General features: G+C 34.8%; 1 long non-coding RNA gene across 1 annotated transcript; it reads right to left on the bottom strand.

Annotated features, from left to right (window-relative positions):
- Window positions 1-37,202: 37,202 nt before the first annotated feature.
- LOC136285997 (uncharacterized) lies at window positions 37,203-70,026 on the bottom strand. Its single transcript, XR_010719663.1, has 4 exons — window positions 69,991-70,026; window positions 46,956-47,066; window positions 38,954-39,145; window positions 37,203-37,285 (listed from the first exon to the last, which is right to left on the bottom strand). It is a non-coding gene; the product is annotated as an uncharacterized lncRNA (long non-coding RNA).
- Between the last annotated feature and the right edge of the window lie 2,063 nt (window positions 70,027-72,089).

Here is a 72,089-nt window from a genome sequence, read left to right as displayed (position 1 = left end):
TGTTCTTGTACTGTTTTATCCAAGTTTGTTCTTCACTGGTGTGAATGTGATGATCAGAGGGAAGACAGGCTCAGATCCCCAGAATGCCACAATTAATGCTTCAACGAATGTCTGAATCTCAACTAATTATGGTGAGATACATTTTTTTTTTTTTTAATTCTATCTTTATGATTCATCATTTCTATCAATCTGCTACCTCTGTGGGTGGAATGACTGTATAAATATTTTCTCACTCTGAATTTGAAGATTTTTTTCTTGTTTAAAAAAATTAATACTCATCTTATTTCTGGCTTGAACTAAGGATATTACATTTTGTTTATAACTCAGAGAAAATGTTAAAGAATACTTACAGTTTGAACTAAGCAATGTAAGTTTTAAATTGTGGCATATCTATTGAGGTAGAAAATTAATTTAAGGAAGATTTTAAATATATTTCATGTACAGTTGAGTTGGGTTCATAGCTTCAGGTCTATCAAAGTTTTCTCAAAAAGTGTGCTATGAATTCTTTATATTTTTGTTCTGCTGTACCCCTCTCAAAGCTGCAATGGGAATAATCATTTTTGATTGATCTACACATGAAACAACACTTTATTCAACCCAGATACAATTCTCTCAAAAAGTAACTAAGAGAGTAACTCAGCAACTCCCATCAGCAACTCATTGTACTTGTCTTATTAAAGTGCACTGTGGTGTAACAGAAAGAACAGGATGGAATTTTGAGAAGAAAAGTATTACTCATTAAATTTCATCTTCTTCATACTCCCCCTCCCCACCTTCCAGCCCTGAAATATTAATGTGTAAGGCCCAAAACTTGACAAGTATTTCCAGAATATAAAAGATACTTTGAACCTTTGGTCAGATGAAGGCTTGACAATTTGAAAATTATTTTTAGAAGCTGCATAAGTATCATCCAGAAAATAATTACATAGTTTTTGGCTTGTTTTTCATCAGAAAGCATCATAATAGCAAGACATTTCCTAGAAATATCATTAACTCTTACCTTGTTTTGTATCATTATTATTAGTAGCAAAATTATTAGTAGTATTGCCATTAGTTTCACCTGTCACCTATCCAGGTGTGTTATGACTTGACATGAGCAGAATTTTGTGCATTTTTTTTCCTTTGGTTTTATTCCTTAATAGATTACCTCTTTCTTTATCCTTTCCACTCAGAGGAGTACAGATATGGGATCAAGTGAATGCTTTGTTACCTTTTTTATACAGTGGTTGTCCAAACAGTAATAAGGAATTGACAACATTGCAACAATCTATGGAGACTTTACTTCAGAATTCAGTTGGGATTTCATGAAATTTGTGCCCAAGTAGAGGAATTGAATATCAATATTTCTAAAAAAAAATTCTTTGATAATTTTGACAGTTCAGTCTTATGATGCACAGAAACATAAAAATATCCAACAGTCTCTAAAAAGAAAACAAAAAACATAAGAGTGGTAAAAACCTGAGTAGAGATGAGCACTAAAGTAGGATTGGAATGTGAGAAAACTTTTTTTTTTTTTTTTTGCCCACACATTCACATTTTTTCATGCTATGCTGATTGTGATGAAGGAGAAAGGAAAGAGAGGAAGGAAGAAAAGATGGAAGGATGGGAAAGAAAGAAAGAAAGAAAGAAAGAAAGAAAGAAAGAAAGAAAGAAAGAAAGAAAGAAAGAAAGAAAGAAAGAAAGAAAGAAAGAAAGAAAGAAAGAAAGAAAGAAAGAAAGAAAGAAAGAAAGAAAGAAAGAAAGAAAGAAAGAAAGAAAGAAAGAAAGAAAGAAAGAAAGAAAGAAAGAAAGAGAAAGAAAGAAAGAAAGAAAGAAAGAAAGAAAGAAAGAAAGAAAGAAAGAAAGAAAGAAAGAAAGAAAGAAAGAAAGAAAGGAGAAAGAAAAAGCTAGCTAGATTATGGTTAGTCATTATCATCAATCCCCAGGAGACAAAGGATTTCCATGTCAATATTTCATCCTAAATCATACATCACACTGGAGTCACTTTTATATGCTTGCTAATCCACTCTACACATTGTTCTTAACTAGTCTCTCATACCATCTTGCATTCTAATTTACAAAGGACCAGGTCTTTTACATGTTTTGGAAAACTGAGGTTTAATCACTTTATGTCGCTAACACAAGAGTTAAACAGCTGCCAAGGTATACCACTTCAATGAACACCAAATAACTACTTCTAACTTCTTATAGCCTTGAGGCCTGTTCTGTTCTCTTCATGTTTTCAAGGCCCTTGCTGTTACATCAGGTGTATATTCTGCTACACTTAATTCTGATTCTGAAGTCAGAGATGGCTCATTTAATTAAAAAAAGACCTGAACAGTAGTGAATTAATTCCTTATTTTGCTTTTCTTGAACAAGCAACTTTTGCTCTCCCTATAAAACTGCCTTCATCCCAGCCAATGGTTTTTCACTTTTACTCTTCCAGTTCTCTCCCCCAAGCCACTGTGGAGAATGACTGAGTGACATAAGGAAGGCAAATAAAAATCTAGGAAGATTATGAAAAATCCTGAGATCTGATATCTTTTTTTTTATCTGTGGTCCTTTACAAAAACCAGTGACTCCATGTTAACTAAGACAGAGTTCTGTGCCCCTTAACACATTTCTTCAAACTGTTGCAATATGAGGAACTTGAAGCAGATTCTAAACTGTAAGTTATACAGACAGTAATAATAAAATAGATCTCAGCACATTAAAATAATAACAGCTTGATTTACTGTCAAGCTTAATGAGAGAGTCATAGAGTGATATATCTCTTCTATGAAAGTAGAAAGTTCATGTTCACAAGCTTAAATGGGAATATGAGGGGGATCCTCGTATCTTGCTCAGTCACCCTTCTTTTTCTGCCTTTCTTGTGTTCATTCTGTGCAGCCAACACTGAAGTCTTTAGTCCATGATGGTCATTAGTTGCCGAAGTTGAGGTGGCAAGACTTAAAAGCAGTTTGAAGCTGGAATAAAGTGGTCCCCTTCTTTCACTCCTTATTGTCCCTAACCATCAGCCGTGGTTTATGTTCCAAATCTCTTTCCTCAAAATAAGGGGTGGTAATCTCATACGGCCTGACATATTTGATGCTTTAATAGGGAGCAGGGCTTATCCTGGTTTCACCAGGCAACTTGTCAGTTCTGGTTCCAGCAGCCATCTCTCCTTGTTCTTCTATAACCTTCACACTGATCTGATAGATCTTACTACTTGCACATTTTTCCGTATTCCTTTTTGTATAGTTATATCACATAACTCCATTTGCATCTTTGTGACTACTCATATTTCTCTCTCTATATTCAACTTTCTCATACAATATATAAAATATATTCTTGAGATATAGTTATGTTATTAGCATTGATAGCATGTTACAAAATGATTGTGCACTGCTTCCATTACATTATTTTGGTATGTCTGTGCCTGGGTTTAAAGTAAATATTTTAACAACTTACCTAATATTTGTACATTACTTTATAGTTGCACCAGAGCTCTGCTTTGGCTATTTCATAAATTAATAAATAATAACTGTTCCAGAGAAGAACCACATCCATAAAAATTAGTGAGAAAAGATGATGTAATTGAAAATGTGACCTAACTTGAAGGGGAAAGGATTTCAGTGAAGAGGAAATAGTTACCAAGTGTATGTAGTAAATATAGAAAAAATGTAAACAAATATAATACAGAGAGGATCAAAATTTCATTAAGAAGCAAAAGGTTCAACATCAACAAGACACTACTATGTTTTCAGTAGACCTTTTCAAAGATATGTATTTTTGATCATCAGAATCAAATTAACCTTTCAAATTCTCATGGTCTTGTTATTTTTGGGGTGGTTTTTTGTTTTGTTTGTTTTTTTTTTTCTTTTTTTGTTTGCTTTTCTGTTTGCTTTTGTTTGTTTGTTTGGGGTTTTTTTTTTGTTGTTGTTGTTGAGTTTTTTTCATTTTCATCCTTTCTGTGTGTATTTTTATGTAATACAAGCAATGCTTGTCTATATATGTATTGACTATAACTTTACTTAGTGCTAAATTTGAAATTGTCACAGTTAATGGTTTTCAAATACAAAACTACAGTAATATAATTTTTATATTTTGCAGTTAAAAAAGAAAAGGATATATTAATACTTCAAATATGGATTATACTGACTACCTACACATTGAATCTCTTTAATCCATTGCACGGTATAAATCACTAAAAGATTTAACAAGGAAATATGTTTGAGTACCTAGTTTTACTGTATTCGATCATTTCATCTTGCATAAATGTTTTCATTACCATTTTATATGTTTTGATATTATTACATACATGAAAAATTTTCTGATACGGTAAGATCAAATGCAGTAAATTACACTCTTTTTTTTGCACATTGAAAGCAGTCTGCTTAAAGAGTGAAATTATGCTAAGTAATAAATCTACATAGTAATTTATGAGGATGATCATAAACTACCTTTTATAATTTACAGTCTGTTAGCATTCTGTTAGGAACTGACACTGAGAAAAACTCTCTAATAGAAGAGGTGATCTATCTATCCTATGGTAGAAGGAAAGAAGGTCTATTATGATGCATTGGGGGCATTAAAAGTCAGTCTGGTTGGTCTTCTAAACAAGCCTCTTAATGAGAACGATTATTTAATCAGAATATTATTGTTTCTAAAGACCTAACCCTGTGTTCTGTGTGATTTCTCACCTTCTGAGAAAATATCACCCTAAAGTTTGATGTTTTAGTTAGCACAAAGTAATTTTGTTTTGTTTGATTGTGGTTGGTTTTCACACATTCAGTGAAAAAAAAATTAAACATAGTTGTTTTTTGTTTGGTTGGGTTTTTTGATTTTTTTTGTGGGTTTTTTTTGTTGTTTTTTTTTTTTTTCTCAGTGCATTTACATATGAATTGCAATAAATTTGAAAGGACATAAAAATGCCACCAATTCTCTAGTCATTAGCAGACGCAAAAGTACTTCTACTGTAATAACTATCTAAGCCAAATATTTGTTAATAATGGGACTGATCTAATTACAGCTTTATATTTCTATATTATCTCTCATGTCTACTCCAGAAGATATTTTAAATGAATAATAAATTACTTACAGGAAGTGGACAAACTCCAAAAACAGTTACACACCTGTGACTAGTGATTAACTAGTTTTCAAGAAAGTAAAAAATAATTTTGAATCTTTCTCTCTATTTTTTTTTTTTTTTTGGTATGAATGTTCAGCTCATGTCCTTCTAATGAGAATTACTCAATGAGGGGAAAAAAAAAAAAAAAGTAAAGAACGGGTTTCTCATTTCTTATTACAGGCCAAGAGCTAAAATGACCCATAATTAGTCTAGAGAGAGATTATAGAAAATTTGTGGGATTTCCTGAGCCTCTCATTCTGTCATGAATGGGCAGACATAATAGCAAGGACTTAGGCTTCTTAAAGACCACTCCCTGAGCGGTCACAGCACTAAGCCTGCCTGAGCTCAAGCAGTGTTTGGACAAGGCTCTCAGGCAGATGATGTGACTCTTGGGGTGCCCTGGACAGGGCCAGGAGTTGGACTGGATGATACAGATGGGTCCTTGCCCATTTGGGTATTCTATGGTTCTAGGAGGGTTTCCACAGACAGATCCCTTGGCACGGCTGAGTGCTGGGGATATGCAATACCTGTGACACAGCTAACCAAGGATATCCAGCTTACCCACAGTGCAGTCTGGAACTCACAAAACTCAAAAAACCTTTCAGCATTTATTATTTCACACAAAAATATCTCACCGTATTTTATTTATTTCAAAAGTGTTGTAATTTCATGATTTCAGCTACACATAGTTGCCTAGGTAGTTGTCACCAGAATTGCTAGAGCACTGACATTGAGACTCTTTGCTCTTATGATCTGCTGTAACCTTTTAAGTCAAAGAAGCTAAGCAGTATTTCAGAAGAATTAGCAGATATATGTCCTAAAGAAACATATTGACCAAAGGTTTTTGTTTGTTTGTTTGTTTTTTAAACCATCATCAAAATATTCACAGAAAGAGATAGAAAATAGGCTTTTGGCTCCCATCAATACACTGAATCTATGTCAGATGTAAGCCATGGTTATGCAGACACTCCAATGTTTCAGTAGGTACCTGGAATAAGAAAAATACAATGAATGTAAAACAAGGAGGAAAGCAACTACTGACACTAAGCTGAAAGTATACATGTCAGTTGTTGCCACTGCGTCTTTTAATCTGGAATTACTGCAAAAAATAAGCTCAAAACAGTTTTGTATTTAACGATGCTAGAAATAGTTTTATTCTCCTATTTAAAAGAAAGCAGCTGTTCACAAGTTTTTTGTTCTTTTGTTAATGGTGTTTTGAATTTACCTTTTGGATTGGTCAAAAAAATAATTATTTCAATAGAAAATTATTTCTGTATATCCAACAGTGAAACAATCATGATTATTTCTTAGAAACCTGTGTTATTGTCTTCATGATTCTTGTATTTATCCTTACTGGCACTACTGAAATATTTTTATCCTTATTTTCTCTCATGAATAATACAAGCCGCACAGAACACTCCCTATGTGCAATGTCATGGCATCAAGGCAGGAAGAGCCTAATGCAGCTTTTTAAAATGTGCTTGGATTTTATTGTTTAAGTTCTCCCTATGTGCAATGTCGTGGCATCAAGGCAGGAAGAGCCTAATGCAGCTTTTTAAAATGTGCTTGGATTTTATTGTTTAAGTTCTGGGATAAAACTATCTTAAGAACTAAGGATAAGCTAGAGAAAAGTTGGAAAAGAAATGTTTCCATCTTCTTGAGGAACTCAAGAAATATACACCTTAAAGAGACTAACAGAGCCTATCTTTTATGATGACATTAGTTCATGCAGAGAAAGGTGATTGCAAAACTACAGGTATTAGTTTTCTTCTTACTTTTTCTTTTCTAGGCCTTCATATAGAGTTTAAAAAAAATTCTCTATACATATCTCTTGATATATACATATCTCACACATTTGTATGCAATCAACAGTACCAACAGAAACACTGTTTCCTCTATCTCAGGTGTATTTTCACTTTTTGGAACTTGAAACTAGAAACTGCAGGGTTTCTTTAAAGTGTTCTTATAAAGTGTTTTGTGGAAAAAAAATGGAATGAAAAGCAGAATATATTTGTATTGGTTTCATGTGGCAAGGTATTGGTAGTGAGGAGACTGCCATTTTTGTGATCATGCAGGAATCATCATAAATTGTTCTATTTAAAAGTTTTATCTATTTTGTGGGCAAAATTTATCAGTTGCTGCTGACTTTTAACTATAGTTTTTAGATTTAACTTTCATTGCTTGTATGTAACGATACAAAACAGAGATTTGAGGAGTACTTCTTTTAATATCAAGAGATGTTTTATGTTTATAAATATTAAACAATATTTTATATTTATGTTTATAAATATTAAACAATATTCTGCAAGCAGAAAAGGCAGAACAATGTTGAAATTATGGTACAGTTTGTCAACAGCCAAGATATAATTAATGAGGACATCCTTTGACCCACTACTGAAATTATTACGAGTGAAATATTTCAAAAGTTGTAGAGTATTTAAGTGGTTATGGACCACATCTGATTTATTGCTATTTGGATATTTCCTGTCTCTTTGCACAGTCTATGCAAAGAGCAGATTGTTTTTTTGTGGATTTTTTTTTTATTATTTTTTTTATTTAATTTTGTTGGAGACTACCTTACACCGGCATTTTGTAGAAAGTTAAGCTCATATGGATTTAGAGGTGGGCTTTCATTGTCGACACCCAAACATCTGTTTTCATTTAAGATGGCAGGCATTATCTGAGACAAACCCTGTAGGAACCAAATAGGGCCAACCAGGCACTATGTGCTCAATTTAAACAGGGCTTGAAGCATGGCCAGGTTACCCAAGGGTATTTAAACACACAGTATGTGTTTCTGTATGGGCAACTGAAATGAGTCCTAACTACCCTCTAAATGATAAAACCCAATTAATAGGAGTTGCAGTCCAACCCTTCAATCTTGCTTTCTAATTTAATATTTTTAATAGTAGGAATAACAACAATATTTTTAAAAAATAAATTAAAAACAATATGGCAATAGAAGGAAATACATAAAAATTGAAGCAAAGATAAATATGAAGAGCAGCTCTTTAGATTTTTGTTTGAGTAGAAAGTAAGATAGGCCTTAGCCACGGTTAAAATTGTTTCAGAAGCAAATCATATCATAGGCAGCTTACATATAACAATCTTCTGCAATGTTTGGTCAGATTCAAATATACAATGTTCTTCATGACATGATTCTTTTGAAAATTTAACAGAACTTTGAAATGTTTAGCTGTTTCAATAGTTTTTAATTATGCCTAAATAGTCAAAAATATCCATTTTGATGCTTAAAATGGGAAACAGATATTCAAAATGTTTATAATATGGCCCTGATAGGTCTGAGGATAGCTTCACCATTTAGTTATTTCCATTGTTCTCCTTCACTTTTTTTTTTTTAATAAATAAATTTCCAGTTATTTAGTATGATTATGTTACTGAAAACAGTAAAATAAATTAAAGTCTAATTGGTCTTTTAAAGCTGATTTGTGTTACTGACCATTTCATTATCTGGGACCAAAAGCATAAAAATAGATCAAAAAATCCAGGACAGGATATAGTTACATGTAACAGATCGTTGAGAAAGTATTTTTGAATACTTATTTTTGCATGTTGTCCTCAATATTCTGTTTGGTATTTTGAAAACAAGTGAAAGAAAAAAGAAACAATTTTATTCCCCATTGAATTTTCTTCCTTATTCCTTGGGCAAACTGCAGCATGACAGTTTAATATATCTTTTCTCATTGTGATTTGTCAAGGTTGTCAAAATCACCAGAAGTATAAATAGTATAAATGCTTTATTTTCAAGGCTTTCCCTGTCTTCTTTGCTTTGTTAGGTTGGTTTTGGTTGGTTGGTTGGTTTGGGGTTGGGGGGGGGGGGGGGGGGGGGTGTTGTTTTTTATTATTTTTATTTGTAGCCAGAGTAAAAAGTAATGAAGATCAACATCACAATAAATGAAAATATATCAAACAGTCATGGCACTATTGTGTATAAGACAGCTTTTCCTCACAGCCATAAAGTAAACAATATAGCCAAGTTAAAATGTGTATTCTTTATGTGAAAATACATGACTGATTATGATTTGCTATTTATCTTTGTGAGATAATTTACAAGGGGAACTGTTATGAAGAAATTATTAGTCACTTCACTATGAATGACAATAGGCTAGGCCTGTCATTGTATCACCATGGGTAAAATTCAGTCTGCTACAGAGACCCAAGAGACTTTCATGTTTATCATTCAAGCTCCACTTCAGTCGTATTCTAAGGGTTTTACTGGAGGTTAAATGGAGTATGGGTTTTACTTTGCATTTCTGAATGGGATCGCACCCCACTTGAGAATATTCCAACTGCATTCTCTGTAAGGTTTTGTATGGCACTCATTGCTTCTGCATCTGGCCAGCAGTGCATTAAAGGCATGAGTAACATCTGTGGAGGACAAGTTCTGTCATTTTCTTCTCAGATATGTTTGCAATGCAGTTGTTTTGAGCTATTATTTTCAGAATTTTATGGGCAGACATGAACTGTCATCTGTTTATTGTTGTGCATTATGGAGATGCAATGCAAATTGCTGAGATGAAGTCAAAGGTAGCAAATTCAAACACATTGCAGAAAGTACTGTTATTTGGCACGTTTCACCATTTCTCTGGGAAAATTCTCTCCAAACACACTTCACACATAAGAGAAGCTGGTTTCTAGGAAGCTAGACATAGCACTGAGTTCTTAGCTCTTTATTTCCTAAGTGGTCTTTTCTCCAGCATTTTTCTGGACTCAAGGAAATAGCAGCAATTCCTACTAACAGTTACCGTTCCTCTGTTTATTCAGAATAGTCCCTCTACCTCTACTTCTACCAACTGATAATGGTCCGTGGCACCTCTGCAGTACCCCATGTGTACTGCCACGTTCTGTTGACACCTTTCAGCTTCTGATAATTCTTACTCCTTCACTGACCTACTTCCAACTCTAAATCTAAAAATCAGGTTGACCCTGCTGAAATAAAGACAGCATGCAGAACTGGATTGTTGCTGATAAAAATTCACATATCAGTGACAGATCTTAGTGAATTCTGGAGACAGAAAGTCCTTTTATTCAGCACCTGAAAGATAAAATCACTTTGACCATGTAAGCCTTAAGGAGGACAGATCTAAAGTTTACAGTCACAGAGAGGACTGTGAATCACCTGGTGATCCAGAAGAAATGGTTGAAGGGAAAGAGCCCATGAAATGCAGCTGCAGTTCAGGACTGCAGCAAGAAAAAACACTTCCTGAAGATCAAGAAAGGATATTGACACAAACCAGTGTTTTTCTAGGCCTAGGTACTTAATGAAATTTAAATTCTGCAGAAAGAGAAGCTGTGAGAGTTTCAACAAAAGGAAGTCTGCCTCTCAGAATGCTTTTTCAGCTTGTAAGAATAACTGACACAAGCATATCTTTGCTTGAATTTTCTCAATCGATGCTCTCTTTTTTCTTGCTTTGCCATCAAAACATTGACTCTTTCCAATATGGACAGTGCTTTTAAGTATGGGCTCTAACATGCATCAGGAAAGAATGTAGTTGTTTTAGATATTTGAAAGTGGTTTGACTACTCCAGTTTGTTAATTTTAAAAGAAGTAGTATTAGAATAGAGATCCTGTTCCTGCAAGGGTGAACACAGGAAGGGAACCAGTTCTCGTTCTGTATCTAGCTAAAAGAAAACTGACACAAAGGACTATACTACTATTAGAAATAGCAATGGTTTACACTACACCAGTATTTTCTCTTTGGATTCTAGGTAAGAAGATAGAAAAGTTCAAGCTTCTATCACTTTACAGAACTCAGCAAAGGAATCTACACATAATCTATATTAATGAAATTAGCTTTATCTAAATTTACACAGGATTAGTAACAATATGCTGTACAGAATTAAGTATAAAGGACTCTTGGATGTGGCTTAGATGTCAAGATGTCTCTCTTTTTAAAAACTGAGGAAACACAATTTTTTTTTGTTTATATCCCCTTTTTGAACAAATGGAAACACATGATGTGAATGATTTAAGATAAGCCTGTACTAGCCTAAGCAGGTCTTGCCAGGCCGTCTGGCTGCTGCCTGTTTGGTAATAAGCTGAGATACAATTCATTTTCTTACTGCATGAATAGAAAATGTCGGTGTACAGCTACAGTGGCATAAAATTTGCAGGGATTCCATAGAATTTAGACCTCTCATGAAATTTACCTTCAAGTAGCTGTTGTATTCACATAGCAGAGGACATTTACCTTAGCAAACTGCCCTGAGAAATCTGTAGAAAGGCTTTACTTTTTCTAAATTTTCTGAAAGTCTCTGTGTGTGGTAAAGTGGTTGAAGTCTACCTAATGCACTTAAAGTATTTTTTTCACTTGCACTATAAACACCATCAAATGTCTTCTACCCCTGGGTATTGATCCCAAAAATCACAGAAGAAGAAAAGAAAAATCTGATAATATTCTCATTTTGACCTTGGGTAACTGAAGTATAAAGATTGATATATTATCTTGTTCTGGCAAGCAGTAAGAATACCTCTGCCTACCCCAGGAGCAACTGGGCACATTTTGCATGCTGCTACTAAATCATCACAAAATTACATTAGCATATTGTGTATTTATTTATTTATTGAATGTGCTGTTCATAATGGCCATAATGGGAGCAGCACTGTTGTGAGTAATCTGACTAAAAAGTCCAGCTGCAAACTATAAAGCAATACTTGATTTATCTGGCCACAGAAGGCACTGACTTCATTACATTACACAGCAGCCAGCATAATTTAGCCATTACAATTATTCTGATGCTTTTCTGTGTTGCTGCTATTCATCAGAGTAAGTTTCACTTGTCATTTTCCTTGCAGTGGAAACTTTCCAGTAAATCTAAATTTTAAGAATTTGTGCAGTCCTATTATTTGTGATTTAAGTCAATTTTTAAGGAGGGCTCATGGTGTAAAAAGCCCCACAATCATACACAGTAAAATTACCTAGTCCCTGCCCTGAAGTGCTTACTGTCTGAAAGGCACTTATCTTTAGAGGTGAGAGAAAGGTTTCATTAAAGGAATTTTAAATGCATTGAAATGCATTCCTTGGCAAGTTGGAGTAGAATAAGCAAAGTAATCAAAGTAATAGCAGACAAATGTTCTTTAGTTCCATTTTTTGGGGTTACACAAAAATTTTACTTTACTATCTGCAAACATTTGATTATAAAATCTTATTCCCACCTTGCCCAGCTCTTACAAGGATGATGATTGCTGATGATCATCCCCTGTATCTACCACATCCCTGTATAATTTGCCTGGTTCAGTGTGCCTTGGCATGAACTGCAGCTGAGAGTGTAGCTCCTCACAGCAGCCAGGAGGCACAATTACTGCTCAGACCACAAAGTCCCTATGAGGTTGCAGTACAGACTTGATGTTGGGCCTGTGTTTCCCCACAGTGGCACAAAACTCTCACCTACTAATCCCATATGTCAGTTGTGGATGGCCAGAAAAATAACCAGCTGTGTCAGATGGACAGCTCCCAAACTGAAGGGAAGGAGCAGTGATGCTGCTTGATGAAAGTCAGAATTGTCTGTTCTGTGACAGGAGGACAAAAGAAAAGCCCTAGTGGATAGATACATGGGTTCTTTGATTTCATAGAAATCTAGAAACAAGTTGAGTTTTCATTGATGAAGAATGTAATATGAAATTACTTTTATGAAGTAATCAAAAGCTTACAAAGAAAGCTTAAAATCATAAATGTAAAAACCCGCAACAGCCTGTAAAACAAATGTGCTCATAGAAAAATTCTCTTGAAATCAGTGTTTAATAGGATCCTGATTTCTTACTTGAGACTTTCTATTATTGTGGAGGATACATCTTACAACATTCAAGGCACTTTGCTTACTATAACTATCTCAAAACAAAAAGTTAAACTATTTGGAAAGCATGTTTGTCATGGAGGTTCCAGATGTGTACAACTCATTGTTCAGCGGCTAATTTGAGTTCTATCTCTCACAAGTATAATGAAATAAAAATAATAAAATGGTGCATAATGTGTCCAGTATGTTCTACCCTAAAACTTCTAGGCATTTTTTTTCATTAGTATCTTTAAAATGAAGTCTGTCATACATTTACACAGTATTGTCAAATGGCTACTTTGTGCAATTTTATATGTCTCGTCACATTTTAAATAGCATTTATATTAATGGCAGTGTTAATGGTAGTACATTGGCCAGGACTCAACTAAGAAACACAGAAGGGTAGAAGGGTATCACAATAATAATGAAAAAGTACATTTTCACATATGGTCATGATGGCAAAAAAAAAAAGCAATACAAATTACAGTGGGGGGGTTTTTTGTTGTTTTTTTGGTTTTTTGGTTGTTTTTTTTTTTTCCCCTAGAAGGAATAGGCCCCAAATTCTCTCATACTAAATGATGGAATGATTCATCTGCATCAGTCCTGTTTTGCAATTGAGACTGGATAAACCTAGTGCAGGAAATAAGGCCTTGGGTTCATCTGCGTAGCCTGATCCAGATTGGGGTTTCCTAGCCGTCTGATAAATAATTCTGACATAGCTAAACTTGCTGTATTTGTCTGCTTCTCCCTGTAGTCTAGAGCGAAATGTTTAGACTTCTGAAAATTCAATCTTGCACTGAAACTTGATCTTCTCAAGTGGACACTCCATTTTCACTTGCTATATCAAAAATAAATAAAATCAGTTTGTACAGAAAATACTATATTTTCCTTTCCCTTATATCTGTCAAAGCTTTTTGGTTGATCAGAAAAATAAAATAAAGAATATGCTGAAAAGCAGGAAATGAGTATATTTTAGAACTAATGCATTCACAATGCCAGAGGATGACTTGATGTAATGCACTTGTTAAGATAATACTGAAGAAAAAAATAACATAGGTTGATTTTGGAGACTTCTGCTTTGTGTCTCATAGCAGTCTCATAAGATCAAGAGCATGTTTGTTATATTTCAAAAGGTAATAACAATGCCCATTTAAAATTGAAATTTCTGTTACAGCAAAGATTTCTCTTTCAGTGAGGTCATGGTAAAATAGTTTGTTTTTTAAAAGTGAAAAAAAAAAGTAGGCAAGACACTCAAGACATTTAAGAAGTGTAATGAAATACTTTAAATAACCAAGATTAGGTATTTTTTCATCCAGTTTTCACTCATGAAGAAACTAAATGCTCTTCATTAGGAATTAGTGGACACAAGTTATCAGAAAATCTGAATATTCTCCAGTCAAACCTATTCTTAAAAATCAATGGCTATGTTTTCTCAAGTTTGATTTGTAACTGGAAATATGTATAAACCATAGTTCTTTGATTTGCATTTTAAAATCTTAGTTGCAACTTAGGTAAAAATACACTCACTGCTAATTTATAGAATTTCTTATGGAGACGTCACAACTATGTAAGTATAAAGACTCTCCTGAAGATATCATTGACATTTAAGGTAGGTTTCATATGACAGTTGCCTAAAGACAGGTATTTAGTGCTGTCAGAGATTCCCTGTCTGGTATGCAGTTTTGTTTTCAGAAAGGTTTGAGTGTTTGTAGATCTTACATGTGAGCCCTAGGCTGATATTGTGAATACTGTAGAAATTACCAGCTTCAGTAGATATCCAATTTTAATTAACTTGATAGTTCCTTACTCTTCAATGAGCAAAAATAGGAGTTTGGGTAAGGAGGACTCAGTTTGGCCAACTCTGCATGCATTATTTTTAATCATCACTTTGCACAGGAGCGTTAAGTCACACAGCCTTCAATGATGTGGCTCTGTGTCACTTCCCATATGATGATATCAATGGCTTTATTTCCCTTTTATTCTATTGCATTTATATTTGCATAACTAGGAAATATGTTAGCTAACTACCATAAATTATCAAAATTTAGCTTCCAAATGATGAATAGTCAAGTATAAAGAATTCTATATCAATACTCTTCTCCATCTTTTGGACTTGTGTCTGACTCTGAATGAATAAACTTAAGGACTTCTTTCTAGCTAGTATTCCTACTTTTGAAGTCTGTTGACTTCAAAGAGAAGTGTGATTTTAAACGGCTTAGGATATAAGGCAATAATTTAAGAAAGGGAGTTGGATGGAATAAACTACCGAAACACAGCTGGAGCTAAACTGATAAATGAAGAAGACAAATATTATTTAGATTATAATATTGTTATTAAAAATTGTGAAAGACAATTAATTTACCTCAGTATTTTGAAAGTTTTCCTTGTTTAGATGTAATATATCACTAATTATTTACAACACCATGTATTGAGAAGAAGGATAACATCTGCAGTCAAAGTGCAAGGACAACTGGTGCTTTTAGAAATGTAACACTTTGTACCCAGAACCAGGTTCTGGGTTCAACCAATTATTTTATACTAGGAAAAGCTGATATTAGCAGTCTGATACATGTAACCAGTATGTTTCCACATATTAGCTTTCATTTTTTATTACTCAAACACTTGATCCTGTACTAAAGGTATATCAGAGCTCTGATTTCTTACTCATTGCCACCTCTGAACATTACCTATTGAAAGTGGAGATGAAAATACTGGAATGAAATATTCTTAACACTTAGGTATTGCTTTTACAGAAAGCTTCAGGAGATTTTGAAATAATACTTTTTTCTTCAAATAGTGAAATAAATGGATGGGAAAGAACACAGAAGAATTGTGCTTGTTGCAGAAGATTTAATAAATTCTAACAGCCTGTACAGATAATAGCTATTCAATTTGTAAAAGTTATGTATACATGTATTTATTTATTGCCTTCTTAATTAATTTCTAGCAAATCCTACTCATGCTCCAGAAGGACACAAGGCATGACTACATTAAAATTTTCATTGATTCCTTAAGCTGAGCTGGGATTTGTCTCACCTAGCTTTAAATAGGTGCAGGATAGATGTCTATATCTGACTAATCAAATATTGTTTGTACTCCTTGAAAAGAAAATAAGTGTTTCTGTAGTGGTTTGAAAGCAAAACAAATGAGAGGCTCCAAGTCAGAGATACAATTTAATAGCAAAAAAGGAAAGAAAGTAAAATAAAATAGATGCAATAATACAAAAGACCACTGACAGAGTCAGACTACAACCTGAGCAGAGTGATGGAAGCAGTCCAGACAAGGTGGTCTTCCTGAAGCAGTGATCCTGTAGAAAGGTCTGATAGCTTGGGTCCTCTGGGAATTCAGTGGGTAAGCACCCCTCTGGTGTTCAGAGTCTCAGCTTATATCCAGGCTGGAATCCTTGGTTCCTCCCTCTGGGCGGAGCATGTCACAATGGGATGGTGAGTCATGTGATAAGGCCCGATGGGCCCATTAACAGGAAATAGTCCAGGAGGGGGTTATCTGCGAGTCATGTGGCAAGGTGCTGATGGGCCCATTAACAGAAGATAATCCAGAGTGGAGGAGGCAGGGAGCACTGCCTCACCTGGTTTCAATAGTTCATAAAGATGGTGATAGAATATACTTCAACCCAGGACAGTATCTGAATCACTTGTTATGTAAGACTACTTTAAAAGCAGATATCATATAATACAAAATTATGAATTTTTACACTGTTTTCAAAGGGAGCCTGTGATCAATTTACTAAGAGAAGTATGTAGCTTAGCAGAGAAATCTAAACTCAAGTATCTGGTGTAAATATATTAAAAATGTTTAAAAAGTAATAATGCATTTGAAAAACTCTTGCAAACTCAGAAGTACAATCTTACAGATAAAACTGTAACTTTTAGTAACTTAAGATTCTTATTTTCATGTTAAAATAATGAAGCATTTCGTACTTCCTGATTGTAAGAGGCCGTCCGAAGATCCCTCATCTGCCTCACAACCATCGTCAAGGACAGAGACTGAAACTCCTAAAAGGGACTTTAAAATCTCAACACAGGAGTTATGGCCTGGCTGAGGTGGGATGTTGGCCAAGTGCTGCCTGCAGGTGTGTTTGATGGAAAAACCCAGCACCCCTATCGGAACATCAGAACCTGAGCAGAAACAATGGGCAAGTCACGGTGAAGTGACTGCGCCTGCTGAATTGTACTGGTTGACACTGTACCTGCTGACGACCGACTTGTTCTGAGTTCTCTAAATGAGCACACTGCAATGATTTCCCCCACCTGTTTGGCCAACTGCCTGTCGCTTCGGAGAGGACTATAAAAACCCCTGAGTTAACCACAGACTTTGTGATCACCCCACTGGAGAAACTCGTGTCTATAGGCATCTTCAAAAGCCTCGAGAACTCGACCCTCCATATTGGTAGCTATAATCCCCTTCCCCTCTTTTTCTGTTTTTCTTAGTATTCTCTTTTCTCTCCCCACTATCACATGTGTTGGGCACTAAATAAAGGTGCATTTGTGATTGAATAAAAAGAGTTTGTCCCCCGCTGTGTCTTTTGCGCTCTGAGATCCCTAAAACGAACCATCACGAATCCCGCTTGTGTGAGCGGATGGTGACACTGATTTACAGGGTTTTTTTTAAATTGTTCTACATTTGAAATCTAGATTTGAAATTTAGGAGTGTTGTATGGAACTGAAATCCATTTCAACATTTTATAGGTCTCTGATGTAGCAGGATATAGTTGGTGCCTTAATGTTGATGTCTATCTTCTCTTCTGGTAACACAGTAAGAATACGCTGATTGACTACATCGACAAAAAATGTTCAGATATTCAAAGAGTAATTTACAGATGCTGAAGCATCAGATTTTAATAAAAGAAATCTACCAAGCAGTGTATAGTTTCTATCTGGAAAAAATAAAAATCTTTCAAAGATTTATTGTGATTTAATGGTTTGCTACCAGTGTCAATCCATGCAGTGAGATGTAATGACACAGCTGACAAGCTCACGCTGTCAAAATTTCAGGAATCTAGAGCGTAGCAAGTAGGAAGGATACAAGTTAATATTTGGATTAAACTGCAGAATTATTTTATTCATGTCTTGTTTCCTTCCTTCTCTTCTTGATACTTCTTAAAAACAATTTTCCTTTCACCAGCATATCACCATTAAAGCTGGGAAATTACAACATCTGTGTAATATGTAAAGAATCTTTACAAATGACCCAAAATGCTTTTCCAGATTTTCATTTCAAAGACTTTAGCTTTAATTCTGACTTGTCTGAATAGTGCATCATTACATTCTGAACATCTCTTAGGAATGCTTAGCATGCTTTTCATAATTTTCTTAGTCTGAATTAAGCTACTTATGTTTTCGTGCTCCAATTCAAAATTATAGGGAATATTATATTAGGGATTTTCCATTAAAACATGTGCATATTTATAAATTTAAGACATCACTGTGCATGAAAGTAGACTACTTTACACCAAGCAATTCCATCTATTTACAAAATATTTTAGAATACTAGCTCTTAACTCTAGCAGTGTTTTGGGAAACATCAACGTATCTTGTTCAAACTCTTTGTCAAGTAGCTAGTGAAGACATAGTTCACTTCTCAGGAAGATTTCTTTTGACTGTTAAGTGGAGTGACCAGGCAATATGAGGCTGGGGCCCCTGTCAGCCACAGAAATTGTGACAGATTGTTGGAGTAGGCCAACAGGAACATCGGGAAATTAAACAGTGATACAGACAACCTGGGGAACAGCTTCAGGAAACAGTCTGTGAGGAGAGTGAACTGGAGTCAGCAATGTGTCCTGGCAGCAGAATATGCAACACAATTCTTTTTGCTAACAGCAACACAGAGAGCAGATCCAAAGAAGTGATTATCACCACTTTTACCCCACAACAGTTAGATCACCCCAACATTACTGCGTCCAGTTTGGTGTTCCTCAGAATAGGATAGACATCAATAAATGGAGTGAGTTCAGCAGAAGAGCATCAGAGCAGAGCATATACCCTGTGAAAGACAACTGAGGGACCAGGGCTTGAGGTCTTGAAGACCACTGTACTGTGTAGAAGGTTTCCCAGAGAGATTCTGCCTTGAGAGTTTCAAGACCCAACTTGACAGAAATGTCTTTGGACTTCAGAGATGCCCTGCCCTGTATCAAGAAGGAAGACAGACTAGAGTCTTCCTAAATTTTCTTCCCACTTGAGTTAGCCTATGTAGTGACACACGGATAAAAAGGAAACCAGATTCTGTGGTGAAGACACTATTCTGGGATGGGGGAACTTTTGAGATTAAGCCAAAAGAGGCATTAAAGATCAGTGGCTGAGACATATTTAGCCTCTAATTTATTATAAAAATGACAGTGATATTACCAGCTCTGTTTTATGTCTCTGCTCTGAACAAGTAGTGAATTACAGGCAGGTTAATTTACATTCTGATAGGCATTGCTAAACAATGTCGAGCATTGGGTTCAAGGCTAATGGTACCTTTTTGACTCTGACAACCTGAAGCTGTACTATTAAGTTTCACAGAAAATGATCAAAACACTGTTGAGACAACTTTAGGGATCCATTAACATCTGGATCCACTGTCAGCAAAATTCTCATACAGATCAGACATGAATAAAGTGCCACATTTGTCTCAGGTTAGTAAAAGTATTTAACATGAATGCTAATGCATGAGAAAAATGTTCTGGCACAGTAAGTTTGTGTTAGTTCAGTACTCAGGATAGGGTTCAGCCTAAAACTGTTATTCCTACTTTTAATTGCCTAAATAAAGACCTACTTCTGACCTGCAGGCTTGACAAAGTCAGATGTATTTAAGACCATTTGTGATGGCCAGTGTCGCCCAGTATGGCCTCTAGTTTTTCATCCAGAAAGGTCAGGTTGCCCTAGAGATCCCTAGGTCTTGTGCCTTAACTTTTATTTCAACTAGGTAGTTGAATTAAGCTCTGGGTTGTTATATCCCAGTTATAGTCAATGAGTATCCAGAATAAAATTAAGTTACTGAAACTTTGGGTGCGTTTTGATATCTAACCTAACCTCCAATTGTATATGGATAAGTTTTAGATTAACCATCCAAAAATGTAGGCAGGAATAGATGTTTATATGAATATCGCAGATTTAAACATGAATAAAATTCCACAGGATTTCTGTGTAAAAGTTGTGGCATGAAGCACACAGGCTCTTTTTCCTCTTTTTTTCTTTGATGAAAGTCAAGATGGACTCAAAGTTTTGCTAAAGCATACCAGATGATTGCACACCTGCTTCCCAGCTGCTAATGGCTAAGACTTGAAGCACGCTACTTATTTTATACAGACCAACCCTTGTCAGCAAAGCTAGGCAGGAAGAAACACTCACATCTATCTTCATGAAATGGAGTGAACCACAGGGTAGGATATCAGCTTTAGTTGAGTTTGAAGTTCAGCTGCATGGACCTGTTTACCAATTATATGTAGATATAATCTGAGAATTTCTAGAGCATTTTTCAGATGTATGCTATTTGAGCCTTGAATATTACAGGCTTGATATTTCTGGTAAAATGTTAGGAAACTATGTGAAACTTAGAAACTCTTTCACCACTATTTTAACATAATAGAAATTTTGCAGGGCTCACTACATAAAACCATATTATTCTATGCTTGCTTTGTCTATGACATCTTTTGTTTACAGATACACTTTGCTGAATACTCAATTTTTCATTTAATTCTTTGGGAGGGTTACAAGAATTAACATGCAAGATTTCATCTTTTCCTCCTTTCCCTTTTATACAATGGTATATTAATAAAGATGGAAATCTACAGTTATAACTCAAACTGTAACACAACAGAAAAAAAAAAAAAAAAAGGAAAAAAGAAAGGGATCAAGGCTCGCTGCAAATTTCCGCCAAATTAAAACGTAAGTAAATAAATAAGTAAATCTGCATTTCCACAGGTTTAACTGTGTAACTGCTATTTTCTAGATCTCCAGAGAAGGCTGGAATACATTCTGATGGACTTGAAATTGAGTTCATTCAGAATACAAAAGAAATTTGAAAGAGAGATAAAAAACCAAGAGCAATGAAACTCACTTTCATTTCAATCAGTGCTGTTCCATGATACTACCAATAATTTTATTTCAGATTTTTTTTTAATGTTTAGTTTTACATTTTTTGTTCCCTGTAATAGTCTTTAAACAAAAATGCTTTGCAATGAGAAAGGAAAAAATTTCCAATTCTCATTTACTGTGCATTTATCTCAGATTTTTCATCACCTTACAGTGAAATGAATGAAAATTTTGGTCCCTCAGAGATGTAGGTTTCATCATATTAGTACTCATAAAAACTTATTTAATTTCTTTTAGGTACTTAACTCTTTTATCTGTTAGGTACTACAGGAAAGAATAATCAACTATTTAAGATAATGCATACTTATACACCATATATTTTCTAACAATAGGAAAATATTTCTTCCATAATTTTTTTAGGATTAAACTTTCTATTTTTCAAAGCAAGGTAGTGGTTGCTTGTGTTGACCTAAGTATCTTAAAAATTAAAGAGCTTGCTGAAGAATTACTAGGGAACTTCTTTGGTAACCCCAAACATATATGGCTGATATGAAGTGTCTAGTCTGCATATTAAGAATTTAGCCTTTCATAGAGTGGAAAGCACTGAATATATAGAATTAGAAACAGCAGGTTATGACTGCTGCCCCACTTAGCAAGTATAATGAACTATCTATGGCAATTAAAAATACAAAGTGTAATCAGATTCCTGGTAGGTGAAAAAAAGACAAATAAAAAGCAACTCATAAATGATGGAAATTAGTGAGCAACACAGGAAAATGCAAAGAAAACAGTCATCAACATTCTAAATAAGAATGATGCTTCCACAGGTGATTCTTTATTATCTTTCTTCATTGCTATATCACACTTCCAGTGCACCCAATGCTAAGAGCTATAAATATCTATATGACTAAATGACTGATAACTAAAAGGAGAGGCAACTTAATGACTCATCCATAGGCATAAGTCTGAATGTAGTGGCCAAAATAAGAATGAAATCTATCCCTTACTTACGTTGGATAATGAAACAATAGTCCTAGAAGTAATGACAACCATTGAAATCATGAAAGTATTTTCCAAAATAAAACAGCTTAGGATGAAAACACAAGAAAAAGATACAGGTAGAAAAAAACCCAAAAGAAATAAGCACGAACAGTGAAGAGATTAATAAATCTCTTCAAAACAAATTTCAATTAACTAATATAATCAACATCTAACTTTCTCTCTTTTAATAGTATTCTAATACAGTAGTACCCTTCAAAAGTTTAGTCACAGGAAGGAGCAGGAGCTCTGGAAAGAAGGAAGTAACAGAACTGAAGAAAAGGAATCAGAAAATTTGAGTATGCTTTGGACCATGAGCAGATGTTGATAGAAAACCATTCAAGAAGAACATAAAATGAATGGATTAAAATTATTTTGGGGAAAAATTCCCTAAGCAGCGGTAACCTAGAAGTATTTTGTCAAAATGTGGTGATGAAGAAAAGTTATTTGTTTGTTATGTTATTTATGAAATTGGCATGATGTCCTTTACATGAAATGCATTGAAAAGTAGATAATAATATTGAAAAAAGGACTAAATATAGAAGATGGGACTCTGTCCAGATGCTAGGAGTTAAGCTATAAATTATTCTATCAGGTTGGACAGAGATTAATATAAAATATTACACAGTTGGCAGTATTGTGCACTGACTAGTCTTTTATAATAATGGACTGTGTGAAAGAGACAAATAGGATTGGTATGCACCAGATAAAATAATAAAAAAGGAAGACTATAAAGTATTACTGGATTTTACTATCTTTGCTCCCATTAATTATATGCAGGGTGAGCAGGAATGGTAGCTATAAAATAAAGAACTAATTGAGGGACAGTGTTTCACCATGGACTTTCTTATTCTGTTTTGTAGAAGTGGCAGTGAAAATGACATAAAAATTGAAAAAATATTATAACCAGGCCTTAAATTGAATGGCATGAATGGAATAATGATATTAATAAATTTTGTGTGGAGACACAAAAGGAACATCATTTAACCTGGAAATTTGGTCCATCCTAATAAAATAGGCCCTTAAAAAGTAACTTTAAAGAGCACTGAACTTATTTTTTAGTATTAGTGGGGCTTTGGTTTGAGAGTAAGAAATAAATCTTTTTATTCTTAGAAACTCAAGTGAGTAACAGCTGAAACAATCAACTCAATGAAAATGTATTTCAGCTACAAGTAAATCCATAGGTTTTCTCCTGGTTTGTTTAAGCTTTTTTTTGGCTTGAGGTTTTTTAACCCATTCTCCTTTCTTTTAATAAACATGCATTTTCTTATGCTAGTTTTTACAGACATAGAAAAGCTGTATGTTTTATTAATATTACATATCTAAACCGTGCTTTTGGATTTTGCTTTTGGGGAGCATGATATCTTCATAACCAATCTTTGGCTTATGGCCATGTGAATCTGTTGATGGGTAAGATTTCATGTCTATGCTAATTCAATTAATCTTGATCATAAAAATACCCACAAGTTTTCTCTGAAATCAATGTACCACTGATTTCCCCTTTAAAACAGTCTTCTTCACAAGCTTTTTATTTTCTCCTCAAATGGGCTAATTTCACTTAGCATGAGAAGCCAACAACAACAACAAGAACAAAAACAAACCTAAAAGAACCCCAAACCAAAAAAAAAAAAAAAAAAAAAAAAAAAAAAAAGAGAGGGTGTTTTGTCATTGTTGATAAATGGAAATTTTTCCCCTGGCAGCAAAAGAATCTGTATCTGATCATGGATGCCTACTCCAGATTATGGAAATAAATACAAATACAAGGAAGACATCACATCCCACCTCAAATCCACATCAAAAATTAATTTAAATTTTCTTTTATTATTATTATTATTATTCAGCAGACCTTTGCTTTGTTTATAAGATAGCCTAACTCTTTTTTTAAAAAAGTCATGCTCTGTTTTCCAACTATTTCTATATTGTAACACAAAAAGTCACACCAGCAGGTTAAGATTCAGTATCCTTTGACCAGAATAAACTATTTTTTAGCAAAAACTAAAAAAGAAAGTCACTTTTGCTCCAAAGCTTTATGCATATGTTCTCAATTAGTTTTGTACAAATGCTGTACAAATATCAGGCAGATAAGCTAGCTAGGCCTATGCACTTCACACCTGTGCAAAGAGTACTTGACTAATACTCTGAGACAGATATTAATTAACTGAAAAGTCCCATTGTGCTAGGATGAATAGTAATTTAAACAAGATTTTTTGAGTTTGGCCTTCTAAGAATAACTTACAGTTCAAAAAAATATTTTTAAACCCTGCTAACATTCTTCCTTCATGCTTAGATGAAGATCTACGATCTTTTAATTTAGTATCCTAAGGATGGAGAGGACTAGCAAATTCATAAGAAACATGGAGATTGCAGAATAAAAAGCTAGTTCAAAGTAAGAGAAACTGGATCTTTTAAAGACAGAAGATAAAAGAGAATTTTATAATTAAAACAGTAAATCAGTAGTCACTTGCCCTAATTTCATACAAGAGAATGAATAAGGTTTTAACAGTTCTAATACTTGCAGTTGTAGATATATTCCTGCCCCTATCTCACCTGCATGCCAACCTTTCTTCCTACCTTCATTCCTGCACTGCTCCATATGGCTTTAAGATAGTCAGTTCCTAGTTACTGCTTTTATTCATATGAATAATGATGTTCAAGGAAGCAAGCCTAGCCAAAAAAAAGAAACCTTAAGTTCTGTCACATAACTGTGAGCTCATCTAAATAGCCTATAAAGGGGGGAGGAAAAAAACCTGTGAAGGCTTCTAATCCTGAGCGTTGGAAACTAGAACTACTTACATAGTCAGAAACAGCTGAAAGCTATTTTCAGAATTTGCTCACCACCACCTGTTAGTCATCAACTTTGTGGTATGTCAGCCAGAACTGACATGCTTTTGACAAACTTACTGTGTAACTGAATTTTATAAATTTTAAGAAAATTTAACTTATTAACCAACATGTTGAAATTAATTAAGGATCAAAACTCATCTGTTTTACCATAACAGAGCATATTTACTCTGGTTAGATTAATTTCATTCTGTTTAATATTCTATCTTATGGTCTATTGATAATCAATGATTTCTAATATGTACAGCTTTTGCCTTTTTGTTTGTGTCAATCTCAGGCCATACTCTATTTGCCTTATGTTGACTTTCATTTCAATTAATTTTTCATTTAGTGGTCTTGGCAGTGTTAGGTTTATGGTTGAACTCAGTGATCTTAAGGGTCTTTTCCAATCCAAATGATTCTACAATTGGAAATTGTTCATATCAATCATAGGCATGGCATTAGCATAACTGTGGAAGGCTGGATTATGCAAGCAAAACTCTCTATTTTGACATTACAGGACAGTAGGCATTTGTTTCATTAGCGTGGGATACTTCTAAATTTGTAAAGAGTCACTTTGTTTAGTCATTTGGGAAACCATTAACTCCATACATATACAGTAACTAAACAGCCTGCATTCCACAGAATAACATCCCTGACTCAATATAGACCACTGCTTATAGTAATCACCCTAGCAATGTGCATATCAGTTTAACCCTACCAATGATACTTTAAGCTGATGCTGCTGCATCATCTCTAGAAAAACCCCTTTGCAGATAGAATGAGGAACTGCATGTTGAGTGTTCAGCAACTCTGTGGTTTCTCCAGCAGCCATAAAACAGCATCATGCCCTCCTCACTGAGCTGAATCCAAATGCATAGCGTTCCCTGTGTATCTGATTTTCATATTTTGTTATTTGTACTTTGCTCTGAATTTCATGTGTTCCTTTCAGTCACTATTCCCGTTTCCGTAATTTAATTACAGAAACACAATTCTGTAATACATAATTCCACCTTATGATCAAATTTATAAGCAACAGAGATCCATTCTCACTGCAGAATAATTATCACAAAACCGTGTTTTAAAGGATGTGCCTGCCTGCAGCTAATTGTGCTCACACATGACCAGTCTGGTTCATATCACTAGGTGCTAAGGAGGTAAAGATAACAATAATAAATCTTTTAATTTAGGAGAAATTTCAGGAGATTTATATTCTTGTTATTATTGTTTTCTTTTGGGTTCCTTCTTGGGTTTTTTTGTGTTTCTTATCCCTAGAACTCCACACATTTCAGCATTACTGCACGTGTTTGGACTTAAAGAGAATCTGGGCAATAAGATTTCCTTTAGATGAAGAAAACAAGCAAATCTGTTAGGAAAAACAGTATATATTTCCAATATAATAAAAACAGCAGTGGAGGAAAGTAATTAGTTAAAGCTTCTGCTACTCTTACGGGAAATATACATTAGCAAATATGCATATTTGAATCCATTCTAATTGCTTGGTGATAAATGTTGTATTAATTCTGAACATACATTTGCAGATCCATTTTCCGTAGAAAATAAAGTGGAGAACATTGCCCTCAGAGGTGTATTTGAAAAATGTTCTTTGTCAGTTAGCAAAATCAGCACAAACCTTCCAAAAGCAGCAGCATATGCTCAATGTGCAGAAAATACTAAAATAACTTTTGCCTGCTCAACAAAGAAGCATGTGAGGTTTACTGACTTGCAAGCTTAATCATTACTCATAGACCATTGTTATCTTCTTATTTTTAAACTGCATTTATTTTTTACTATTCATCTGGGGCTTTGGCCCCCACTGGAGCAACGTTTCATTGTAGACGTGTGTGCGTAAACCATTTGAATAATTGAAGCTTAGACTACATTTCTTGAAGAATACATCAGTCAGTATTTTGCTGAAGTAATCCAGATCACAGCTGTTATTTAAAAACTTGCTTTAACATATGGTTCAGCTACCACAGAATCATAGGATATCTTGGACTGGAAGTAAGCACACAAACTCATAAGAACCCTCACAAGATGTTTTCTTATGAATTATCGTAATTAATTTCCCATAATAAAAAAACTAAACATTAAAATATAGCAGTGTAAGGATATGGAAATAATAGAAAAATACTTCTGAAATATGGTGAAACTGATCTAAACCCAAGTCCTCTATTGTTGGAGTGGGTAAATATCATGGTGTATCTTGTGGTCATCTGGATTGGGTTATAAAAATACTTTGCAGTCCGTTCTAGCCCATATATAGAAATTTTCTTCTGACAGGAACCCATTACCGTAGGTTAACAATGCCATTTAAATATCCCCTTCACAGCTGCTGTGACATGGTTAATAATTTCACTGACATATGGGAGCTAGATAGCATTTCTCCGTCTCACAGTTGATGGAGTTATACCACCCTTTGCACTTAGTATCTCAATGGACCAGAGGAAGGTTTTCTGTTGTGGTGGTCTTGGTAGTGTTTTTTCCAAAACCTGTTGCTCCATAGGTTCATTCACCAATTTCCTGATTAGAAGAGAGAACCATTACTTGCCTGACACCAATTCAGTCTATCCATATACATTCTAGGCAAAACTCTTTTTGCACAAAGTCCTAAATTCTGTGCGCATGAATGCAAACTTTTACAGCAGTGCTTGGCACTGTTTCTTTTACACTCTTATGGATGGTCTATGACTTTGCTTTGAAAACGTTATACTACATATATAGGCAGAAAACATGGAATTTGCTGTCTCAAATATCCACAGGAAGCGAGTCAAGGCTTCAGTGTGCCACAAAAGAATGAAACAGAACCACAGAAAAAACTGGCCCATAGATAAATAGCATTTCCTATTGTATGCATTTCCCATACTTTTGTTGACTCTGTATCCTAGGAAATGGTAGGTGAGAGGAGAAAAATCATTCATCTTTTTGTCATGGAGGAGATTCTGGTTAGGAGATGAACATTTCTTTCTGTGTTACTCCAGTATAGCATCACAGCCATAAAGAATTTAAAGTATTGAACTTTTTGTTGGCTAATGTACATGTATACAATGATGAAATTTGTTTCAGACACAAACTAAATTTCTGACTTCTTTCTTTAAACTCAACAATCTAATGCTTATCTAGCCCATAGGTAAAAGATTAAATAAAATTATGAGCTGATATGAAATTAGAAGGAAAAAAAAAAAAGAAGACACATGGTTTCAGTGGCTTTTTGTACTAAATATTTACATAGAACATCTTTTGTACTTTTGCTGGACAATTAGCTTTGCTTCCATGAAATAAATGTTGCTTGAAGTGCATAGTCAGCTGCCACCTGAGGTTATTTTTACACAGACTAAGCTTTCACCATCTGTCCTGCCCTCTAATTAAGATGCAATACCTCCATAATTCACAACTGCATAGTGAAAATTCAATAATAAGTAATTAAAATGCATGTGTATGCCTGCCATTTATTGCTGCATTCACCTGTTACATTTTGGACAAATAAAGAGCAGGAAGAATTTTGTTGCTTTTTTTCTTATCTCAGATCATCTTTTCTGCTGGTTCAATACATTTTTCTTGGTGAAGTCAATTGACTTACAACACCTTGTATCAACTGTCTACCTAACCTACAGCATGGATTCTGGTCTATTTATTTTTTAATTTTTTAAATATAACAATATATTAGAAAAAAAAAAAAAAAGTCTGGTTTTCCATTATAGAAATATAGCATCAAGGCATGTTTTCTTTTACTTTTAATAAAATAATTATCAATTTTACCCAGTCCTGTTGCTATGAAGACAGTCTGATAATATTTTGAAGAACAGTCCCATCTCAACATAATGTGTACACTGCAGTGCAGAAATCTCTTCAGTTATCTTTCAGTTTAAATAACCAGCTGTTTGGTATTACAACAGTTTTGCATTGCATTCTACTATTATTTATTCAGCACTACAAACTAAAATAATTTCCTGCTTTGCTGTCATATTTGTCTTTCTTTTTATCAGGTGCATAATGATTTCAAGTCTAAGAGAATAGATAATTAAATTAAATTATTTCCCCAGAAGACATGTAAATAAATCCTAAATCTTGCTTTTTAAAGTATATGAATTTGGTTAAAAAAAACATTTATTCTTCCCTTTTATGGCTTTTTCTCTGTCTGCCATATTGTGTAATTGCTTGTTTCCTGATAATTCACGATAGAAATGTCTTGCTAGAAACAGGTCATTGTAATATTACTGTATATGTGCAGACAGTGAAAATTATGGAAATAATGAACAACAGTATATCAAAGATATCGATACTGATATGGTTATATAATGTTAGCTCAGTTCATTTAGATTAAAAAAAAATTACAATTTGGTGTCTTCTATTCTACTCTCAGAAAGCAGAAGATGCCAAAGTTTTGTACTTATCTCCACAATCTAAACAAAATTAAACATAAAACCTATTTTCCTATTTAAAATACTGCTTACTTAATTTTAGAATGCATATTATATATAAAATTAACTTGATTATTGTAGTTACTAGTTATTAATAATCATCAAAATAAATTTTCTAATATCATCAGCAGGAAATTTTACCACAAGCTATGTCTAAGGACTAGACATGGAAATAAAAAAATTACTATTATTTAAATTGACATTAATGATTTCAAGACACATGTAGTAGATTTGTACTGTGATTTTAATATGGCCTGGATGTTCATGGAAACTTGTCTACTGACAGTCTGCACAGTTATTTCAGGACAGAGAATTGGCCCATAGATAAAGACAGAAAAAGGAGTAGTTCTCCTCTCCCTTATTCCTAAGATGTGGAGATCCATTTCCACAAATTTATCTGAAAACAATAATTTTAGAAAATTAGGTTAATGTGTATGTTCCTAAAGGCTAAGAAGAAAGTAAATCTGCCTTTATGAACAGAAGAAAAGTCCATTGTCTGTCCTAACAGACCTGTAATTGTCCCAGCACACAAGTACATAATCCAGTGTCAGTGAGGCAAATAAAAAGTAACATATGGAACAAGTCTGCCAGTCTACAGAGATATCTACAGACAGTACTGGATCTCAGTAGTCAAGCTATCATCTCTGAACATGCCTTCAGACAGATGACATTCTCAACTTTTTTCTTCATTCCTTAAGAGAGGTAAAGCTACTCTGCCTGCAGATACTTTTAAATTATTCACTTTCATTTCTCCCATAATGAGCAAATTAGAAGTTGAAAGTACCTAAGGTGACATTTCTAAAAATTTCTGCAGTAGACCTTACAGAAATCCTAGTTCTGCCAACTCAAATAGCCGCAATTGTCCAATTTCTAACTAAAAATAGTAATAAAAACAGCTACTTCATTTTTCACAACATGAATTCCCAAACTGTAGTTCAATTACCATGCTTACAATAGTATTGATCCAAAACTTGAAAAATTAGAAGACCCTATGGTATGATTGATTCCCGAGCTACAGTTCAAAAAATAAAGAATTTAATTGGTTGCACAATCTTATAGAACTAGAACTGAATCATGGGTACAACAAGTTTAATATTTTTATGGAAAACTGTTATCTAAAGAGAATTTTAGAGAGTTGTCTTGAGGTGAAGAGCTTTCAGAGCCTGCTGAATAATTGTGTAAGACAGAGCATACCAGTGCCATCATGTTCAGATTGCATTTTGAGAATAATTCTCCAGGAGTTCTTTACCCAAACCTTCACACAGGAATTACTTCAAAGAAAAATAAGAGTAAGTAGATCAATACACAAAATAAAATTTTAAAAATCAAATATTCTACGGGTAATAAGTAACAATGTATTGAAAGATGATCTTCATTTTAATAATAGCCTATGACAATAAATTAGAAATCAGATGAACTCATTTTGTCTCAACATAATGAGAAACATATTTTGGTGGCATCTTTAGATTAAAATATCTGACCACAGATGAATAAGCCTTTTATACACACCTAACTATAACCTTGTCAAAGCTATAGTCAGAAACGTGATCTTCATTTTTGTATTATCATAAAAAAATGAACAAGTTACATAAAATTGCTGACACATCATCTCCACAGCAAATTATACTTGTTCCTGGTGGCATATTTGTCTAGCAATTATGTTGAGAAAAATGAAACTGTAGTTAAGAAACTAAATATCACATTTTCACTAGTGTTGTAATCTATATATGGATTTCCAGAATTTTATCATCTACCTATATTAAAAATTATAATACTGAATTTTCTGGTTTTTTTTCACTAGAGTGCCAGAATGCTAAGCTACTTCAGTGATAAAAACTTCTAAACAAGTCTAAGATTTATTTATACCTCTCTAAGGAACTGCTTGCATCAGCAGACATTTGGATTTGGTCATATTTTTGGAAAGTGTTTGGTATCTGATTTTAGTATCTTTGTATCATATTGTTACGTCACCATATTTGTACACTTTCTTCTAGATTATTGTAGTCAAGCAGGAATGAAAAAGCTTGAACTTTTGAAGATGTGAAAGTGTACAAAGAATACAATTTTGGATTCTTCTGTTCAAGTGTTTTGTGCACCTATTTTTTTCTTTATGTCTCTGTTGTCTTTTATGCCTTTCTGATGTCCAGTCAAGCTGATCAGTGAAAACTTCTCATTAAGAGAATTGCCTATAAACTGCAAATGAACCACTAAATTAATTTTGAAGTTCAGCTTTGCCAACTGTAATTCTTCCCTGGCCTTCCATGAAGACATTTAACAGATACACTGGACTCTGTTCAAATGCCTCAACAGAGTTGTCCAGGAAGATGAGTGATACCATAGCAAATACTGGCTGTCCTCCAGCTGCCATCCAACAGTGATGCTGGTCTTCTGAGTGTCGTATCTGCCATCTCTGTGTGGATCTCTAACAAATCCTCTCAAAGGGTATTATGAGTTATGTCTGGACAGCTGACTGACTTGGCCCTCACATGGCATTTGTTCTGTGGGCTCCACTGATCTCCACTAATGATAATGGAAGCAGACACATAAATTTAAATGTCACCAGCTTGAAATTAATTTTGGTCTTGTCATCCAACTAACTCCTGGATATACTAATGACTCCTGAGTCTGTGTTTAAATGAATGAGATTTAGATCTCTCAAAGACATTTTGCATTGACATTGCAATGTAGGAAGTACTATTTCGTCTATGTATTTCTTAATATTGAGGCAATATGCCAGTGAAGAAGATGAAAAATCAGGAATGCCATTCTATGATTCTATTATTGCTAAAAAGTCTCTTTCCATCTTACTTACAAGAACCCTGTAAGTATTGAAAGACTAAAATAAACTCTTCTGAGAGCTTTGTCTTTTGAACAAACCCTGCTCTCCAAACTTTCTTCATAGGAGAGGTATTACAGGCCTTTGATTTTTTTTATGACCCACCTCTGGACCCATTTGAACATATCAATTCTTTCCTGCAGAAAGAAGGAAGTTCTGGAGGCCCCAGAACTGGATGGAGTACTGAAGGTGTAGTCTAACAAGAGTAGAGTAGAGGGCAAGATTCACATCCTTTGATCTACTGGCCACACTTCTTTGTAGCTCAGGATACAGCTGGCTTTGTGGGAATTGAGCGTGCACTGATGGGTCATATCCAGCTTTTCATCCACCAGCACCCCCAAGTCCTTCTTGGCAGGGCTGCTCTTAATCCATTTATCCCCCAGTCTTTATTGGTGCTGAATATTGCTTTGGCTCAGGCTGAGGACCTTGTGCTTGGCCTTGTTGAGCTTCATGAGGTTTATATGGGCTCACTCCTCAAGTCTGTCAAGGCCCCACTGGATGACGTTCTGTTCCCATAGAGGATCAACTGTGCCACTCAGTTTGTGGTTATCTGCAGATCTTAAATAATATTGGTCCCAGTAGAGAGTAGTGAGTTATACCACTCCTTACTATTTGCTCTCTAGTTCTCATTAAAAAAAAAAAAAAAATTACGGGAACTGTTTATTCTCCAGAATAGTAAGATAGCTTTATGGAATCATGGAATCATAGAGTGGTTTGTGTTGGAAGGGTTCTTAAAGATGATTTAGTTCCAACCGCCCTGTCATTGACATCTTCCACTAGACCAGGTTGCTCAAAACCCCATTCAGCCTGGCCTTCATATTAAGGTATTTCTCTGTGTTCTTTGGCAGCATAACACTAATCTCCTTCTGTCTTAATTGCAGGTTTAAGAACCAGCTAAAGCTAGCAAAAGCTATTATTTTAAATAGAATTGATGTCCAAATTGAAATCTAACACAGAAAAGTATGATAGTTTTGACAAATACTTTGTCAGAAGACAGATCTAGTACAACTTTGGTTGTAAATATTAGGTCTATATTACTAAATTATTGCAATTATGGCACTTCATTTAGTAGGTGCTTTAGGTGTTTTGCTTAGTTGAGAAGCTGAACTTGAACACAGTTGTCTTTGTCCTAGCTCCAGAGTGCTAACAGCTCTGTGATGGACTATGCTTTGCTAAACTAACAAGTGGACAATAAGACAAAATAAAATCCTGTAAATATTATAGATTTATGAATATTAATTACTATTAACCTCTTCCAATACCACCAGTAGAATTGTAGAAAAGTGATCCAGACATTCTTGAGTTCTTAAAAAAAGTATTTTATTTCTCGCATCTTAGTGGTTAAGGCATATTTTTAGCTTTATTGTACATGAAACTGATTTACATGCTATTGTAAGTTAAGAGAGTTTGGACAATACTCTAGTACATTCCCCCAAAAAACATTATTCCTGTAAATGGAATATGCTATTTTATATATATATAAAATATATATATATATGGCAGAAATAAAAACTTATCCTAGTTATTGTAACATTTTTGAATTTCTATGTGTTACTGACATTACTGTAAGATCTTGCATAACCTCTGTCTATAATTTAATTTTTAGAAAGTCTGAAATCTGGAAATCTACCTAATTTTAAATGAAACCAGTGTAACTGTAACATATATTTATCCAGTTAAATATTATTAGGTCTTGAATACTCAGCAAGTGCCATATAATTGCTTTTTTTAATTCCCAGGAAGATTACTTTCAAGTCTAAAATATAATGCTATGAATTAGACAGTAATAATAATTTTAAACAATTTGCCAACTGTCTCTAAACACACTGTTTTTAAAATCAGCTTTGGAGCCTTTGAACAACCCAAACATCAAATCCTTAATAAAAGCTATGCTTTTCAGGCACTGATGAAGCTAACTCTTAGCTCAGCATTAGGACAAGACAAGCTTCTGTGCAGTTTGAAAATTAGATCTATTTCCTATTGGCATATTCATACTGACAATGTGGCTTTGCCCCCTGTTTCATTCCAGTTCATAATTCTTGGAATTGCCAGTATGTGCGTTAATTCACACTCAGAGTACAGTGAGCTGGGCTTTTTAGTGGTTAAACTTGATTTCACGACAGAGGATAATCTGCAGCAAAGCTGTGGGTTGAAACGAAGGTCTATCCACACCATCCGGCTCTGGGAGTACTGTGAGGCATTTCCAGTTGTTGACAGTGAAAATGGAGTAGAGGTATCTATGTCTCTATGAAGTCAACTGGGGGAAGAATCTTGGTCTCTAGTGCTCCAGTGTGGTCTGCAAGTCACTGTGCAGTCACTGTTCACCTCTGGGAGCAAGAGGTACAGAGAGCTTTCCTGAGTTCATTTTCAGTAAGTCCCGCAACCTTGATTTGATCACATCCACAATTTTATTCACAGTTTTCCATGGAGGTGTTCCCAGGCCATCAGTCTATCACAACTGGTTTGAAGACACTTCTCTCTATCAGAAAAGATTTCTTTATTTTTTCTGCATCTATTTATTATTAATAAAATGGAACAGTATTTCATTAATATAAGCAAAATTATAATGAAAACTGTTCTGATGGCTGGGGTTTTCTTTTGAGGAGACATATGCCAAACAGATGGAAAAAATCTATCTTCACAGGTCATGATTGATTTCAAACTTTATGATTGGAAAGGGGATAAAAAAACCTTAAACAAATTAGTATATAAAACCAGTCTATTATTATTATATTATAATTTTATTATTATTTTCTTGATATTACTATATTGTCTTTCAAGATAATATTTATTTCAAGGATTCTTATGTTTGCTTTACCTTTTTCTCTGTTTTTTTCTTGATGTATTGTATTTTTCACTGTTTACAAGGCTCCAAATTAACTTACGTTCTGATTTCAGTCCCATAAAGCAAAGTTGGTGCAGATGCTGCATCTCTGAATAACTGGTAACAGTGCACCGGCTCTTTCCTGGCTAGATACTCTTAAGAAGAACCAGACGAAGGGTTAACCTAGCTGTTTCACAATAAGAATTATAAATATTTGAAACGTTACTACACTTTCTCATACAGAAATATTTATTCTTTTCTCTTTCACTCAATGTCTGTCTGATTTTGCCACACTCTGTGAAAGTGTGCAAGAAAAGATAGTACAACTTCTTTCTCTAGAGGAATCAGGAAAGAAATTAGAGTTTCAAAGTGTAAAGGATAAATAATTGTATATAATTAGGCAGAAAACAATAGGAACGCTTTTCTTTCTACCTTTAAATATCCTTAGAAGTCCTTGAGTGAACTACTTGCTATCATGCTATCAGCTTCTCTTTTCCTATGATTTTGTTTATGACTTGATATATTTTGGAAGTGTTCTACGTATAAAATACTTATATTTATTGAGATATTATAAGGATAATTTTAGTTTTTAAGCATAAATTTTGATTCATATTGTATTTGTCTCATTTTAATTTAAAAAAAATTCAATATGATATTTCATATACTTTTGATTAAAGAAAGGGATCTCTAAACATATAAATAATAATAAAAAGTATGGCTAATGACCTTGAATGTCCAATATACTGTCCAATATATTCTTCATCAAAAAATTAATTTTTATTTCTTTTTACTTTATTTAGGTCCCTCTATGACATACAAATATGTTACACTGAGTAGTCAAGTGGCCATATCCTAACACACTGGAAGAGGAGTAATGAGAAGTTTCTCTTTCTGTTTTTCTTCCTTGATAAAAATGTCACCCAGAAAAAAAAATTCTTGATAAAATACAATAAATTATAGAATTAATATTGAAAATACATCTATCATAATTGAAAAAGAAGAGATTTTCATACTTGAATGGATGAATTTTCATATTTTATGGAACTTTAATTTGAACAACACAGTATATGAAGAGTAAAATTATTACTTACTGAAGAGGCTTTTTTGTTTGTTTTTCGTAGTATTTTAAAAATGTATGCATAAGAAAGATTAGGTGAATACCAATGCCAAAATTGTTTAATTATAATTGCTAGAATTTCCATATTTTGTGCCTGTCTCTATGTGATACATATATCTGATTAAAATAAGTGTTCTTTAATCTACTTTTTACGTCATTTTGCTTACTTAAAAAAAGTCCTATTATACTAATGGCCTAATTATACTGAGACCTTTTTCTCTCAATTTACATGTTTACAAAGACTGAAACAAAAACAACAAAACAACATGGAAAAAAATTGTTTAAAAAACCTTAAGAACGATTCTGTGTTCGTAAATAACATTCCCAAGGACAGTTTCCCCCTTCAGTTTTCTTCCTTCTTTTTGTTTATTCATCCCCTCCATGCTGCCACTTCTCATTGTGTTTTTTATCTTATTTAGACTTTAAACTTCTCTGAGTAGGGCCATTACTTCCAGTTTTATTCTTAAAGGACCACCAGTTCCTATTGAGTTTTACAAAATAAAAGAGGACATTTTTGGTAACAACAATATGATGCACTTGATAATGGATATAAACATAAACTCAACAATTAGTTAAAGTTGATTCAAACAACGAATTTTCTAGTTTAAACAGCAACTGTAAAGAGGAATCATCTATGAAATACATAGGGGAAAATTTGCATAAAATGTGTCAGTTATAGTAATGCAAATTTTAATTTAAGTGAAGAAGGTGATTTTTCAAAACCTTTCTTTACTGTATGAATATAAATCAAATTGAGGTCACCACTGATTAAATTATATTTTCAACCCACAATCCAGCTATGAATAAAAGCTTCAAATAATTGGGTAATCTTATTCTCCTTCATTTCTAATCTCTTCCAAATCTGTGATTTGTGATTACTAAATCTTATCTGACTCTAGTCTTTTGATTGCTCCAGATTTCTGGTTATACAAAAGAACATCTCTTGCTTACATTACTGCCTCATCAATCTGGTTATTAAGCATAACCTTGAATATGTTCCACTATATTAGTGAAAGTAAGAGTCCAGAGCATCAGACCATTAATGACTATTCATTTTGTGGGAAATATAATTTCCTAGTTTACATTGAGGAGTCAAATCTACCTACATTTGTGCAGTGACTGTGGCCACATTACTAAACACTTCAACTCATCTTTGTACGTTTTAAGGTTTGATAACATACCTCATTTTAGGATGTGATGCAAGATTTCCAGAATGTAACATAGAATTTACCACATGTCCAGGTTTTGCAGTTGTTGAGTTACTCTTGTTACAGGAGTATTATCTCTGTGTACTAGAATAATAGAGCATTCCTCTTTATGTTGATGGAAAAGGAAATGGAGACAAAAGTGATAAAGTTCACTGAGATATTCATATATTTCTATAGAGATATATTGAAAAACACAAATAAATAAATGCATAAATAGATGTAAAGCAAACACCTACAAAAAATAAATCTCAATCTTTTAAATTGTGTCTCTGAGCTTGGTGGAAGTAGGCTTATTGTAGGGCTGCGGCAGATAATTTTGTGAATTACTGACCCAATTCAAAAAAGAAATAACAAAAATATATTAGTAGTAGTAAAAAGAACTGAAAGTAAATCATTGTGTACCTCCATGATGACCCATGAGTGTTTCTCAAAATAAGGTAGAGATGGAAGAGGTATAAAGGAGCCATAAAGAATGATCTATGAGCTATAATGGTTTCATATCAGTAAAAACAGCATTAGACTAGGATAGCTCAGCATGGAAGACAGATGACTGAAGTGGGTTATAAAAGGGATTCTAAATCCTGTGTCTCTGACACAGTTTTGGACTAAATTGGTAGTGTGAGTACTACAATGCTCAGATATCAAACATGTAGTCACTGGTAAGCTCAGTGCTCAGGAGAGACAACTCCTCTGTCCTTCAGGCCCGATAACACAGTCAGTCAGGTCAGCAGAAGGGTGCTTGCCTGGGCCCAGGTGCAGAGTACCCTCTGTTTTCTCTACAGAGTTTTCTCTCAGGGTCTCTTCCAGATCCCTCCCTGATCATTTACACTTAACTGCCACCCTGTTGCTGAGATCAGGTCCAACCCATGAGAGCTGCACAGTGCCACAGGGAAAATGCTCGAGAACTTGTTTAATTCTCTAGCACCAGGAGCAGAGTGAACCAGATGATACAGATTGATCACTGGTTCAGAACAGACAATAAACAGGACTTTTTCATTCAATATGGACTTAGGCTTGCTGTGGTAACTCTGAATGCTGAAAACTAAAACCACTTGAAAAAAAGTTTGAACAACCTTACAGAGAAAACTCTAGGGTGACATTGAATATGGAAACCACTAAATCTCTGAGAAAATCATACAGCTTCTAAATATCAGATGATATGCGTTATTTTGACAATAGTCACATTTTTTTTCTCTTCCCTAGGTTATCCATAAGGAATTGGAAGGATTTTAGGTATTTTTAAGGATTTACTAGTAAAGGAAGTTACAGCCTCCCTTAATCCAAGCCAGGGACCTCGCTATTTAATTATTTACTTGCCTCACAGTGTGATTTTGACTGCCATTTTACTTTCCTAGACCATGTCAAAATGTGGTTCAGTCAACAGCATGGACTGGCATCTGCCAAGGGTAGGAAATTTTGACAGGACCATTCTGTTTTCACAGTAAGGATGTAAATCACACTACTGCACTGGGACATTTACCTCTGTAGGTGTTCAGTCCTGTTGTCACCATCTCGTCTGAAGGACTATTTTTACAAACTTTGCATGCAATGTTTTAGTCAGTCCTTTTGGGAGAGTAGAGACATATGGAGAAGTTTGTCACAAACCTCTGGGAGTACTTAGAGTCCTCAAGTGATCTAGAGTGCTCGCAAATCTATTTTCAGACCTATGTATTATTATATAATGGCAGTTTTGACTTATTTCTTCTTGTTAATGGTGAATTAAGTATGCATTATAAGCATTCTCAAGCGATTTCAATGTTATGTACTACTCACCTCAGTCTTGCATCAATAACATCAGAGGAGGGAGGCATTTGAGACATACTGATACTGACTTTTTTTTTTTTTTTTTTTTTAACGTTCCAGTGTGCAATAGAAGCCACAGGTTTTTTTTCCCCTCACAAGTGCTCTCCTAAATTTTTGTGTCAGGTTCCGTTCCATCATTCCTTCTGCTCAGTACCCTGGAAACTTATAAGAGAGTTGGAGGAGAATTATGGATTGGTATAGAATAAAATTGTGAATAATATTCATATTTATACCAAGCATTTTTGACACATGCAGTAGCAATTCACATGAACTTCCACTGAGATAAAATTTGGCTATAAACTGGTTCATATTTTGCCAGACTTAGAAAGCTTTGACAAATGACAGCCTAAAGATTTGGTGAGAACAAGGGATTCTCAAGTAGCAAAATAAGCTGACTTCAAAGAAAATGGAATACAGAATCTCATCAGTGAAATCATAAGAGGAGTCTCTGACTAGAAGTCTTGATGGATAACTATTGCTATAGATCACTGCTGGAGATCAATTGTCAGCTTTGTTTTGGATTGCTATTGTACTGCTGCCCAATAAAAATGAGTGTGATTTAAAACACACCATACCCATACCCAGAAAATTGTTTTCAAGACCATTTTGCCTGTTTGTTTTCTCTTTCAGCAATAGTTTCTTACTGTTAATAAGATCCTTTAAATAGGAAATTAATGTTATAATTAAATCCTCTTTGAAGTGTATGTGCATTTGCACTCCAGAAAATAAAATTACTGAACTCAAGCTTCGATATGCCTTCTAAAATCGTGATTTTATGATTGAAAAAAATAATTTAATAGAACGATATTGCTTGTAACAAGGAGATTATGACAAGGCAGAATACAAATTTTAAAATGCAGTACTTTTCCTTTTTTTAAAATTAATACTTACAGATAGCTTTTGCTATCACTCTGTTTTTACACTCTCCTGTTTTGCTTACTAGCACTGTGTGAAAAGTGCCATTATAAGGTGCTTAAACAACAGAAAATATCCCAGAAAACTGCAATGTACAGAACAGCATAATCTCTTTTTTCTGAAAAATATTTAAAAGGATTATTTAATTAAAAGATAAAGACTCAATTGTTCTTTGAGTCTCATTAGATTTTTTTTAATTTAGTATAGGCTATGAATTGCAAAAAAAAAATTACTTGTACAAAACTGTAGGGTTTTTCAAGCATATTAAGACTGTGTGTGTGCAAATTTACCATGCTCTGATGCATTATTTGTCAAACACATTGTTCACTGTAGAGAGGCTTACCAATGGCTTCTCTAGGTATTAGTCAAATCTTTTACATTTCACAGTCATTCTTCTCAAGTTTGTGCATCATATATTTTTGTCAGGAAAGAAATAGAGTAAGTTAAAAAACTTAAACCCCCTAAAAGTCCAGTCTGTTCACAGATGTCTTACATTCATTTTATTATGTACCTAGTTCAGTATGTCCAGAGAGCAACTGCACAGAAACGTTGTCAAATTTCAAGTTTAGTATCTTCTACCTAAAAATTGTATCTAAACCCCACCATTAACTTCCCTAGCCTTTATAAAATGGTCTCTGAAGGCTTATCATGGGTTTCTAAAATGAGTATCAAGAAGCCAGGTAAGCTCAAATGATAAACTGAAATGGTTGTGAATTTATACAATATTTAGAAGCTAATACAGTCCGACCTGAGCACCAGTCTTACACAAAGAGACAGCTGGAGAGATACTGTCAGAGTCGCAGGCAGTTACTAAACTGTGACAGCATTTTAAACTGAAATACATTGAAAATTAGTCACTTATGTTGTCATTCTATTCACAGCAACTCATTTCATTGCAGTACTAAATCCTCTAAAGACTATATACTCTCTGTGTACAGGAAAATCTGACCTAAAACTATTGCTTGTACATTTTATAATATATATATATATAAATATATATAATTGGCCAACTTTTTTTCAGTTTTAAGGAAAATCTGTAGCTGCTACTCAAGATGTTTTGTATTAATCTGATGACATAAGTCTCCTGTCTTTTATTATTTCCTTCCACTACCTTTGCTTCTTGTCAACCTGTAATTTTAAGTGTTTTTTCTTCTCTCTCACTCCATAATTTTATTATTATTGTGGACTGTTAAGTAATATGAAAGGATGAAAAAGAGCTTAAAACAATTACATACAGTCACAATTTTAGAACAACAGTAAGTTTAAATTGTCACTTTAAAGTTCATATATGCTGGAAAACGTCAGTGAAAAATTCTCCATTCTTTCAGAATTAAAATTAAAAAATCATAATCTTTGACATATACATGATCAATAAAATTAATGCTAGTAATTCAGAAATGCTTATCACTGGATTTATTTTTTTTACAGTTCAAAGAAATGCATAATAGTAAAAAGATTACTTCATTATATAAAATTTGAAGTTCCAGGTTATTGCTTACTCTAAATTCAGAGTGCATCTGAACATTCCTAAATTAGCTCTTAGACAAGGAACTGGCATTTTTCTTATAAAATCTAAAGTCCAGAGGATCAGTAAAACAATGAACCATAAAAGATCATGCCTTTATATATAGTATAGAATCACAAAGGACAGCTCCCAGACATTCTTGTCTCACTGACAGGAGAGGATATTGACATTGTTTTATTGAACAGTTCCAAAATGCATTAAATTTAATTTTGAGTGTCAGTTTATTTTCTCCCTAATATTCATCTCTAATTTAACTTCTCATAGACACAGTTATATTCTCCAAGCTGGAAAATCACAAAACATTATTTACTAGCTTTACTCTCTTCTCTCATCTCATTTGGAGCAGATCTTCTCAACAGACAAAGGCCAGTGCTTATAACCTCGTGGCCAGGTATATCCATACCTCTGGCTTCACATTGCTCTGTTGTGGGAATTTGGGAAAAATAAGAGTGAAAGCTTTAAAAAAAGATAGACAGCTTCTTGACAGAAGCACAATACAGTACCTTCTTACAGTGCTTTTGGGATCTTTCACATCTACCTTGTTTTGTAGATATTCACACTAGAATATGTGAGTTGTAATCCTGCAGGTGCAATCAGTAAAGGCCAATTTCCAGTTTGTGAAGAAGTATTTGGATTATATCAGGAATAAATTCAACAGTGTATTTCACGCCCTTAGTGGAAAAACAGAGGCTGAAATCATTCTGGCAGAAACACAGAAACCTTCAAGGTTGACTGGTGGTCTCAGTTACCATAAAGAAACAGTTTGAACCTAAATTCTTTCTCAGATTTTAGCCTTTAATTAAGACTTACTGTCAGCTTTCCTCTCTTGCATTCTTTCCTTCAGATCACACTTTTCTCTGGCTCATTATCTTTCCACCTTCCTTGAGGCAGCAATCTATCAAAGTAGAGCTTTAGTCTGAAAATTCTGTAGAGCCTCCAAATATAAGTAGTTTTCTGGGAGGGCCCCAGAAGAGGAATTTAGTTTGTTAAAACACAAATGGAGATATTGAAATCTATGGATATTATATCTTTGTTAATTTGTTCTGTGCCTGAAAGATGCAGCTATTGCAGACATAAAATCTTGGTTTATAAAACCTTTGTTCCTGACAAAACTGCCATCTTACTGAATAAAAAACCCCATGGTCCTTGGAGCAAAATGACAGGCATTATAGCATACAGGAATTTTCAGGGATTGTAACCCCTTCTCCAATATATAGAATACCAAATATTTTTCCCCTACATGTTTCACAGTTTGGCTCTCTGCCTTCTCATGTTTTATATTAGGCAGCCTTTCTGGTCATCAGCTGCAAAATAATTATGGTCAGATTTTTAAAATGCATGCTCCTTCTTCTTTTAACAGTTTTGCTAACCTGACCATCTTAGAGAAGCCAGGGGCCATTTCCAGAGAAAGAATATAGAACTATGGGCTGTCAGATGGAGGTAATATGAACCAAGTTCAGAACAAATAAACTTTTACTGACCTGCTGAGCAAGAAGTATATCTGAAGAAATCAGTTGAGGTAAAAATAGATTAAATCTGGAATGTTCCTAGGAGACATATTCCTGGAAGAGGTATTTGCCCTGCCCTTCCTCTTTTATGGCACGATTCATGGTCATTGTTAGAAATGTCAGAAATAAGATACTAATTCAGGCAATTAATGTATCTGAGGGTATTCCATTCTTATCTTCTATCTTACTGTACCGTAGCCTTATACTTCTATGCTTCTATATTTCAATGTTAATATTTATTGTTTTTATTTTTGGTAAGATTGCTATGGCTGCAAGTTTATTGAAATATTTAAAAGGAAAACTCTATTTTTCATATTATTTGCTTTCTTGAACATACATCTTTTTCAGTAATGTTAGGTTCTTTTTTATATAATATTATAGTTTTATAAGCAGCAGAGAATATATTTTTCTACACTTTTTAAAGTAGAATAATTTTTAATACTCTGATTATAACTGAATTCTTCATTTACTGCAATTTTGATCAATCTTTTCTTCTTTATAGAATCCACAAAGAGTATTTTTATATCCTTTTTCCTCCTTAATAATTTGTTTGTTTGAAATTTTCTAAATTAGACTGATTTTAAAGTAGAACATGTTTGCAGAAAAAAATGGGTTATACACCTAGCCTTTGAAAAAGGCACAAAAATGGAGGCAGCAAGGGTAAAATCCTATCATCTGTTAGCACAGCCTAACAAGATGCTATTTGTGTGTTCACTGCAGAAATTGTAGAAAAGATTTGGGAATTGACTAGTAGATGAGAGTAGCAAGATTCATCTCAAATGGCTTCTGCTATCCACAATGTAAGTTTCCACTTCTCAGTGGTCACATTACATATTCTTTGTAGTTTGAAGAGGAATTAAATATGTCCTGTGGGCTAAGATTCAATTCACCTATTTTTAACATATACTTTAGAAAAAGAAGCCTAAAAGCACGTATTGCTTTCCATTGTCTCCATAGACTTCTTAGAATGGCTAATTCAGCTATAGATGTCCCCATTCTAAAATTCTGTGTGAGAGGTTTCTCATACTGATTTTTAATATGCTGTTCCCTGGCACCTCACCAATCTGTGCACTGGGTTTTTGGGTTTATAAAGACTAAATTTACTCAAGAAAGGAACTCCTTTGGGAATCCAAGAATCCAGTAAATATATGTATACACCATAAAACTTAATGCTTAGTGACTATTTAATATATGCATTTAGGCTAAAACAATTAAAAAAAAAAAACCAACACCCTCTTTCTACAGTTACAGACTTCCAAGCCTTTAAATTGAAACACTACATGCAAACTGCCACTGGCTGTCTGTAATGATACAATATTTATGACCATTATTCCTTGCACATGTTCACAGTGCACATACACTGGTTAAGTCATCTCTCATCATTGCAATTGTCTGCAATGCCAAAATACTTGGGAGTTTTGCTTGGTTGTATTTTTTTATGGAATTTATGTTAATAAAAAATAGATATTTTCTTGGTACAATATAATTGATCAATTTAAGATATGAGATGGATCACAGATTAGATGTTCCTCCTTCTTCCTATTGATTAAAAAAATTTGCTTAGGTGAAAAACTTGGAAATAAATATGTACACTAAGGGTACAGACAGAGGTAAAATTGTAAGGGTTTTTTAAAGATTTTTGTGGTTATTCTGAAGGCATAGTGCATAAGCAAAAGGTGACCAAGAGAGTCACAGAATCCATGAGGTTGAAAGGTACCACAGTGGGTCATCAGGTTGACTCCCCTTGCTCAAACAGGGTTATCCTGCTTCAGTACATTGCACAAGTTTGGGACCAGATGGGTCTTGAATTATCTCCAGTGAGTGAAAATCCACAACCTCGCTGAGCAATCTCTTCAGTACACTTCCACATTTAGAGTAAAGAAGTTCTTTCTCATATTCAGATGAAACTTCCTCTGAATCAGTTTCTGCCCATTATCCCTTGTCCTATTGCTTGGTAGCACCAGCAAGAGCCTGGCTTCACCCGTTTGGCAATCTCCTTTCAGATACTTATAGACATGGACAAGACCCTCTTTCAGTCTTCTCAGGGCTGAGCTCTCATAAGAGAGGTTGTCCCCCACTGTCTTCCCTAAACATCTTTGCCCCTGAACATTTAGACCTCTGCTGGACTCATTCCAGGAGTATTGCAAATACTTCTTTTTAATATTTTTAAGAGCTTTGGAAAATTATTCTTTTTTTCTAAATGTTATTTCAACAAAAAACACATTGTTCTGTGGAAAAGGCACTGCCAGTTTCATAATGAATGGAGCTCTTGATCAGGATGGGAAAACTCTATTTATTCCTGTATCTGTTTTTCTTTATTCTTGTCTTTTAAGAACCCCTCTAGTTTCAGTGCATCTAAGACTAATGATTGTACTCATCCTCAACAAGAAGGAAGGTTAAGGTAAATCATCAACTTTTGGAGCTCTTCACCAGGAGAATGGTGGTGATAGTGATGGTGATGCTCTCTTCCTCATCCTATGGCCTTTTTAGAATAATCTTTCATACTTAGCAGCAACCACTACACTTTTTTATTCACTGGCCTGCACTTCCATGTTGTAACAGAATATACATGTTTTTATGCCTGTTTCTCATTTATTTTTTTCCTTTTCCTTTGCAAAAGGACTAAATTTACCCAGGTCCTGAAGTTGCATTCCTTTAAAAAAATAATTGACTCTTGGTGACTAATAACAGCCCTGAAATCTTTGTTTTCACCCTACCCCAACTCTTGTGAAGCTTCTGCAGCTATTCTGTGATTGCACTCCTCTACATTGCATCATTATCCTGAGGTTACTCTTTGCACTACACAAAAGAGTCGTGTTTCACTATTGATTCATTGCATAACTATATTGAATGTATATAACATTGTGCTACATCATACAGTAATTCAAAGCTAAGCAAAACTAAAACAATTTAGACCAAAATCCTTAGTCTTCTGTTGGTAAGACATTGGTCTTAAAGTTAAGGAAAAAAAAAAGAAAAAAAAAAAAAGAACTGTTGGAACTGTTTTATTAAACAATGTCACTATCCTATCCAGAATCTTTCACAAATTAGGTAAATCACAGCTGATAAATTTTTCTCAGAACCTGCAGCTTAATACAGACCTCTGACCTGCTACTAGTAACAGCAACATACATTTACCAGCCTGCATAGATGAAACAACTTCCTATAGTTTTATTTAAAACTGTTTTTCTTAAAAGATTGAAATACAAAACAAATCTCTCTCGGTTTTTATCTCCACCATTCTGTCCCGTGGCCACAACATTGGCACCAAGGTAATGTGACATGTATTTTTCTGCTCTAAACATGGCAGAGGGGACTTAAAAATTGTTTGCACCTATTCTCTCTTTCTTTCTGGTGTGGGTTTTTTGGGGGTTTTTTTGCCACTTGATATTGTCTGTTTTACTGCTATAAACTGAGTCTTCATCTATACCTCTGGTATTACTATACACTCTCTGAGTACATAAAGATGGCTGGTGAAAGAGGTTTTGGAAATCAGATACTTTTCTTCCTTCATCCCTCCATAGAGGATCAATGATTTCAGGATTTTTGTTATTGTGTTATATTTAATACTGCAGCCAGAAGAAGTTATAAAAGCTCTACTATTTTTATGCATTTCTCAGTCTAGAAAAGAAAGCCTTGAAATAAGTTTTGTATATATACAATTGTGCAATAAAACATAAAAAGAAGAAAAACTGTGGCACTTTGAAAGTGTTTCCTTGGATTTAGGAATTGTTTTGGCAGTTAATGAGAACCTACAAAGTAAGCTGTTTCCCTTTGTTTTTCTGACAGATTTAATCTTCTGAAACAGCTGTTGTAATAATTTAAACTTGTCTCCTCTAGTTTACTATTCCAAACCAGACCTACATGTAGCACAGGATTAAACATAACACCATTCTTTGACTTTTAGGTCCCAGTAACCAGTTAACACTGGTATTACATAATGCTGGGCTTAGTCCAAGTTGTGTCAGCAGTTTCAGCATCCTGATGTATGTCAGTGGAATTCAGTCAACAGAGTTCAACACACCTCTGTGCAAATAGCTTCTGTTTCTCCATCTATGATCTCCTGGATAAGAGGACGGCTACAGCAGAGGCTGCTGCTTTTGGCTTTCTTCATTTCAGATCACCTCTAGGCAACCTGGACCATAACAGGAAAAAATAGTTTGCAAAATTGCCACACAACCTGATTTTGTTGTATCCTTTCAGTCCATATCCTCACACAGCACTGAACTGATGCAGTGATGGCAGTAACAAAAACATGGCATGAATTTTCTTTGCTTTTCAGATGTTTCTCTAATATACCCAAGGCTAAATTTTCCAAGTCCACCTGAAATGGATTTACACCTCTTTGACACTCAGTATAGTTCAATAAAACCTAAAAGGAAGTAAAATAAAAGTTTAACCTTGGTCTTCTATCCATCCTTATAGTACTGTGGAATTGAACAGCGGTGTTTGTGAGAACAATGCAAGGAAAAAGTTCTGCACACATTACAGTTTTCTTCATGATTATTTGAGAATATTTTGCCCACACTGAAGTTTTGAGAATTAAAAAATATTGTTAATGATTAGAGGTTTGTGTAAAAATTTCTCATCACATTAAGAAAAAGTTTCATAAAGAAAAAAATCATGGTCTCTGTTTCAAGCAAAAAATATCAGTTCAATTATATTGACAATGTTCATTTATATGTGTCTTTGGGAAGATAGTCTAAATTTTTTTTGCCAGAATTTGCTGAAATAACATTCACCAAACCACAGATATTTTGCAATTTGATTTCTCTTCTGGTCAAAGGTTATTCCCAGGCAATCTTGTGCATTCAAATCTGCTAAATATTTTCTACTCATATGAAACAGAAAACTGTGCTTCCATTAAGAGTGAAAACTAATATTCCACCCTTACTGAAAGTACAGCTGAAAAATACTCATTTTACCAAGAATTAGTCAATCTAATTCTCAGTAACCCAGTTTACTTCAGTCAAGAACAGCATTATTCATTTTGATTTTATTACTCCCATCAAGACAATCATAAAAGATTCCTTTCTGAATGGCCATTTCTATGAGTTGTACTAGTTGCCAAGATATTCAAGAGAACAATTAAAACTAATTTTGTATGTATGTATTTTTAATGTTTTTCAGTTTCCATGAAAGCTAAAAGACTTCTTTTCTACTACAGTTTTTCAAAGCTTGCTGTTTAGCACAAATAAATGGAATATAAACTTCTAATTAGTCAGTGTGTGACATATAGGTACTTATACTTGAGCAAATATATAGAAGACAAGAAAATATTTGAGTGTTCAAAGTACAGAGTTTAATGATCTTGAAAGTATACTGAAACCAAAGAAAAACAAAAAAAATTTGGGTTGAAACCTCAACTATTATGAGGTTTCTGTGTTGAAAACCCTATACAACCAGTCCTTAGGAGCACTCAGATAGGATCCAAGATTCCAAGATATAACTAGCTTTTCATTAATTATTTTTTTTCTTTCTGCAAAACCCTCTTGCTATTTCCATGTTCACTTGTGATAGCCTGGAATGCACCTTTCAATTAATGCTGTACATATAAGAGGTTTCAATGAGAGTTCTACTCCCTGGAAAGACAAATTAGAGGATATCATAAGTGAACCCAAAATACTTGTATTTCACACATAATCTGCAACATTTTCTCCCATGCTGAATACTAATATCTAAATAATAGTTAGTAGCATATGAGTAATGTGTTACTCATAAGATTAACACAGTTTTATTTCACAGTATTTTTCTTCTTTTGTGCTTGTTCAGCAATATTTTACAATTCATTGGCAAATTTCGATACTTGTGACTTTCACTTTATCTGAATTCTGCAGTTTTTATTTTGATTTGTGCTAAGTGAGCATTCACAATCTACCTTGGCAAATAACAGACATAAATCTTGCTTCTACTTCAGTTTTCATTCAGAATGGACTGTAAGCATTTCTGATTTCTTGATTGGCTTTGTGTCTGAGATTGGGGGTTTATTTGTTTTGTTTTAGTTGGGTTGTTTTGGGATTTGCAATTTTTTTTTCTACATGACATGCAGATTAAAATGTGAATTACTGCACAGTGTTGATAATTCTTTTATTAACTATGTACATTGAAGGGCAGATCTTATTGGAAAAATGTCAGAAAATGGTGCAGTTAAAGAGATTATCATAATAAATATGAACAGCAAATCTCCATTTCAACTTTTCCAATCTTTTGAGCCTTTGATTTTGGAAACTAGATTACTCTCTCCTAAGTAGGAGAAAGTCAATAGTGTAGTGAAAGGAAAACAAGAGCAAGACCAAGACCAAGGTTATACACTAAGTCCTTTCTTCAGTGGTGTGATTTTTATGTTTCTTTCAAAGCTTTTTCACAGAAATATTTTACACAGAAACAGATTTAAAGTAAAAATATGAATTATTCTCTGGAGATAATTAACTGTTTTGTGAGCATTCAAAAGTGTAAAAGAGCTAGGCTCATTACTTAAATGCATCAGCTGGTGCTCAATTAATGCAGAATGAATGTGGACTAGATTTATTTCTTTTTTGCTTTATTCCTTTTAGTCTGGCTTATTTCTTTTCGTTTTCTTTTCATTGATCATTCTGTCTGATTTTCACAAAGGACATTTTCTCTTTGATCCACTGAGGAATGCCATGATCTAGTTACACTGTACTTTCCAGCTCATACAGTTCTCACATTTCATTAGCTGTCCATTGTTGAAAAAGGGTTTGAGAAAATAAGTCAGGAGAAATTGGAACTCTAAAGGACTTTCAGCTGATGGGTCTACTTCTTAAGGATTGATTCAAAGTTGCAACATTGCATATTGTTATCTGTTTCATGTTATTTTATAGACTTCAGATAACTTTTGTGAATTATTTTCTTTTTCTCTTCCTAATTATCCTACTAAATACACTCTAGTGAAAAGTGGTGTTCAAAATATTTCTTGCTAGAACTAAATGAACTAAATAAGTAGTTCCGATTCAAATTTAACTTCAGAAATATTCTACAACCCCAAAATTCTTTGACCAAGGGGAACAGCCAGCATATGATTTTATGTTCAAAAAAACTTATCCTACACATATAGTAAGATTTTACACTGGGTTTACTATATTCATCCTTCAGGTTATAACAAAAATTCACTCTAACCATAGCAGTTCCATTTTTTATAACATCCAGAATGACAAGCAGATATGTAAAAAACCAGATAAGTAAGTAAGTAAATAAATAATTTCAGGAACACTTTCCTACTCCTTATACAATAACTTCTCTGTGAATATAGTTTTCAAACTGAGTACCTTTTTGTAATAAAAGTCTGTGATAGATTGACTTTAGCCATCTGCCACACACACACATTCTCTCTCAGTCTCCCTCCTCAACAGGTGAGGAAATGGCAGTGAAAACATTTATGAGTCAAGAAAGACGGAGTTCATTTACTGAATACTAACATGGGCAAAACAGACAGAATTTGAGAAGAATAAATTTAATTTATCTTCAGTCAAAATAGACTAGGATGGTGAGAAACAATGACCTCCTTCTTCTCCCCCTAAAAGACCTTCTTTCCTACCCCATTCCTCTTTTTCCCAGATTGAATTCCATATTGCCATTCCTGACTCTTCTACCTCACCCACCCAAGAAGTGGAGGGGAGGACTGGAGGGTGGGGGCTGTCTCCATAACATCTCCACTCTGTTTCTCCTTCCTTCTCACACTTTTCACCTGCTTGAGTATCAATTCTCTTCCCACCTTGCAGTTCTCCAGGATAAACCTGCACTTGGATGGTTTTCCATAGGCTGCAGTTTCTTCAGGCATATCTCCCTGCTTTTGTGTCAGATTCTTGAACAAATTTCTCAAATTGTCTAGGAAAATATCATCAATAAGGGTTTAATTCAACCTGGATAGGTGTCACAGATGTTCTCTCTCATCCGAAAAAAAAAAAAGGAGGAATGGTAAGGTAATCATCATTTCATCCTAGGGTGAGGAAAATATTCCTTTCATAACTGTCTTCACTACATTAATTCTAAGTTAAGATTCCTTCAAAGTGAAAATACCACAATTTCTATGACGTATCAAGGTAGTGTCTTTGTATATATTTTTACATATATATGTGTATATATATATGTGTACATGTATCTATCCAGCTATCTATCTATCTACACATGGCTTTTAAGTAAACTCCTCTACATATTAAAAAATCCCTAAAAGATAGTGTCAAGAACTACTCAGAAGTATATCAAATTGGTTTTATATTAATAATAAAGTTAAACAGGCAAATAAATGTCTGTGAGACTGAAATGCAATTTACCATATTAGTCAAAGGCAGAATTTCTTCTGTACGAAATTTAATCTTGGTTTACTGTAAGCAATGAAACTCAACTTATTCAAAGTTGTCTTTTCAACTAATGTAAACTTTTAGGCAGTTTCACAGATCATGAAACAATGCTAATTTATGGAAAGTAAAATGCAAACTACATTTCATACTTTTCTCTTTTCATATTCTTAATAAGGATCATGAATAATATTATTATGGACAGACTGAATAGATTTCATATGTGTATCCCTATTAAGTGTTTATTCTAAAAAGAGGATTAATCTCAAGCATGGCTTTGTTATTTAGTTAGTTTTATTCAAAGCAGATTCCCAGGGGCATTTTAATGAGAACAGAATGTGCAGGGAGTCACACAGATCAGCTGATGCACAAACATTTTGAATTTAGATGCAATTACTATTAGGCACTTAATTTAGGTTTCTTCTATATCACACAAAATAAAAGTCATAAAACACACTATTTAAGAATTCGTATCTATAGAAAATCTTTATCAGATGACCTTAATTAGCTACTAGTCAAATAACTACTAGTTAAACAACTGGAAAAGGCATTAAGTCTTGAGGAAATCATCTTTGAAAAGTAATTTAAAAAATAAAATTAAATGCTTCTGATCAATATAAATCTTTTTTCAGCTGTGTTTCTATTTTCATTAGGCACTGCAGGTGTAACTGAACTCTATTCCTGATTAGCCAAGGTCCTTTTCTAGCAACCTAACTATTGTCTCTCACTAGTTGTAAAAAGCTCAAGCCAAGAGGTCAATAAGAATTTTCATACTGTTGGCATCCATAAGATATTTAGCAAACAGGAAAATGGACAGTGAGTTAGACTGAAAGCAATCAGAATTGCTTGGCTGAGATAGCTGTGATAGGCAACATCAAGCCCAGATGGACAGCAGTCACCAGCATATGTGTCTCAGTCATCAGTAATTCAGCACTGTTTAACCTGAGTGATAGGAGAAAAAGTGCACCCTCAGCAAGACTGTAGGCTCTACAAACTCACTGTAGGTATGTCACACAGGTATGTTTCCATTTAGAAGGACCTGATCAGGCTGGAAAAATGGGTCAACAAGAATGTCATGAAGTCCAACAACAGGAAATGCCATGCACTGCTCTTGGAAAGAAACAACATATAGGCACACGTTACTCAAAGATGTAACTCACTCAAATCTGATTTATTTAAATCAGATTATCTATTTAACTTACAACCAATCTGTTGAAATCATCTAATGAAACTACACAGCTGAAGAATATGAAAGTGTGACTGCAGTCTTAGAATCACACAATCATAGGAGGTTTTGCATTTAAAGGGACCTTAAAGATCAACCCCCTTTGCAGAAACATCTTCCGAAAGATCAGGTTACTCAATGTCACATCCAACCTGACCTAGATAATTAACAGTGATGGGACATCCACAACTTTTCTGGACAATGTGTCTCAGTGTCTCACACCTCCAAAAAAAAAAAAAGAAAAAAAATATTCTTTTTGTCCAATCTAAACCAAACCTTTTTCCATTTAAAACCACTGCCTCTTGTCCTGTCACTATGGACTGATGGAAAGTCTTTCTCCATCTTCCTTTCATCCCCTTTTAAGTACTGAAAGGACACCACGAGTTCTCCACGGAGTCTTTTCTTCTTCAGGCTAAAAAAATGAAATGCACTGTACATACTGCATACACATATTGTTTCTAGTAACCATAGAAGTTTTTCAAGAGGAAATAATCTGCTTGAATTAAATAAATAAACATTCATTATAATACAAAGTAATTAACAGAATTTCAAAAGCATCAAAAATGTTAGTTACTGTCCATCGAGAAAAGCATTAAGAACACCATAAGTTAAAGATTTTTTTTAAAGCCCTTTTCCGTCCAATTTTATAATATGTTGAAAACAAAATAACACTGTAACAAGATGTGATACAGATAGCTTAACAAAATTCCTGTGCTTTTGACATAAGCAAATTTCATATCTATTTAAACATTCTTTTTAGTTGTCATTCAAAAAAGATTTTATCTGGCCTGATGTCAATGTGAGTGAAAAAAATAGAAACAGACTAGGCATTTTAGAATTAGCATTGGGAAAAATCTATTATGGCAATGTGATCATGGAAATGTCAAATTGTATTTTATGACATTAAAAAAAAAATCTGAATGCACTGTAACATATGCAGGTGAATTAAATACTCATGGGTAGATAACCAATTGGTACCAGTGGTTTTTCTCTTTAATTCAGTGAAGCTGTAATCAATTATGTCAGATGAACCCCACAATTTCTGTTCACAGATTACAGTCTGTCTTTGGATGGGTTAATTTAGAATGTAAAAAATCATTCTGCCTTTAAAACATATGTGTATTTCCAGTTTCAGTTCATGTGTTTTAATGGGAAACCATCAGGTTTTTCTTTACCACGCTAAAAATACTTGTCATTTTGTGTCAGGATATTTTCTCAAGAGCACTTTGCAGAAAAGTAAAATTGCTGAAATTAAATGTGCTTATTTTTTGAGTTTCTACAATACAAAAAAAAAAGAGAGAAAAAAATTGAAAAGACAGAGAAAAAGTCAATTTACCTCAAGAAGCTAAATTGGATGAAAAGATACATATTTTTTAACAAGATTTTAAAAGCTGAATTACTGTAAAGGGTGTAAATTTCATTTTGTTGTGTTTTTGTTCTGCTGTTACTATCACCTTGACTGATTGTTTGATTTCAGAACAGCTTACTCCAAGACATACCTACAAATGTACTCGTGAACTCGAAAGTCACCCCTTCTAAAGACAGGACAAATTTCAAACAATTTAGAAGAGAATAATGGACCATTACTTCCTCATAAACTTGCTAATTACTAAAGGACTAAGATCTATAGCTACCATACATGATGTACTGTCAAAACGATGGATTTGACTTTGATAATACCTCATAGAAGTCAGAAACTTTATGTCCATATATGTAAATTATTACCCAGGTGGCATATTTCTTTTTCTAAAATGTAGCTATTTCTAGCCTTGGGGAAGGCAATGAGCTGTCCAGCACTTAATTTTTTTTATTTTACTTCCATCAGCACAAATGCACAGCATGAACAGGAACATCTGAAGCAACGCAAGCTCATTATCTCTGATTATTCATATCAAGCAATTTTTTTGCATCTATGTTTCTCAGTCTGCGGCTGTATTTGCTTGTCATCTGAAATCTAGGTATGTGAAATCTGAAATATATGGAAAATACCAGTTTCAAGGTTTGGTTTAAATATGAAAATATCTTTGATTCCTTCCCATATTTTCTTTCCCAGAAAAGCCCTCTGCTGCCTAATATGAAAAAATTTGTTCTTTATACATGTCTGAAAACAGATGTATTTAAAGAAATAGGTATTAACTTTTAACAAAAAGTCATGTTCTTTCATATAGTTACAATAAACTTCCTTTTCAGTTCTATGGAATCCAGTTATTTTCACACTTGTATTGATGCCTTGGAAGGCTGACCTGAAACAGGGACTGGACAGAGCTAGAGAATAAAGCAGGTATTTATTGAAAGGCCTCCAGGATCCACCTTGGACAGGACAAGGCCTGACCAGGGCTACACCCAAGGTCGACTACGAATAGTCACAAAAATGGCTGACCAGTCATGAGGTCTTACATTTTTATGTTTATGATCTTACTGTTTTGGTCCATTTGCATATTGGGGTCCAATTACAGCTTCAGGTTGTGAGGTCTCATCCTTCTTGTTGTCTCTCTTCAGTCCACCACTGTTTATGCTGTTGGGCTGAAAGATGTCCTTGGTCTTCAGCAGGAAAAGGATTCATTTTGTCTACCTACTCTGCGAAGAGAGCTTACTGGCACTCAAATAACTACATCCCTAGCCAGCACAGAACCTGCAAATTTGAAAGATAAAGCTTAAGGCATCAGGAATGTACAATGTAATTCTTAAAAAAAAAAAAAGTCAGTGTACGTGCTAAGGAAAATGCATATAAAGGAAATAGGAATGTAGAACATGTCACTGCAGAGATTTTTTGACTCATGGTTGTTATTGTACACTGCAATATCTTTGCAGTCTGGAACCAGAAAGCTGATGTCCTCTCTCCTCTCACTATAGATGGGACGAATGGTACTGAGTGCCTCTGGTAAGTCTGGCCCCAAGAGAGAACGTGGGCACTCTTCTGGCTCTACTCTTTGGCAGTCAATTTTGACAGTGGCATGCTCCATTCTGACATGTGGAAATTGTTCTAGGAAATAAGGGATACATACTTCCCAATGAAACTTGAACTTTCTGTATGTTTTCAAGTATCATGAACTTCGGAGGTATGGATATGTAATGGAAAATCTTACCAAATCTCTGTACTCCACATCTAGTCTTTTTAAAGTAGACATAATATGGAATGAAAAAAAAAAAAAAAAAAAAAAAAGAGAGAGAGAGAGAGAGAGAGAGAGAAAAGAGATGTCCACACATCCTCATCCTGAAGGAATAAGAATACAGAAATTGTACACAGGGTCTATATAGAGGCCACTTGTGAAGTTAAGGAAAATATCTCCTCCCACATAATCATTGAGTAGATTGTATGTTTAGCTCCTACCCTCAAAGCATCATAAAAACATCCTTGTAATATTAACACTGTTTTCAGCACAGAACTAAAACCATGTTATGCAGAACCTACTCTAAAGAAAATTAGCTCTGTTCCAGTCAGACCCACTACAAGTGAAGGATGCTTTCAGAGAAAGAAGTCATTTAGAATATGATTTAGTGGTGAACTTTATACAGTTATGGCAGTAGAATAAATGATCAAGCTCTTTTTACAGCATCTGCAACAAATTAAAATTTTGTGTTGCAGGGGAAAACAGAGGAGATATATATTTTTAAATTTTTTGTCTTGTAATTTCAGAAAACGTTGACTTCATTAGAAGGGCTTTAAGCTAGGATGGCTGGGGAGAAGATTAAAACCAGCAGTGCTGCAAGAAAGCGATAGACAGGTCTGCTGAAGAAAGATCATGGGGTGGCATGAAGGAAAGGGATCAAAAACTCAACACAATTGAGACTGGGGTTGCATCCAGTACCTGCATATGGGCAAGGAAGTGCCTACAGGGCACCATGGTGGACAAATCCCTCAAATTATGTCTGGGAACATGTTGAAATGGCAAGGTGCTCTGCTGAGGCCAGGTTTGCCAGGAGAGGTTTGTGGTGGCAAACCCTCTGGTCTGCACAAGAACAGCCCAGGTGCAGAGGGGGTGAGCAGCACTGCTGGAGGGTGACCAAGACAAACTGACCCTTTTTTAGCGACAGGTTGGTTTTTGAGCCATGTGGGGCAGAAGGCTGATAAGAAACAGATCCTGCAGTAAATCAGATAAATATACAATCATACAAAAAGATAAAATTATCTATGGTTCCAGTAAAGGCACTGAAGTGTAGCACCTTTTCAAGTTATGCTGGAAAAAAGACAAATGAATCATTTATGTTTTAAATGCATCCTGCAGAAGAGCTGTGCTACCTCTATTCCATAAATCAATGAGGTCATGTTGGATTTTTACAGTTCTCCACATTCAGTCATGAATAAAACATTCATTTTTGTTTTAATAAGATCTATAAAAATGTTCATCTAATAATATATAGATTGCTTGTAGTTTCTAAACAAAACTCAAGAGGAAAGAGTTTTGGAGGTTTTATTTTGTAAATATTTATTTTAAATTATTTATATACGGTAGGATGCTTCTAAGTACTGGAAAGATAAATACATTGTTTGTTATTCAAAATCAGCTATGCTGAAATTTTTTTAAATTATACTACATAAATATGATGTAGTAGAGAATACAGGTAATGTAATAGTCACACTTATGGCAGGGTTTTGTTCTGCTGAAGTGAGCCATTGGTCTGTTTGATTGGCTTGTACAATCCTAAAGAGTCTCCCTGATCTTTTTTTAGGAGTACAAATGGCTCAGCTTTAAGACACAGATTAGCTCTTTCCTTCCTTTCATAACTAGCTGTGTGTCTTGGTGGAACAGAAAATGTCTTTCTTTTAGAAAAGTGCTGATTGAGAAACAAATTTTCAGAACATATTCAGTAAAGTTATAACATTTGCAATATATTGTTTCATTTGCTCTTTTTTCTTTCTTCCTGGTGGTTCATGAATACCATTTGGAAGTATTCTGCTGAACTCCAGCTTTTTCCCCAGAAAGGGGAAAAACACTCCAGTAGGGGTACCTTTTAGCAGCCCTGGGTTACAGTTTGTTCAGCCAGAAAGATGTACTTTCAAGTTTTTTTACAGTAGGCATTCACAGAAAAGATCTAAAGAAAAAACTCTAAGAGCTTATAATTATAAAGTTTGAGGAGTCAGTTAATTTGCCTCATTTAAATGTCTACCTAGGCCATTTGAGATGACCTAGGTACCTAAGTGAGCCATGTGAGCCTGACAAACCACAACCTGCAGGAGATGCTTGATCTTGTAAATGGACAACTAGAAGCCAGGCAGGATATGATAAGACATGAAGATGAGATTCCATATTCTTTTTCTTATATAAAAAAAAATAGCAATAATCATGTAGTCAGGGATCCCAAGAGATTATACACTAAATCAAAACTCCGTTGTCCATATACAGGCTTCTAAAGGCTCATTGTAGCTGGTTACTCAGGCTTTCTTTTTTTAACCATTATAGTCAAGAGTTTGGTAGATTTATAGTTCAGTTCTTTGCTTGTTTGGGTTTTTTTGTAGTTTGTTCCTTTTTTTTTCCTTTATAAGATTTTATTTCTCCTCTTTACAGGCAAAATACATTTCAGTGAAGTTTGCTCACTCTGACTTCCCTTTCAGACACTGCAGAGAGGCAGATAACCTACAGAAATTATACTGTGAACTGTATTTGAACAGATTTGAAATGTAGCTAGCTACCTAAAAAACCAAGAAATTAGTCTTTGCCTCAACTTGGGCATTTTGAAGAATTTTCTTAAATTTTGTGCTTACTTTCCCTCTGACTTCTGTAAATATTTTATGGATTTTTGATAGTCATAATATTCAGGAGTATTCAAGATAAAATCAAAGCTAAATATTTAAGAAAGGAAATTATGACCTGTAATAGATCACCATTAATGATTAAATGAAATATAAATGAAGATTAATATCTTTCTGTTACGAAATTTTGGAAGGGTAGGCTGAACTTTGGTATATATAATCTTCAAGCAGAATTTATTCAGAGTTGTGGGTTTTGTTATTTGCTTTTGTTTATTGGAATCTTTTAAAACATGTTACTTAATGCAAAACATCTTCTGCTCCTGAAGAGTACTACTTCTCGAAAATAAAGAAAGCTAAACAAATACAGATTCATTTTCCTTGTTCCCAAATACAAAAAGAAAGTTTTGTTTTTCTTAGGTGGCATCTATCTTTTTAAACAAGTAAACCTATTTTGGAAGGATAAAAGGATTCTTATGTTCCTCACTACAATGAAAAGTAATTGCAGAAGCACTGCTGTATCCTATTCACAACTTACATATTTATTTCACTGTAATACAATGACTTCATGACACTTACTACAAATATATCTTGAGAGGGATTTCCAGACTATTAATCATCACCTTGAGCATGATACTCCACCAAAGTAACAATGCAAGCCAAAAATTTTCTCAGAGACCTGTTGCAAAGAGAACCGAAGTGTACTTCTTCAAATCTTGAATCACTAATAAATGGGTGAAGCTTTTCTGAGTGAGTACTGGACAATTACTAACTCATTTGAAATTGCTTCCACTTTCTGACCAGCTAACTGACTGCTGTCAGAGGTCCAACAGTCTGCTTTCTTTGTAATAGGAATGTATCTAATGTGAAAATATTCATGATTTGAACAGTCTCTGAGATATATTTTACTTTAAATGCTGTCTTATTTTGAGCAACTGGAACAATTAAAATCAAAATTTGCATGAAAAACGTAATGAACTATAAGTAGAACTCAGAGCTAAATAGTACCCATAAATCTCACTTTGATCAGATGTGAAGGAGCAGGTATCTGGGCCATAATTAGAAATATATAATTGTGCAAAGACACACAGGAAAAGTCAAACAACTTTATCAGGCATTTGAACACCAGAAGAGAAAATTGCATAATGACATATTAAATAATGAGAGATACAATTGGCTGTATGTCTGCTTTTGTTTCTTATAAAATGGAATGGGCAGATTTTAGATTACTTTCTTTTAAATGTAGTAGAACCAAAACCATTGATGGAGAAAGTCTATAAAGGGCTAGGATAGCTAAAGATAATTATGTAAGTGTTCCTTATTATTTATTGCAGCTGTTCTTAAAACTAAGTACTTTTTATGTAAAAAAACTTTATTTTTTTTCCTCAAGGTATGCACATATAACCCTCACACACACCTATCGGTGATTGATGGAGAGACAGGAAGACTGATTCATGATCAGAATTCGATTTTACTCAGGTTTTCCAAGAACTTATATACCATTTCAGTAAGGTTAATAATTTCTACTACAATAATTAGGTTAAAAGATCATACAAGCAACTATGCATTTTACAACATCTTTATCGTAGGGGGTTGATTGAATCTTTTCCCTTAAGCAGGTTTAATCCCATCTTCTCATAAGCTCAAAGTTCTGTTTGTCCTTGCCACGGCATCCTAGTCACCAGACTAGCTATGCTAATTAAATCTGTCTCTACTCTCAGTCTTGTGTATTCCCACACACACCCACACACATATATATGTATACATATACATATACATATACATATACATATACATATACATATACATATACATATACATATACACACTTCCTACCCTGGTGAGTGCCAACCTTTATTTTTAATGTTCCATTTATAGCTTAGCAATAGAATTATTTTTTAACCTGAAGTTCTTCTTCAGTATACTCAGAAGAACAAAGGTAAGGCTGAAAGTTTTGACTAAGTATCTGTTATAAGCTAAAGGCTTTTTTCTGTTAATAATTAGATTATTAAAACACAATATATTGCATTATGTAGGGTAACAAGCCTTGGAGCAGATTACAAAGTTCAGAAATCAACTTTGTTGGACAAGTGGTGTGGTCAGAGCTAAGAAACTGTAAGCTTCTTTCTCCCTACTGGGATAACTTTCATACGCCCTCCCATAAAATGCAGTCTCCATTCAGAGGTTAGTGCCTCTTTTAGCACACCAGGAGGTGGTGGAGACTTGCAGTCAGAGAGGAAATCAAAACTTTTGCCTAAGTGCTAGAAAATTATTTGGGAGGAAAAATCCCAAAGCTAAATTTCATTACCTGCCTTCACGTATAATGTCTCACATAAATCACAAATGGGTGGCATTTCTTCACAAAAACTCATGGCACAGCTGAAGAAAGGATTCGAGACTTCAATCAGGGCTCTGTGTTTCTTATTTCAATGTGTGCAGTGCACTGTTTGACTTAGAGACCACTCAAAGATATCCAGCTTTTTGCTTGTTATATGAAGACTCTGTAAGCCTGAGTGAGGGGTCCAGTCATCATGGTACACGATCCAAAGTTCAGTTATAGCTCTCTGTATACCATAAAGAAACAAGTTTTCCTCTAAGCTATATCAAATCACTTTAAAGTGAGCTGTCCCAGAAGTGGAATCCACCACATGTGGTCCCCAAATCTTTCCTACAGTATGTGTAGGAATGTTTTTTTAGAGCAAAGATTTTAAAAAGCCCCCTGTTTCTGAGGAAGGAACCAGCCTTGAGTCATCAGAAAACACTAAGCACTAAGATCTTTAAAAATTTATGCCCAAAGCTGAGTTTCCATCCTCCTGGGATGCAGAGAAAATTCTCTGTTAAGGATAGTCAACAGACTCAACGGTGTGATCAAGAACAACTTAACTTGTAAATAAAAGCTAGGAGCACCCTCAGAGGTCATATCTGCCCTGTTTGAATGTCCTAGAGGTCAAAACACTGTTAAAAAGTACAGGCAGGTTCCTAAGACTGTCTATCTTAGAATTATTCAAATTCCCATTAACCCATCTCCCAGTACTTTTTCCTCTTCTCTAGCTAACCCAATGTGCAGGAAAAATGGAAGTCTATAAACAATGTCTGCATCGTGTGAGTAGGTCACCTTGGAGTGTGTATGTCCTGAAGATATTCAGTTTGTGGCTGTACACTCATTTTTATGCTGACTGTGAAGATTCATAGAGCTCAGGGAGTGACAGAATTGCAATGGCTCAGTGACTGTTCAAGTTAAGCAAAAATATTACATGATGTGAAGTTTCTGAGAAAAATCATTTTTCTTTAAGAGAGAATTGTAGAACTTCAAAAGAGCATCTCCACTCAGTATTTGCTTAAAGTGATCTAGTCTTTATCAGCTCTAGCCCTATTTTGAATTTATTTTTTCCTTTTCCTGACAATGGAAATTATTACATATTTAATATTTTGAAAGAGAAGGTCACTAAAAGTTACACACCCAAACGGTTTTTAGGAGGTCAAATGTAAGCATCCTGATTCTGTCAAAATTCAAAGTACAATATCAGTCACTTTTGAAATTTTTAGTGTAGGAACTCTATTTTCCTGCATTATTTTTCATAAACTTAGTACATAATATTTTTTGTTAGACTATGGCTTCATTTATTTAAAATTTAAAAAAAAAAACAACACCAACACCAACACCAACACCAAAAACATTAACAACCAATTAGTCCAAAGACTTGACTATTAGTATTAAATAATTGCAACCTCCACAGACCTATAATTGCCAGATTCCTTTGCAACTGTGAAAAAAACACTCAAATTTATTGTTATTTAGATAGCATCTGACCTTGATTTTCAGTACACCTTCACTGGTTTTATATGTGCTACCAGATCTACCTGATTTACATCATTTATCAGCAATAACAAAACCAGTTCAAATAAGTTCAATTACTAGAAACTGCATTATCTTCATCACGCTTTCTGTAACCTGAAACAACCATTCATGTCATAGAGTAACTATTAACTACATAGGAAGGCACTTCTTCCTCAATATTCCCCTTCAGCTCTGCTAGATCTAGATAAATTGCCGTAATAAAAGCCACTAGTCAGTGAGGAAATATAGCAGTGGCAGGGAGAGGGAGAGAAAGAGAAAGAAAGGAGAGCTCATCTGCTCCTCTACTAGATTAATCAGATCCTTTAAACAGATTTTAAATGCCTGTGTCATGTTTTTTATTCTCAGCACAATAAAGTTCTATCATGCAACTGGAAGAAAACATCACTCATACAGCTGGCAAAAAGGCAGCTACCACAAAAATCATACATGAGATATTTACAGTTAACATATATACTTTTCCCTATAATCTAGTCCAATGAATAAGTAAAATGAACCTTAATAGAAAAAACACAAATTCCCATATGAATCTTATGTAGGAAAAATCAATAAAACAACCATAACACCTAAAGTGGATGCCTATAAAATTAAAAATATCTCTCTTTCAAATACAGAAGAGGGGGAATAAGAGGAAAATATAAACAAAGAAAACAAAAATAACTAATCTCTCTGATTGCTCTGTTTTACATGTTTGTTTTTTTGTGAGCAGCTTCAGTTTAATGAACACATTTGTTGTGAACTCATTCTAATTGCAGTGTGCCCAGGGAGCAGATATCCTGTTACTTAAAATGTTGCTACACTTGTAATGATGAACTGGCTACACATCATTCTAGTAAATTTGCTTTATGCTGTTTTACTGCAACTGAAATTTACTGCAGCTGAATTTGTTCTGCAGTTGTTTCAGGGATTTTGCAGGCTTTCCATTAAAAACTCCAATTTTAGTCGTTTATATTGGGGATGCTGAAGGGTAAAACATACAAACTACAATTGACTGACACTTCAGTTCCTTCACTGCTAAATGAGATTTTTGAAATTACTTTATAAAAGCCAGTATGTGCTGACAAATTAATTAATGGTGAGAAATACTCCACGTTTGCAGATCAATTTAATTTTGTGGGTTGTTTGCCTCCTCAAAATCTTCTCTGTTTAATGGTGACATTGGGCTATGAAATTTGGAGCCAGGATCTCACCTGCTGTAAATAGACTTAGTTCTATTGAAGTCAATAGGAGTCCATTGATTGACATCAGCTGGATTTTTTTTTTTTTGGTAGCTCTTTTAACTACGTATGTACACATGTATGTAAAAGATAATTCAACAGTATTTTTAGTCAAGGAGATAGTTTATCACATGATTTATGGTGCTAAGGACTACTATTTTATTTCAGGCAAACTACTATATCCCCAACTTCCACTTGGTCCACTGAAGGCTGTGTTGAAGAACCCTTTTATTTCTGTAGAACATGCTTCAGTAGAAGCCTTTAAATACATGTAAGGCAAAATCATCAGGATTACTATCACTATATTTTATCCTGCCTTGTGCATATTTGGGATAAGTAGTCTCATTAGAATTCTTCCTGCCCTTTCTTTCTGTGGTTCTTTTAACTGTGCTAGCACAGCAAAGTCATTGTCTCTCAAACCTGATGACATCAGTTGTAGCTTTCACTTCCACTCACATTTAAGCAACCCCTCCATGATGTCACAGTGCCTGATTCTCCATATTACAGACACATCACTTCCTACTTCTAGCTGTCCCCTCGGTCAAATGTAGGATGAAACCTTCTGTGACGATATGACAATATATTCCTCATTTTGGTGAAGTCCTCTGCCTCAGTGACCAAGAAGTCCTCAGCTGACCAGGAAATTTAAAAAAAGCAAATTTCTTTCCATTCTTCAGGTTTAGGGGAAGGGGGATATTTGGGGTTTTTGCGTTTGTTTGTTTTCTTTATCCATTTAACTCAAACACTTTCCTTATAGCAAGAAGGATCAAGAGAATTTTCCAACACTAAGGTGTTCAAAGGGACTAAGGAAAGAGTAAATTGGGATTAGTTTGTTACTGGAATCAAATCTAATTTTATTTCTTCAGTATTTTTTTCTTTAATATTAGTGAGAAAGCAGCAGCTGCATCTCAAGATCTGAAATTTTTGACAATCCAAAGAATTACAGACTGGTCAGCCCCACCTGAATCCCTGTGAAGATAGTGGAGTAAATAATCCAAAATGAAAAATTTCCAAACACATTAAAAACAAGACAATAATTGGGAGTAGTCAACCAGGATTGGCAAGGGGGAAATCATGCCTGACCAAACTGGTTGCTCCCTACAGCAGAATGACTTGCTCAGTGAATGAGGTGGTGTGGTGGGTTAACCCCCGCAGACCACCAAGCAGCACATAGCCCCTCTCTTACATGCACACCCCTGCTGTGCAGTCAGGGCTGAGAGAACTGAAAGGACAAAGAGAAAACTCACTTGTGAAAGAAAAGCATAACAAAACAAAACCTCGATAAGGGATGTAAATGCTATTGCTCGCAGCTAGCAGACCAATGTCCAGCCAGTCCCTGAGCAATTGCAATTTTGGAGAAACTCCCTTTCTGCCAGTGCATTCCTAATTTTATTGCTGAGCACAGCATCTTATAGTATATCTCTCTTTGGTCAATTTGGGTCAGCTGTCTCAATTTCTTGTGCACTCCCAGTCTACCTGCTGAGGGAGCAGAAAGAAAAACAGAGGAGTCCTTGACACTGTAAAAGAACTGCACAATAATAGCTAAAGCATCATTTAAGCTTTAGTTAAAAAAATGTAGCACCATGAGGACTGCTGTGAAGAAAATGTACTCAATTGCAGGCAATACCAGTATGTGGGGAGCTCTGCTTGGTTTTTCTCAATTGAGCAAGGCTTTTGACATTGTCTCACAAAAAAAATCCAATAAGTGGACAGTGAGGTGCACTGAAAACTGCCTGGCCTTCTGGGCTCAGACCACTGTGATCAGTGGCATGAATTCCACCTGGAGGTCAGTAACTGCTGGTGTTTCCCAGGAACCAGTACTGTGTTCAGCAATGCTGAACACCTTCATTAATGGCCTAGATGGCAGGATGCCAAAGTACACTTTCAGCAAGTTTCCAGGCATCACAAAACTGTATGGGAAGCAGCTTTGCAGAGAAGGCTCTGATCTCCAGGTGGACACCAAGATGGTCGCAAGGCACCAAAGTGTCCCTGCAGAAAACAGTTCCAACAAACTTCTGGGCTGGATTGTGAATATCTATTGGCAGGAGGCTGAGGGAGAGGATCCTTCCCCTCTACTCATCTTCGGTGGAACACAGTTGGTATATGGGGTCTAATTCTGTCCTTGCCAGCAGAAGCAAAACATGGACATACTATAGTGCATCCAGGAAAGAACCATAAAAATGAATAGAGCTTGGAAGATTTTTTATATGAGGAAAGGAGGAAAGAGTTTGGTTTATTCGATCTGGAGAAGGCTCTGAGGAGTGAGGGAGTGATGGATATTATTTGTTTAAATATCTGATGAGGAAGGGTGCTAGAAAGACGTCATATGTTTTCAAAACTAAACTGCATATGTGTTGACTTTGCTCTGAGCAGTGAGGTTATGTCAGATATTTTACAGAGATTACCTCTGACCACAGTGGTTTCATTAAATAGGGTATATATATTTTTCCATTGTTATGTAAAATATTATTTCCTTATGATTTTTGCTGTTCAAAAGTCTGAAAAATATTTCCTTTTCCTTAGAACTCTGGAAATTATTTAGATTTTTTTTCTTCTCAAAATAAACAACAGGTTCTTCAATAAGTTTATTTTATAATCATCTGTCTACAAGAACCTGATGGAATATATGACAATCTACATGATAAATTTAAATGTAGGTGCAATACAGATTAGAAAAAATATAGTCACTATTATTGTCCTTCCCTCAAAGGAACCTCTTTCATTTTAAAACATTACCTACTGTATTTTTTCATTTAAAGGACATAATGAAAATTTATGCACTCCATTTCCCCATAACAACTGGGAGCATAAGATGACTATCTTATGTTGCAATAGAACTAATTCTTTTGATTGTTTATTGGTCTTAAAGTTAAAATATGTGTGCTAGTAGTTCAAAGGTATTACAAGACACAAGCTAGCTATTAATTTCAGTGAAATTAATTTTAATGACTGCAATTATTAAAGAGCTGAATAAAAAAAAATTCAATGGTATTACAAAAAATTATATAATTTTCAACAGCTAAAGTATCAAGGATATTAAGGAAATGAAAGAAAGCCTGTAGATAGGTATTTTAACCTGCCCTTTGGTGCAGTGCAGCCTTATCCAATAGGCAAAATATTTGCTCTTCCAAGGTAATTGTATTAAAACTAGAAATAATTTTTCTCTGAAGGAGATGGTTTCACATTCTGCATGAACTTGCAATTTGCATCAGAAGATGGAAAATCACTCCAAGCTTCCACTTAATTTGGTGATGGAATTTTAACAAGAGCTTCCCAGGTTTCCCCTCGGGCACATCATTGCTGCGGTTTTTAATATTTTGAAGGACATTGGGAAGATGCCTGCTGCTGAAGTATGGTGCAGTATACTACAAGAGGACATTTCATTTGTAGCACAGCAAGATGGAATTTCCCAGAGGCCCTTCAGGGGACGTGTCATATAGAAGAAATACATGCTCACATGCAAGCACTGCAGCAAACTGTTTGTTCTCCTTTCATACCTAGATGAGTAAAACTGTCAATTTAATGTTTAATTTCTGCATTTAATTTATTATGCCTAATAGCTAGATATTTAAAGAAAAATAAATGAGTTTTGCAATATCTTCTGGGCTTGAAATATTACAGGTGCACGAGAGTACCCTTGATATATATGTTGAAAAATATTGGCAAGATTTAAAAAGGAAAATAATAAAAAAGCTTCATGTTCATTGGAGATCATTAATGTTTATTTTAAATATTAATGTTGAAACAAGCATTTTCTAAATAGATCTACATCATGTGCTTCTTGTAAAGACTGGTGTTCTAATTGCCCTGTTTAGTGAACAGTATAAAGCTAAATACTCTGTAAAGAAACAAAGATAGAAAATTAGTCTACTTCCTCCTTCCCAGGCAAGTTCAAGAGAGCACCAACAGTTTGGAAATTATAGCCATGAAAAGACAATATTTGCTGTCTTTTGATGCACTTCAAATCCTGTTGTGTTTGATTTGTAAAGGCCATATTTTCCTAAGGAACAGGTTTATTAAAGAAAAAAAATCAATTTCTTCTTGAACTTTCTTTAGTTGAAGATTTAATTTCAATTTTCCTTATTGCAATGTCAAACACAGGTAATCACAATTAAACAAACACACACAAAAATTGCTTTGACATGAAAAACTATCAGTATGGTGGTGTAAAGACCTGGTTTAATTCCCGCCCCCTCCCATGCCTCCTCATGTGAAAATCATTTGCAATTTTTTAATTATGGCTTCTCAAAGGAGTTTTCAAACCCCTAAATATGCACAAGACTAATCATTCCTGTTAATGAAAAACTGAAGTCACTCTTGAAGCAGTGCAGATAATTTCTACTGGATGAACCAGGAGAAATCAAAGCCTGTTGAATACAAGAAGATGGACAAGTGCACATATCCTTGAACCCTGTGCATGCCACTCAGGGTAGAGCTGCCTATCAGTCCAGAAGAAGCATCACTTATTAGCTGCACTAATAAGTTTCAAATATACAAGTAGTTCAGACAGCTCAGGATGAAGTTGTTAGCAGGTGATCTTGATTCTGCCTGCATCCATTCATGTAGTTACTGAGAAGTTAAGACAAAGCTGGGAGAGGACATCCTGTTGGCCTTGCTTGTTTTCCCATGCTTTCTCCTCAAAGTCAGAAAACCCCAGTAGAATCTTCTCAGTCTTATGGTGAGAAGAAGAAAGAAAAAAAGATAAAAGAATACAAGATACATTGTTTTAAGATAAGATTTTTAGGGGAAAAAGAATGGAGGAATGCCTAGTTTTCCTTTCTCATGTTTCAGTGAGTTTCTGGATTCCAGGCATTATTTGTCTTTGTGAGAGGTAAAGAAAATGCTTTGAAAATCCCTGTAAAACTCAGAGAAGGAACAGGAAAAGATGTTTTTGAAAATCAAACAAAATCTCAACTGAGAGCAATGCAATTTCAACTGATCCTATAAGGAAAGACTAAAGCCCTCCTCCCTTTTTAAGATACTTAATTTCAATAATGAAAAGGCTATACTAAAAAAACGAAATTTGTGTAGCTATCAACTAACTGTGCAAAGAAAATTCAACAATTTTCTATGCTTACAGGCAGAACTTCTTTCAGAAAGACATACAGACCAAGTTCTCATTTTATGGTATTATTTTTCAAAGTCAAATATTGAAACATTGTGTTGGAGGTTTTCAGAAACAGGATGGGACTGCTGGAATACATTCCTTGAGCTCTATTGCAACATCAGCCTCATAACAGGGTGAGACAATTGAACGATGGCAACAGCTCATGTCTTGCCAGCAGCAGCCACAGATCTCTTTGTTACAGGACATTTTAAAAGTTTTCTAGTCAATAGCATATTGCTAAAACTTACAGACAATTGTTCAAGCCAATCACTAAAAACACATGTACACCTGCTTCAAACAATGCTTGCTTGTATGTTTTCTATCAACAATACACAATACTCCATTATTAAGCTTAAAACCTTCTACTATCTTGCTAAGCACATTTTTCTGCACCTTTAAGGTCTATCTTAGCCAAACCTAAAAACATTGCTTCATGTCCTTGCTTGCTGTATTATTGTATCTTCTCTACTTTCAGGGCTTTGCAGCTGCAGCTAAATATAAATTCTCTGCTCTTTCTGTTTCTGAGGCCTGCTTTCAAAGTTTCTAGAAGTCTTCTTACCTTTACTATTTCCCACAAAACATAACACTTACAAGGGATCAGAGAAGCTCTTACCAAACTCAGTTTTCGGATGACTGAAAAAAATTTTGTTTTGGTGGGATTTTTTTTACAGCCTTGTGACTAGAGACTCAGTCTGCAGTACATTTACTCTAAGGTGGGGGTCTGAAACTATATATAATGCACTGGCTGAAACAGAAGCTGTAGAAAGGCAATTCGTCATGTACTGCTTTAAAAAATATTAGTGTTTGTTATCTATAAACTTTAAAACATATTAGTGTTTGTTATCTATAAGTCTGAGTTTCTGTTATTTTTGTGAAAGTGAAAAGACATTCTTTTATCTGAAGTTCTTAGGGAGACAGAAGAAAAATGTCAATGGATAGAAAGCTGCATACTATTTGTTCAACTGTCAAGAACAGCTGAGACAACAAATTAGCCATCTGCAAATACTACCATAAGCATGAGCACAGTAACAGCCTCTACTTTGTTGCAGGAGTTAAAAGAGAATGAGATCCCTGTGTCTTGTTTAAGATTCTAGCTTTCTTCTCCATTTCAGCCATTTCTTTCTATTCATACACACAAGACATAAAATAATAGGAAAAAAGTATTAAAGACAAAATCAAATTCAGACACCTGGATTCTTGTGGCCTCGGCTACATGCCCTCATATATGTAAATGTGTTATTTTTTAATGCAATTTATTGTACAGACTAAATAGTCATTTTAAAAGAGGATTCAAATAATTTGGCTGTGTCTTATAATCCTTCTTCCTATTTGGGAATCAAAGAGAGTCTAAAAGTATTTGCAAGGTTGTCACTTTTTCCCCAAAAAAAGGAGGAAACAAACAACAGAACAAAATTAAAACCCACCAGCCTAATAATAATAATAATTAAAAAAAAAAAAAAAAAAAAAAAAAAAAAAAAAAAAAAAAAGTCGGTAATCAATAATGAAACTATTTACTGTGGCGGTGTCTGGAGTCGTTTACCAGTTTGTTCACTCACAGGACTGCATGCAATTTTGTATCCTTACTTCAGTGGGTCTGAACCTCAGACTGAAGTGTAGAGAGGGTGTGGAAGAAGAAAGAGTGACTCTCACCTGGGTTGAAGCTAGATGTTTATTGCTCACATAGGGCCATGTCCAGAGAGTGACTCCTGGGGTTCTGGTTTCAGCTTTTGTATGGGGGGTGTGGGGAGAGGGAAGGGTGAACCATAACCAATACCAGGTAAGGAGGGAGAGACCAAGACAGAAAGACAATACACCGGACATCTGATACATGATACAGGGCGGAGAAGTCACACGCTCTGCCAATCACCCCAGACTCTCACCAGCCTCTGGGCTGGGTTGCAGGGAGATGGACAGGACCCACAACTAGGGAAAAACCAAAGGGCTTAAAACACGGGGTACTCTGGAACAAACCATTCTACATAAGATTACAAACTAATAATTTCACACCGCTACAATTTACAGCTCATAAACACAGCTATATGTCATAGAAAAATGCTGTTATTCTTAACAACATTGTATTGGTTTTATGTGCAAGGTTTCAGTAGTGGGGGACTGGAGGGGTGGCTCCTGTAAGGCACTGCTAGAAAGCTTCTCCTGTGTCCCACAGAGCCAATGCCAACCAGCATCCAGAGGATCCACTTCTAGCAAAGGACAAGTCCATCAGCAATGCAGTTGGTGCCCCTGGCATTACAGGTTGAAAAATGGGAAAGAAGTCACTGTGCAGGGACAATTTCAGTCAGAGGAAAGATGAGAGAGAATATGAGAGAGAAACAACCCCACAGTCACCAAGGTCAGTGCATGAAGAGAGGCAGGAGGTGCTCCAGGAAATGTAGCTGAGATTTCCATGCAGCCTGTGGTAAAGACCATGATGAGGAAAGCTTTCCCTTGCAGCCCATGGAGGGCCATGGGGGAGCAGATATCCATCTTCAGTCCATGCAGGACCACAGACCAGAGCAGACAGATCCCCAAAGTGGGCTGTGATCCATGGGAGGACTGCTGGAGTAGGCTCCTGGCAGAACCTTGGCCTTCTGAAGAGAGGAGCCCATGCTGTAGAAAGTTTCCTGCTGGACATGTGGGACCATGCTGAAGGAGTGTGTTCCTGAAAGACTGCATCCCATGCAAGGGACCTATGCTGGACTAATCCATGAAGAACTGTAGCCTGTGGGAAGAACTCATAGAGGTTATGGAGGACTATCTCCTGTGGGAGGGACTCCACAGGTGATGCAGGGGAAGAGCATGAAGATCCCTCTTCCTGTGCAAGAAGGAGCAGCAGAGACAATGTGGGATTAATTTACTGCAACCCCCACTCCAAATCCCCCTGTGCCACTGGGGGCAGGAGGCAGAGAAAACTGGGAGTGAAGCTGAATGCAAGAAGAAGGAAGGGTTGGAGAAAAGGTGTTTTTTTAATGATTTGTTTTTTATTTTTCGTTATCCTACTATGATGTGATTATAATTAAATTGAACTAGTTTCTCTGAGTTAAGTCTTTAAGTTTATTTGTGATGTTAATTGGCGAGTGATCTCTCTCTGCCCTTGTCTCAAACCAGGAGTCTTTGCTTATATTTTCTCTCCCATGCCCAGCTAAGGAGGGACATGTTAGAGTGGCTTTGGTGGGCAGCTGGCAGGCAAACAGGGTCAGACCACCACAGAATTAGTGTTTTCACTGGGCATTGTGTGCAATCCAAATCACAATCTACACTTAACTATTATCCAAGATCTTGAGTTATTTAACAAATAACTTTCTTATTTACAAGTTCTCTATCCTCTAAAGTGAACTGTTTCTACTTTTCAGTTCCCGTTGTAATAAAAAAATTACTATTTTTAATCATACAGCTAGCATATGTTTATTATGTTCTAGCTAAAGAGGTTCAGTTCCATTATAATATAGAGTAATAAAGATAAAATTTCTCCCACACCAAATATTTGCAATTTCCTGGGTCAAGATGAGTCTAAAAGAAAGGAGTTAAAGACCTTTCCTCGTTTGGAAATGGTTTTGCACACTTATTGCTGCTCTCTCTTAGTCCATCAGACTACATTTAGAAGGCTTCATAAATAAGTTGGGGTAACCGTATCCCACAATTATTACTCTGAAGTTTAGAGATACAGCTACCTCTAGACATTTCTGAAAAGTTTTAAAGACAATAGGAGACAAATGAAACTCCAGGGTTCATATTCTCAAATATGGGCTTGA

This window comes from Chamaea fasciata, unplaced genomic scaffold (assembly GCF_029207755.1).
Source record: "Chamaea fasciata isolate MVZ Bird 193981 ecotype frontalis unplaced genomic scaffold, bChaFas1.0.hap1 SCAF_2, whole genome shotgun sequence".
Classification (NCBI taxonomy): Eukaryota; Metazoa; Chordata; class Aves; order Passeriformes; family Sylviidae; genus Chamaea; species Chamaea fasciata.
The sequence above is the reverse complement of the archived record's forward strand: the minus strand, read 5'-3'. Positions and strand labels throughout refer to the sequence as shown.